Source organism: Schistocerca gregaria, chromosome 7, assembly GCF_023897955.1.
Source record: "Schistocerca gregaria isolate iqSchGreg1 chromosome 7, iqSchGreg1.2, whole genome shotgun sequence".
NCBI lineage: Eukaryota > Metazoa > Arthropoda > Insecta > Orthoptera > Acrididae > Schistocerca > Schistocerca gregaria.
This window is the reverse complement of record NC_064926.1, coordinates 38899166-38971254: the sequence shown is the minus strand read 5'-3', so window position 1 is coordinate 38971254 and position 72089 is coordinate 38899166.

Below are 72089 nucleotides of genomic sequence, written 5' to 3'. Positions count from 1 at the left end.
CTGGATACCATGAGGAACTGTACTATATTTGCTATTTTTTGTAATCTTGTATCATCTGCAAACGAAAGAAGTGTGATATAAAATCGGACCACTATGTATACATCACAGTAAGTCGACAACAGTGAGACATCTACGATATTGTAGTGCCTATGTTATTCTGATTACGATGCAAAGTTCCTTTGGACATGCATAGTCGTTACGAAAGATGTCAAATGAATTCGCAATTGTGAATCCGGATTTTGCGCTTATCGTGAGCGGTCGCCTTACCATTGGGCTACCCGTGCACAACTCACGGTCAGACTCAAACCTCCGTATAACGTCGTAGACGTGTGGTTGACGAGATATGGAAGTTTGGATGGGGCTGTGAGTCATGCACGGGTAGCCAAATGGTAAGGCGACGGCTCGCGACAAGCCGGAAGTCCGGGTTCGAGTCTCGGTCCGGTACAAATTTTCACTGTCGTCATTCCATTCTTCAGCTGATCGCAGTCCTTATTCGCAATTGCAAACTCATTTGATGTGGCAGTGATGCATGGTGTATTAATAACACAGTTACAAGGTCTAGTACACCTGACAATTTTCATATTTGTGCAACAAATGAAATTGTTATCAACATCAGGCTTTTTGGAAACAGAGGAGAACTGTCAAGGGTGAATATCATTCGAACAGCAAGCTTTCGTATCCTGGTAATCGTATCTCCTTTCGTTTCTTTTTCAAAATATAATTCTGTAACTCTTAAACGAGTATAACTATTCAGAAAAATCTAATTTCTTCATTCTATGACCTACCGACACAGCAGCCAGAATGAACAGGGCGCTTCAGTGGTTCAGTCCACCACCGTGTAGCAGCAGCCGGAACTGAATCACTGGCTCCGGTCGAGATGCTTTCGTATGCCACAGAAATGTGGGTTCTCGAATATGGTCGTTCCTGGACAGCAGCTTTTAAACCTTCTGCACCCAACCTCTGGACGTCAAAGAGCTGCGATCTACTATGACATCCAGTATAGTATGTTCCAGATGTGGCCGCCGCCACAGTGGCCAGGTGTCGTAACTTTGACTGCCACGTGACTACCCAGACTCTACAGCAGCTTGGCACTGGGTTGCCTTTGAGACTTCTTCGCTCAGTTTCCTGGTTCCTGGTTCCTGGTTCACGCCAGATGAAACCCTGGCGATATTCCAACCGAGAAGCCGTCCAATTTGTACCGCTGGGGCACCTAACAGAGTAATATACATTTATACGCTCATGCTCATAAATTAATGATAATTCCAGAATGTGGTAACACAACGTGGCACTACACAGAACTGGAGCTAACAGCATAGGCACATCGGGAACACACACGACACAGATCTGCAAGACCACGGTGTTGGTGATAAGTTATTAAACCGTCCCGAAACAATTGTGCTACAAAACGCCGCTGTTTCCTGCGCATCTATCCCGGCATCAATGTGATATAAGATCACCATGTACACGTACACAGGCCGCACAACGGGTTGGCATACTCTGCATCAGGTGGTCGAGCAGTTGCTGGGGTATAGCCTCCCATTCTTGCACCAGTGCCTGTCGGAGCCCTTGAAGTGTCGTAGGCGTTTGAAGACGTGGAGCGATACGTCGACCGAGAGCATCTCAGACGTGCTCGATGAGGTTTAGGGCTGGAGAACAGGAAGGCCACTCCACTTGCCTGTTATCTTCTGTTTTATGGTACTCCTCTACGATGGCAGCTCGGTGGGACTGTGCGTTATCATCCATCAGGAGGAAGGTGGGACCAACTGCACCCCCGGAGTACATACTGGTGAAAAATGACGTCGCGATACACCTGACCTGTTACATTTCCTCTGTCAAAGACATGCAGGGGTGTACGTGCATCAATCATAATCCCACCCCACACCATCAAAGCACGACCTCCAGACAGGTACCTTTCAAGGACATTAAGGGTTGGTATCTGGTTCCTGGCTCACGCCAGATGAAAACCCTTCAAGAATCACTGTTCAAACTATACCTGTACTCGTCCGTGAACATAGCCTGGCACCACTGTTCCAGTGACCATGTACTGTGTTCCTGACACCAGGCTTTACGGGCTCTCCTGTGAGAGTGGTCAGTGCAATCCACTTTCAGGTCTCCGGGAGAATAAACCAAGTCTGTTCAGTCGTCTGTAGACTGTGTCTCTGGAGACAACTGTTCCAGTGGCTGCGGTAAGGTCCCGAGCAAGGCTACCTGCAGTACTCCGTGGCCGTCTGCGGTCACTGATGGTGAGATATCGGTCTTCTTGTGGTGTTGCACTCTGTGGAAGTCCCGTACTGTAGCGCCTGGACACGTTTCGTGCCTACTGGAATCGTTGCCATAATCTTGAGATCACATTTTGTGGCACACGGAGGGCCCGTGCTACGACCTGCTGTGTTTGACCAGCTGCCAGTTGCCCTAGTATTCTACCCTTCATAACGTCATCAATATGTGTTCTTTGAGCCATTTTCAACACACAGTCACCATTAGCACGTATGAAAACGTCTGCTTACTTACTCGCTGCACCGTATTCTGACGTGCACCAATACTGCGTATGTGAACTGCTGCCAGCGCCACAGTGCGACGACCGCAGATCAGATGCACCGCATGGTCATACCCCGAGGTGATTTAAACTCGCAAACCGCCCACCAGAGCATTGTTTGACCATTTATCAGCATTATCCTTAATTTATGAGCATGAGTGTATAGAAACCTTCAGAGTCGAAAACAAGAAAAGGAAACAGTAAAAACTAGTACGGAAAGTTGACGCTCTGAACACAGATTTTTTTACATTATTCAGTCTTTAATAAAGTTATTCTCAAATTACAAATAGATGAACACAGCTACTCTGAAATTTGTCACTACATTGTCTTGAAGATATATGTATATGTCAATGCAAAAATAGTTTTCACAGATGTGAGTGTGTCCAAAATGTTTGTAATGTTTCTTATATAATCATTGCTGCCCTATGTGTTGCTACTGATACGTGTAAAGTGTATTTTAAAAAATTCTAAGGTTATACTGATGATAGTCGGAGTGTTGGTTCGTATTATTTGTGCATTACAAGATGAGAAACCCGTATTCTAGCTCCTGATCCACGCCGCCTATCTCTTTCAGTTTATGCGGCCTAGTCATCTTCTACGAAGCATTAGAGGAGGAGGAGGAAGAATTTAGTGTTTAACGTCCCGTCGACAACGAGGTCATTAGAGACGGAGCGCAAGCTCAGGTGAGGGATGGATGGGGAAGGAAATCGGCCGTGCCCTTTGAAAGGAACCATCCCGGCATTTGCCTGAAGCGATTTAGGGAAATCACGGAAAATCTATATCAGGATGGCCGGAGACGGGATTGAACCGTCGTCCTCCCGAATGCGAGTCCAGTGTGCTAACCACTGCGCCACCTTGCTCGGTAAGCATTAGATAAATGAAATTATGTTGGTTGTGCGAAACACTGTAATTATGACGTTAAGTATTGTATTGCCACATGCCGCCATCAGAGACACATTGTAGTCAAACCGTGTCCTCTCGCATGCAGCCGAGGCGCACCTTACTACAGTTAATGGGCAATCTTAAGCACTCCCCTATCTTGGCGCCCAGGTTCCTGTTATCCTGACCCCACGCAACGTCTCCTCACCACAAAGGGGATCAACCGCCTTTGTTCCACGCCGAATTACGGCTCATTGTTTCTCAGAACAATAAGGACTGAACAAAAGCAAAGGAAAGAGTGGGCGTCTTCATTTCGTCAGAGCAATTCGGCTTCCGAAGTTACCATTTAATCTGTCTTTCCTGATTTTCTTCGTGGTAATTAGAGAACTACACAGAACCGATTTTCACGAAACGTTTCTTCTGCGTGTAGTGCAACACCTCACGCATTTTCCGGACGTATCTTATCTTTTAAAAATTATACTGCAAATTCGAAGCCTGCCGCTGGTGGCAGAGCGGTTCTAGGCACTTCAGTCTAGAATCCTGGCTCGGGCATGGATGTGTGTGATGTCCTTAGGTTAGTTAGGTTTAAGTCCCGGAGTGCTCAGAGCCATTTGAACCATTTTTGCAAATTCGAAAATTTTTGTCTGTGTCAGTGCTTCACGCTCAAAGAGCTGAGTGATATCCGGAAAGGAGATACATTATCCAGTACTAACACGTAAGCTATCTTATACGTACCTACATACAGAAGATGTGGAGTAAGGGTGAAAACACTGTATGGATGACTAAGCGCAAACACTCGTAGTTTATTCATCCAGTATTTGAGAATGAAAGCACTTAGCGACTTGCAAGTAACTGTACACGTAATTTCAAACCGTAACGAAACTTTTTCTCGCTGACAGCTCCACAAAATGATGAAAGCAAAAAACACGTTACCAGTTACTACATTTTAGTTATTCATTTTTCTGCTGAATGTACCAGATGTGTTATACCATTGTACAACACATAATTCAGGATATATCATGTCATAAACACTGAAACGCATGAGAAACTCCTTCATCGTGTACGACGTTTTAATTTATTTCTTCTTTACTGCTAACTCTATTCACAACACGTTTCGCACACGATGTCCGCATACATTTCCGATTTTACGTATAAACATGCAACTTCAGGAGATATGATGTCTCAAAGCCAGGGATATGCAAAAAGCTGCCGCGTCATGCATGTCTCTTTTATTTTATTGCTTTTTTATTACTAACAACATATATCTCAGATAGGAATCACATATAATACTGGATGCATCTAAAAACAACGATATTGTTGTACGACACATAATTCAAGAGATACGACGTCGGGAACACTGAGCTGCGCGAAACTGAAGCTGCAAGGTGTATGTGTGAATTCCTAAGGGACCAGACGAACGAGCAGCTCCAGCCACAGCACCACAGACTGAATGTTTGTTGCAGCTGTTGCCATTTCGGTCGCATCATGACTGGTGTCACACCTCGTGTCAGTGTCACCTGCCTACGAACTACACCTGGGCAGACTGTCAGGACACGCACGCGCTCTCCAACGTACTGGCCGAAGCTACACTGTGAGCCACAACAAGGGGGAACTGCGCCAAACTGAAATGCGTGTTCTCCCACAGTACATTGTGTGTGAAATGAACTTCCAACACATTCATGTAACAAAGTGAACCCCCAGTGAGTATGATGATCCAAAATGACACCAAAAGAAGATCAAGTTCATCGCTACGTAAATACCATGTTTGAAGTCAATGGCACTGAGCACTATGGGACTCAACTGCTGAGGTCATAAGTCCCCTAGAACTTAGAACTACTTAAACCTAACTAACCTAAGGACATCACACACATCCATGCGCGAGGCAAGATTCGAACCTGCGACCGTAGCGGTCGCGCTGTTCCAGACTGTAGCGCCTAGAACCGCTCGGCCACGTTTGAAGTCAATGTTTCGTGTGTTCATTATAGCGTATTTTTTATTGTGTATTTTTTTGCTGTCCCATGTATTACCAATTAATTAAAAATTATGTGTTCAAAGATAAAAATTTGTTTTAATTGTGGTTGGTATTGTGACATTATCTATAGTGCTTACACCACGTAACTTGAAATATTTTATCATAGCATGTGTATAACTTCATTTAGGGTAAAATCAACTACACAAGTATTTTCAAAATGGTTACATTTAGAAACAGAGCTGGAACGATAATATTTTATATTTTTTCAATATTACTCAACTTCTCCTATCTTCATTGTGTAAAAACGTACCATACTTTTAGAAATAGCTCTTATCGATCTGTGTAATGATCACAACTTTGAGATGTTTCCATATTTCCAAAACATAATTAATGTCCTTATATTTTGTAGATGATACGTAGTTTCCACATGATTCGAATTACTACGAGATATCCTGTATTGAAATGAATGAGCAAGCACACATACTTGATCAAAGGCAGAATAACAGATTTAATTTTGTAAAATGTTCTTAATTTTGTAACGTTAGTATATTCTTATGTTTAAGCAGGTGCCACACAAGTTCTTCTTTGCTTTGGTGTCTGCATTCAGTAATTACCAAAGACATAATCTTAGTACTCAGTCCAGCATTGAGTAAAGATTAGGGTGGTTTCCCTGAGGGTGTATGCACTTGTCTCTGTTTGTCATTTGATTATTATTTACATGTTGAGATTGTCAAGGTTACTTCTTCTACGCTAGTAATGGTCGTGAAAACTTGTGACTGGTAAAAAAAAAAAAAAAAAAAAAAAAAAATTAGCCATCACAGAGATGGAGCAGAAGCCCCAGAAGAACGAATCCAAAATTCATTGGCATTTTATCATGGTGTATTTTTCTTGATGGAATTTTGTGCATGATGGAGTACGCCATTGGCAGGTTGAGTGTTAATATTCTGCGATTGGAGAGCATTTTCTCTTTTGTGGGGACTAACAGACTGTGCGGTTTAGTTAAAAGTATTAGCGTTCGCTAGGAGATGGGGAATTGTGTGTAGCTTCTGTAGATCTGTAACGTTCATTTGGAGAGAGAGAGAGAGAGAGAGAGAGAGAGAGAGAGAGAGAGAGAGAGCATACACATTAACATGTGAGTAGGATTCAGTGCCCGTGTTGACGGAAGCTTTAGCCTAGTCCTGTATCACAGAGCCACAAGGAAGATGATGGTGTTCGGCACGTCTCACAATGACTAATTCTGGTGAGCATAATTAGCAGCACTGGCCTTGTAGGACCACTTTTGTTCTGCATTTGCTCACGTCACTGCAACCATATTCATTGCTTTACCGCATGCATGAATTTCTCAATATAACTTTTAGTCTAACAGTTTCGATAACGGTTCATGACTGATTTTCAGGACATTTTTCTTGTTTATTCAATTAACACTAAAAACCAATAAGTGGACTTAAAAGAATTTTCATGACGGAATTTCGTAAAATCAAGCGATTTTCTTTCGTAGTCACGTGAGTTAAATGTGGGTTTTGATTGAATAAATTAATACGTAAAGCAAAGCTTGTTTCTGTTAATACCTTCAATGCATATAAAATTTATTTATTTGTTCGCTTCAGGATCCACAGCTAGGGTCGTAGACACTTCATATTATACATTCAGCTGTGCACGATTATCGTATCTGACTACTTAAAGGAGTGTGCGGATCTTAATCAATGTCTGCGTCATGGTAAAAATTTTGACATGCAAGGAATTTTGTAATCTATACTCGAAAGTGTGAAAAAGTTCCAACAATTTCTTTGGATAAAAAATGTTGCAATAGAGAATCGTTGCTCATTTGCTGTACGCAACTTCGAGCGCCATTCAAAGGTACTAAATATGTTCCTCTATCCTAATTAATCTCTTACTTATAGACAAATCATTTCACTAAACATTTGACCATCTTTCTCTCAATATTTTTTTTCTTATTTTCCTTCCTATGAATTAATCTTAACTGAAATTCGTAAAATTTCTGAATTTAATATTGTTTTATAATTTTTTTCGTATTTGGTAAGTTCATATGAATACCCAAGGTGTTTTAGGAAATAACAACAGAAATTTGTCTTTTTGTATAATTTGCAGCAAAAATGTAACGCAAAAAATGGACCATTTAAATAGCGTTGTGAATGTAAATATGAATGAAAATATCCTCTCTCACAGAGCAGCCGTATATAGAAGCCCAGTGTCCTTCCACTCGCTGCTTCTCTGGAATATTAAGTTGAAATTTCCTCGTGATTCGATGGTCTCTCCGCCACTGCTGAAATTTTGTTTATTATTTTCTCTTCTCCCTCGCTCTACGCGACCCCCTTCCACCTTCTCTGCTGACAACATACCAAGGAACGTCTGCAAAGTCCTCAGATGCTTTTAACTTTGCTCTTGGCAATGGCTGTGAGGCCACAAGTGTGTCCCGGTAATCCACAACATTCATCAGCAAAGTCCTGGCACTCGCACCAGCCCTCGGTAACTCCTCCTCTTGCCAGTTGTCTTCCCCTCGAAATTTTTATTATGCGAAAACGCAGTAAGAACTATAGCTCTGTAAATGTTAGTGTGTGGGAGAAGAGTGAAGGGAAGGCGAAGATACAAGATGGTGCAAGGTTGCTGTGAATGTAGTAACTGAATGCTACTACCCATTCAGCCCATACATCCAAGGAAGCGGAAAACTGTTCTCTGCTATGGTTCCTTAACGGACTCTGGTTTGCATGCTTCTGAACCAACACTTGTTTGATAGGGTGGCATTAGAAGAGTACGGTACAAAACGACACTCAACTTTGGTACAGTTTGATGTGAGGCACTTGATGTCCTAAAACTAACACAGTGACATCTAAGGAACTTTGCTGTGTCTTTGAAATCTATGGTCTTGTTGGTATCGCTAATAGTAACGTTTGCAGACACTCTGTTATTCGTCATACTTCTCTGTAAATACCGACTGCTAAATCAGAAGGCAGTCTTCACAGCACTACACTCAGCTGGCGGAGGTGCTGATGCTGCTGTGTAATAGCTGGTGTGGAACTGTGTGTATCTCCACGGTGTGTTGTGTTTGGTCCCCCGTTGGTGGAAGGATTTCTCTTTTCACCGGTATATGACAGTAGCGAAGTAGTATTCAGTTGAGAGCGTCCCCTCCTGGCTGTCTACTCTATCAGCCGTCGTACATCTACATCTACATGACTACTCTGCAATTCACATTTAAGTGCTTGGCAGAGGGTTCATCGAACCACAATCATACTATCTCTCTACTATTCCACTCCAGAACAACGAGCGGGAAAAACGAACACCTAAACCTTTCTGTTCGAGCTCTGATTTCTCTTATTTTATGTTGATGATCATTCCTACCTATGTAGGTTGGACTCAACAAAATATTTTCGCATTCGGAAGAGAAAGTTAGTGACTGAAATTTCGTAAAAAGGTCTCGCCGCGACGAAAAACGTCTTTGCTGTAATGACTTCCATCCCAAGTCGTGTATCATATCTGCCACACTCTCTCGCCTATAACGTGATAATACAAAACGAGCTGCCCTTTTTTGCACCCTTTCGATGTCCTCCTTCTACATCTACATCTACATCCATACTCCGCAAGCCACCTGACGGTGTGTGGCGGAGGGTACCCTGAGTACCTCTATCGGTTCTCCCTTCTATTCCAGTCTCGTTTTGTACATGGAAAGAAGGATTGTCGGTATGCTTCTGTGTGGGCTCTAATCTCTCTGATTTTATCCTCATGGTCTCTTCGCGAGATATACGTAGGAGGGAGCAATATACTGCTTGACTCTTCGGTGAAGGTATGTTCTCGAAACTTTAACAAAAGCCCGTACCGAGCTACTGAGCCTCTCTCCTGCAGAGTCTTCCACTGGAGTTTATCTATCATCTCCGTAACGCTTTCGCAATTACTAAATGATCCTGTAACGAAGCGCGCTGCTCTCCGTTGGATCCTCTCTATCTCTTCTATCAACCCTACCTGGTGCGGATCCCACACTGCTGAGCAGTATTGAAGCATTGGGCGAACAAGCGTACTGTAACCTACTTCCTTTGTTGTCGTATTGCGTTTCCTTAGGATTCTTCCAATGAATCTCAGTCTGGCATCTGCTTTACCGACGATCAACTTTATATGATCATTCCATTTTAAATCACTCCTAATGAGTGCTCCCAGATAATTTATGGAATTAACTGCTTCCTGTTGCTGACCTGCTATTTTGTAGCTAAATGATAAGGGACCTATCTTTCTATGTATTCGCATCACATTACACTTGTCTATATTGAGATTCAATTGCCATTCCGTGTACCATGCGTGAATTCGCTGCAGATCCTCCTGCATTTCAGTACAATTTTCCATTGTTGCAACCTCTCGATACACCACAGCATCATCTACAAAAAGCCTCAGTGAACTTCCGATGTCATCCACCAGGTCATTTATGTATATTGTGAATAGCAACGGTCCTATGACACTCCCCTGCGGCACACCTGAAATCACTCTTACTTCGGAAGACTTCTCTCCATTGAGAATGACATGCTGCGTTCTGTTATCTAGGAACTCCTCAATCCAATCACACAATTGATCTGACAGTCCGTATGCTCTTACTTTGTTCATTAAACGACTGTGGGGAACTGTGTCAAACGCCTTGCGGAAGTCAAGAAACACGGCATCTACCTGTGAACCCGTGTCTAAGGCCCTCTGAGTCTCGTGGACGAATAGCGCGAGTTGGGTTTCACACGACCGTCTTTTTCGAAACCCATGCTGATTCCTACAGAGTAGATTTCTAGTCTCCAGAAAAGACATTATACTCGAACATAATACGTGTTCCAAAATTCTACAACTGATCGACGTCAGAGATATAGGTCTATAGTTCTGCACATCTGTTCGACGTCCCTTCTTGAAAACGGGGATGACCTGTGCCCTTTTCCAATCCTTTGGAACGCTTCGCTCTTCTAGAGACCTACGGTACACCGCTGCAAGAAGGGGGGCAAGTTCCTTCGCGTACTCTGTGTAAAATCGAACTGGTATTCCATCAGGACCAGCGGCCTTTCCTCTTTTGAGCGATTTTAATTGTTTCTCTATCCCTCTGTCGTCTATTTCGATATCTACCATTTTGTCAACTGTGCGACAATCTAAAGAAGGAAGCACAGTGCAGTCTTCCTCTGTGAAACAGCTTTGGAAGAAGACATTTAGTAATTCGGCCTTTAGTCTGTCATCCTCTGTTTCAGTACCATTTTGGTCACAGAGTGTCTGGACATTTTGTTTTGATCCCCCTACCGCTTTGACATAGGACCAAAATTTCTTAGGATCTTCTGACAAGTCAGTACATAGTACTTCACTTTCGAATTCATTGAAAGCCTCTCGCATAGCCCTCCTCACACTGCATTTCGCTTCGCGTAATTTTTGTTTGTCTGCAAGGCTTTGGCTATGTTTATGTTTGCTGTGAAGTTCCCTTTGCTTCCGCAGCAGTTTTCTAACTCGGTTGTTGTACCACGGTGGCTCTTTCCAATCTCTTACGATCTTGCTTGGCACATACTCATCTAACGCATACTGTACCATGGTTTTGAACTTTGTCCACTGATCCTCAACACTATCTGCATTTGAGACAAAACTTTTGTGTTGAGCCGTCAGGTACTCTGTAATCTGCTTTTTGTCACTTTTGCTAAACAGAAAAATCTTCCTACCTTTTTTAATATTTCTATTTACGGCTGAAATCATCGATGCAGTAACCGCTTTATGATCGCTGATTCCCTGTTCTGCATTAACTGATTCAAATAGTTCGGGTCTGTTTGTCACCAGAAGGTCTAATATGTTATCGCCACGAGTCGGTTTTCTGTTTAACTGCTCAAGGTAGTTTTCAGATAAAGCACTTAAAAATATTTCACTGGATTCTTTGTCCCTGCCACCCGTTATGAACGTTTGAGTCTCCCAGTCTATATCCGGCAAATTAAAATCTCCACACAGAACTATAACATGGTGGGGAAATCTACTCGAAATATTTTCCAAATTATTCTTCAGGTGCTGAGCCACAACAGCTGCTGAGCCCGGGGGCCTATAGAGACATCCAATTACCTTGTCTGAGCCTGCTTTAACCGTGACCTTCACCCAAATCATTTCACAATTCGAATCTCCGTCAATTTCCTTCGATACTATTGCACTTTTTATCGCTATAAACACGCCTCCCCCTTCACTGTCCAGCCTATCTCTGCGGTATACATTCCAATCCGAGTTTAGGATTTCATTACTGTTTACGTCTGGTTTCAGCCAACTTTCTGTTCCTAGTACTATATGGGCGTTGTGACCGTTTATTAATCAGAGCAGTTCTGGGACCTTTCTTTAGACTCTCCTGTAGTTTACTATTAGCACATTAATATTGTTATTCCTTGTTGCATTTTGCCTACTCCTGCTTTGCCGCGTCTCAGGAGGCGTCTTGTCGGGCCTAGGGAGGGAATTCTCTAACCTAAAAGAACCCCATGTGCACTCCACACGTACTCCGCTACCCTCGTAGCCGCTTCCGGCGTGTAGTGCACGCCTGACCTATTCAGGGGGACCCTACATTTCTCCACCCGATAGCGGAGGTCGAGAAATTTGCACCCCAGCTCTCCGCAGAATCGTCTGAGCCTCTGGTTTAAACCTTCCACTCGGCTCCAAACCAGAGGACCACGATCAGTTCTGGGAACGATACTACAAATAGTTAGCTCTGATTCCACCCCGCGAGCGAGGCTTTCCGCCTTCACCAACTCCGCCAACCGCCTGTACGAACTGAGGATGACCTCTGAACCCAGACGGCAGGAGTCATTGGTGCCGACATGAGCAACAATTTGCAGTCGGGTGCACCCAGTGCTCTCTATCGCCGCCGGTAGGGCCTCCTACACATCTCGGATAAGACCCCCCGGCAAGCAGACAGAGTGAACACTGGCCTTCTTCCCCGACCTTTCCGCTATTTCTCTAAGGGGCTCCATCACCCGCCTAACGTTGGAGCTCCCAATAACTAATAAACCCCTCCCCCCGTGTGCCTGCTCGGACCTTGCTGAAGGAGCAGCCACATGTCCACTCACAGGCAGAGCGGGCGATGCCACACGGCCAGCCTCCACATTGACCCTCCGCCTCGTGCGCCACGAACGCCGCTGAACCCGCCACTCCCCTTGGGGAGAGGATGGCCCAAGCGCGCTGGTAGCCGCGAAGATGTCTCGACAGCAGGGACAGTGGGTGAAGCATGTAACACCTGGGGTGTACCTTGCGACGCACCAGACTCCCCACTGCCGCTACACTCCGAGGCAGCAGCCTGAAGACGGCTGACCGCGGCCATCAACACGCTCAGCTGTTCGCGAAGAGTGGCCAGCTCCTCCTGCGTCCGTACACAGCAGCCACACATCCTATCCATCCTAAGAAATCAATTTACTATAGAGTGTTAATCAACTTTTAACTAGACTGCTAATTCACTAAAGGCGGTTGATTATTGACAAAACTGTGATTGCTAACCACTTCTTGTAGAAAACAAGGAAAATAGCACTACCTGTCTCTGGAATGTATTCAAAACAAACACTAGCACTACTAGCACTATGGCTGACTAAAGGGACTCTCTGACTGTATTCAAAACAAACACGAGATCTATGGAACACTTAATAGCACTCGACTATTAAAGCTTCCTAAAAGCAAAAACACGCAGAAGAAGAAGTGACAAGTAAGAAAAATACAGTTAATACTTAAATTAAGGTAGCTCGCTGCACAGCAGACGTGAAGCAGACGGCGGTTAGGGCGACACTGACACTGACTTCAATCCCACCTGGTAAGGATCCCACACCGCGCAGCAATATTCTAACAGAGGACGAACGAGTGTAGTGTAAACTGTCTCTTTAGTGGACTTGTTGCATCTTCTAAGTGTCCTGCCAATGAAACGCAACCTTTGGCTCGCCTTCCCGACAGTATTATCTATGTGGTCCTTCCAACTGAAGTTGTTCGTAATTGTAACACCCAGGTACTTAGTTGAATTGACAGCCTTGAGAATTGTACTATTTATCGAGTAATCGAATTCCAAAGGATTTCTTTTGGAACTCATGTGGATCATCTCACACTTTTCGTTATTTAGCGTCAACTGCCACCTGACACACCATACAGCAATCTTTTTTAAATCGCTTTGCAACTGATACTGGTCTTCGGATGACCTTACTAGACGGTAAATTACAGCATCATCTGCGAACAATCCAAGAGAACTGCTCAGATTGTCACCCACACGACAAGCTGGAGGAAGTAGTGCAGGAGCAGCAAGGGATCCAAGTTTGTGAGCACCATCTGGAGGCTGCTACGCACAGCTGAGAGATGCCAGGCGAGTAATTGTGCCTGTGTGCTGACGGCCCCTCATAGGATCTGTTTGTACCTCTTGCTTGTTACACGACAATGACGTTAAAGAAAGTGAGAGACATGTGGAAATAAAGAGAGCAGCAGAAGGCGAAAGCATTTGGAGAGAAATTCTGTAAGACCTGCCTTCTAGCAGAACATATAATAATAATAATAATAATAATAATAATTGCTAATAATAGTCATTATAGTAATAATAGTCAATGTTCACATTGAAACCATGGTATTGTCCAGAGATTTTGGTGTAATGCCAAAATCGGCGAAGTGGATCGATACCACAGATATTAGCGAGCGGTTGATGCAATCCGCAAAAACCAATGGAAGACCCTGCCGAAGACCATAGCTCCCTCTCAGCATAACAGCGCCCTCACGCTGAGGTCAATATAGTGACGAGCAGGCAAGAACTCATACCAGTCTGTGCGTGGCCTCTGCTACAGGAGTCAACACCACTGCATAGAACAGTGACAGTTCAAAACAATGGTTCAAATGGTCCTGAGCACTATGCGACTTAACTTCTGAGGTCATCAGTCGCCTAGAACTTAGAACTAATTAAACCTAACTAACCTAAGGACATCACACCCATCCATGCCCGAGGCAGAATTCGAACCTGCGACCGTAGCGGTCGCTCCGTTCCAGACTGTAGCGCCTAAAACCGCTTGGCCACTCCGGCCGGCCAGTGACAGTTGTTAGTTTCTGATGAAATGTACTTTTAAAAACGTTGCATTTTGTACTGTAAGAAAATACACTCCTGGAAATTGAATTCATTGTCCCAGGAAGGTGAAACTTTATTGACACATTCCTGGGGTCAGATACATCACATGATCACACTGGCAGAACCACAGGCACATAGACACAGGCAACAGAGCATGCACAATGTCGGCACTAGTTCAGTGTATATCCACCTTTCGCAGGAATGCAGGCTGCTATTCTCCTATGGAGACGATCGTAGAGATGCTGGATGTAGAACTGTGGAACGGCTTGCCATGCCATTTCCACCTGGCGCCTCAGTTGGACCAGCGTTCGTGCTGGACGTGCAGACCGCGTGAGACGACGCTTCATCCAGTCCCAAACTTGCTCAACGGGGGACAGATCCGGAGATGTTGCTGGCCAGGGTAGTTGACTCACACCTTCTAGAGCACGTTGGGTGGCACGGGATACATGCGGACGTGCATTGTCCTGTTGGAACAGCAAGTTCCCTTGCCGGTCTAGGAATGGTAGAACGATAGGTTCGATGACAGTTTGGATGTACCGTGCACTATTCAGTGTCCCCTCGACGATCACCAGAGGTGTACGGCCAGTGTAGGAGATCGCTCCCCACACCATGATGCCGGGTGTTCGCCCTGTGTGCCTCGGTCGTATGCAGTCCTGATTGTGGCGCTCACCTGCACGGCGCCAAACACGCATACGACCATCATTGGCACCAAGGCAGAAGTGACTCTCATCGCTGAAGACGACACGTCTCCATTCGTCCCTCCATTCACGCCTGTCGCGACACCACTGGAGGCGGGCTGTACGATGTTGGGCGGAAGACGGCCTAACGGTGTGCGGGACCGTAGCCCAGCTTCATGGAGACGGTTGCGAATGGTCTTCGCCGATACCCCAGGAGCAAGTGTCCCTAATTTGCTGGGAAGTGGCACTGCGTAGGATCCTACGGTCTTGGCGTGCATCCGTGCGTCGCTGCGGTCCGGTCCCAGGTCGACGGGCACGTGCACCTTCCGCCGACCACTGGCGACAACATCGATCTACTGTGGAGACCTCACGCCCCACGAGTTGAGCAATTCGGCGGTACGTCCACCCGGCCTCCCGCATGCCCACTATACGCCCTCGCTCAAAGTCCGTCAACTGCACATACGGTTCACGTCCACGCTGTCGAGGCATGCTACCAGTGTTAAAGACTGCGATGGAGCTCCGTATGCCAAGGCAAACTGGCTGACACTGACGGCGGCGGTGCACAAATGCTGCGCAGCTAGCGCCATTCGACGGCCAACACCGCGGTTCCTGGAGTGTCCGCTGTGCCGTGCGTGTGATCTTTGCTTGTACAGCACTCTCGCAGTGTCCGGAGCAAGTATGGTGGGTCTGACACACCGGTGTCAATATGTTCTTTTTTTCCATTTCCAGGAGTGTAGTTTGTTAATAACTGCATAATGTGCGCCTTTGCTAGTCACTGATAGTTGTAAACTATACAACAATCCTTTGCAAAAAAGTGTGTCAAAGTTAAGTAAATCTTATATTCATTATTGTAATAAAGTTAAGTAATATTTCATGTGTTCTAGTTTGACATGCCTTCTCCCTAAGGAATCAAAGAATCCGCTGTTACTGCTGGATTAAAGTAATTTCATTTGGTCAGAACAGAAACATCTCATTTCAACAAATAAATAAACCTGCATTTATAGGAATACAAAAAAGTTTAATGGAAGAGCTCAACTGAGGTTAGGTTATCAGGTCCGAAAGTGTCACCAAACAGCGCAACAACGTGTCGGTTGCAGAGGACACTGCCTGTCGCTTCGGTAGAAATCGTGACATGAAATGTTGATGGTGTTGCTGTTAACAGGCAACGTCGTCGATGCCGTGTAAAGCCCACTACACGACGTCCTACTTGCGTTCCTATAACGTGCCGCCAGTGTCGCTTCGATGCTCTGTTTTCCTGCTCTCTGACTACTGCTGCAAACAGTGTGGTGCATACACAACTGTTCCTCAACATTTTGATCCTCAGCGTAACTACGCTGCACAATAGAATTAAAGGATCACTTTTTCTAAACCCCCTCCCACTGCGACGGTGCCGACATCCTTCCTCCGTAATGGTACTTCTCTGGGCGGTATCACTAACCTGGTGTCTTGCTGCTTCGGTAAGTCCCTCGTAACACAGTAGTAGCGCTCAGTCGCCAGGTTCCGTGTAGGTGGTGATCCTGCTGAAGTGGAGTGTTCAGGGCTCTGAGCACTATGGGACTCAACTACTGTGGTCATTAGTCCCCTAGAACTTAGAACTACTTAAACCTAACTAACCTAAGGACACCACACACATCCATGCCCGAGGCAGGATTCGAACCTGCGACCGTAGCAGTCGCACGGTTCCGGACTGCGCGCCTAGAACCGCGAGATCACCGCGGCCGGCAGTGTTCAGGGATGCCAGTTGTTAATTGTAAATAACGTTTAATGTATACTTTTTTAATATAGAAATTGCTTTGTCACACACGTCACAGAATCAGCATTTGCAATATGGCGGCTCTGGACTACGCCGTTGTATTCGACCCTTTACACACATTAACACAGTTTTCTGACTTTACATCATTATGGACACTGCACACTACACGCGGCGTTCTGATAACTAATAACTTCACTTTATATCTTGTTTAACATTAGAGATATGCACTCGCGACCGTTTTTTTTTTCAGAGCCGCTCCGTTTATTATACTCGACCGTGCGTTTTGAGTGCCTCCTTGCGACTAACTCGCCCTGTCTTCCCGAAGGACAAGAGAGATCCCACCCCTTTCTCCCTCAGCCAATCAGGACGCTTCTCTTATATATATGCCAATGGACGGTCTGATCGCTGTTGCTAGGCGGTTCTGACGTCACGTTTTCGGACATTGTGACGGAAGTTTGTCTCGGAACACTGTCTGAGATTGTAAGATCCTACTCCCGAATAGTAGGATCATGTTCCTAGTACGTTTGCACAACATTTTCTCCTATAATTTCATGACTAATATCCCTTGCTGACGCTTAATTGTTAAATGTACATGTAGCCTGGCTGCTGCTGAGCATTCCCGATCGCATAAATAGGCCTAATATTTGGCTTAAACACGTGAAGGGAAGGCGCATATGCATTACGTGCGATTCAAGAACAGCAAGGTGTTTTCACGTAAGGAAAAAGGTCAGAACTCAGAAGTTTATGTGAGGTGTAAGGTGCGTCACATTGGCACCAAATTTCACATCAATTCTGCCCAACGCCACCGCCGACGTGTCACACTATGGGAAAGTCATCAAAGGCTCTCTTACCCATTTTTCACTCCTTTATTTGACGCCTCTGCAGTGGAGGACAGAACCGCGACACACTCTGAAATCGAAAGTTTTTCTTATGAATGGCAGAGGAAAACATTTCAGTCAAACCTCGGCTCAGAATCGACACGAAAAGGCATCGGCGTAGCATGAAGAGACCATTTCCTGGAGCATTTATTCCCACACATTTTGAGTTCGAAAACGACACCTTTCGCGGTGAGCAACAGGAAGACATTCTTGACAGTTTTTGACGCTGCTGACGCCTCCCTGATGCTTCAACCCGTTCCGAACGACGTCGTGAGCTAACAGCCCCACTGAACGTGATCCCACTCTTTCGGAGAGCAGTGCGATCGCGATTTCCTCTGCCGTATAGCGTGGAATGTGCCTTTATAGAGAATGCCTGTGAAGTGGTCATAGGCACCTGAAAGCAGGCAACTACCAACAGAAGTGTGTTACTTGGTTGCCTGTCTGCCGGTCTCTATGACCACTTCAATGGCATTCTCTGGAAAGGTACGTTTTTAAAATTTTTGATATATGTGGGCGGATGCCGCCGAGTGTTTTGCCGAAATGTAGGTGGGAGAGGGTGGGGGTCGTAGAGGGACCCATTGCCGTTGTATTCACGCATGTGTCAATGTTGCATCTTTCCATGAAGATCCTGCAGGTGGTGGGGAGGGGAGGGGGGGGGGGGACGAAACAAAAGCACTGAAAAATTATAAGCTTCCTTTGCTACTTTAGATCAACTTCAAACTTCGTCGAATAGTTTTGAAGACTCCCTAGCGGTTCCACCCTGCACACCAGATCGGGAACACCGTTCGCACACCCTCTAAAGAGGTGATATCACATCCAGTGCAGCACTGAGCTTCAGAATGCAGCAGCATGTACAGCGGTGACACAGGCTAAAATAAGATAACAAGCTTGTAGTTAAGGAGAGTATATACCTGACTTATTTGTAACAAATTTACATTTCTTTTGTTCCGTTATTAAGTCACTAATCTCAATCATCCACTGTTGTGTGGAGGAATACTCTTTAATAGTCCACAAATATAGAATTGCATTATGCCTTAGTTAAAAAGTTCATTAAACTGCTGTTAATTCCTAAGTACAAACTAAACATGCACCTACACTACAAGAGGAAGACAAACAGCTATTGCCTATTACCTTATTGGCAGGAATTCCTTGCTACAGGAATTTTCAGCCTCTAAATGATGATTCCTCCACGAGTTATTTTCACGTACTGATTTAAAGAACCTGTAACAGCTGTATCATCAAACTTCCTAACGGCTTGAATTATGGACTACCTTTTCACTACTCTTTTTCCCCATGAGTATGCACGTTTCCTTCCTGTGGCCTTTACTGTTATGTACAGAACTTTGTATATTTTCCGTTCTTCGTCACTAGGTTTATGAGATTAAGAGTTGGATTGTACTCTGTAATGTAACAGATGACGACTAACAGAGATTCAATACCAAATGAAGTATATCTCACGAGCCATGCTTTTGTTACCTTTGTAAATATTCTGACTAATGACTTCCTTCATTTATTTATTAATGCTAGTTGCTGATCAGTATGCGTGAATGAAGATAACATTATTACTAATCAATTACATAATAGCTATATCTATTTGGTATGTAAACATCGTTGTAATAGCAAAACTAATTTCGTACAAAAACACACTCTTTGCGTGAAATTATCCAATCTTGTATTACGCCGAAACATTTGCAAAGATGTGAAGGAACTAATTACATTTTAAATTGACTTTCATTCACTTCGGATTTTGAAAAATTTTCATATTGCAACCTTAAAATTTAAATGTTAGACCTTTAATCTACTGTAGCCATTGTGTTTTTGCACTTTATTACGTGTCCCACGGCGTGACTTCAACCTGTGTCCGTGGTGCGGTGCGCGTTTCGAGCCGTAGTTCACCTGGATGACGGCCTTTATGAAGACGACCAGCGACTTAGTGTAGCAGAGATGTTATTCACTCGAAGAGGCGGCACGTTGTCATTGATCGACAGTCGAATCCCAATTGTCCCGTGCCCACTGCAGCCGTAACTGACGATGTCGTTGGGTCAACATGTGAACACGTAGGGGTGGTTTGCTCCTGAGCTCCATGTTCAAAAATGTACGATGAACGGTGTGCTCCGAAACACAGATCTCCATACATACTGCTTTACAGACGAGACAAGCCTCCAAACGCCACGTTCTGCGAAGAGTCGTGGATCTCCAATCATTTAGCGTCTAGTGGTAGTTTCACTGTCCACTCAATCTCTTTCCGTAGATGTTCACGACAGTAGCGCATAAACATTCCACCAACCTCTCCGTTTTCAAGATACTCGTTCACAGGTTCTGAATAATAGTAACCTGCCCTTTGCCAAGTTGGCTTATCTCAATGGATTTCTCCATTTGCAGCCCGTATATCCTCTAGGGTGGTCGTGTCTGCTCCGCTTACATACTTTTCTTACCGCGCCACGTGCTCGCAATGCAACAGGCGGCACCAACGACACCGTCGGTATTGGTCATAGTGTTTTGGATTAACAATGTATATTTATTTATCTGCTTTTTACTTAATTTAAAGCTCCAATAGTTTGGTTCAAATGGCTCTGAGCAATATGGGAATTAACATCTGAGCTCATCAGTCCCCTATAACGTAGAACTACTTAAACTTTACTAACCTAAGGACATCACACACAACCATTCCCGAAGCACGATTCTAACCTGCGACCATAGCGGTCGCACAGTTCCAGACTGAAGCGCCTAGAACCGCTCGGCCACACTCAATATTTTTACTATGGTTTTCTTACGCTGAACTACATTAATTGTACTTTCAGCTTGTCATCCCTTTTGGTTCACTTTTATGAGCCTATATCAAATTCTTCACTTCGTCCTGTCCTAACAAGGGTAGAGGGAAGCCAGGTGGTTTAAGGTCAGTCTGGAATTTCCCAGTGGTGAGGAGCAAATGCAGAAAGACAATTTCCCGTAAATGCAGGTTGATGACGTAGATCAGCGCCAGACACTGTCACAGGGCATCTACGAAAGATGTGGATTTTGGGGCTCAACAATATGCTTGCAACAGGAGACTCATGCAAATCAGGGATCTGATTATCACTATGTATTTGCGATCAGAGTAAGTACTACTCTGAAGACTAATTCTAAACATTAGAGCAAAGGCAGTTGGTTGCACAACAGAATTCAGTGTCTGAACGTACCGGGTGTAGGTGCCAACACTAGCAGAAACTTCAGAGCAGCAATCATAGTGAGAAAAACAGATATGTCGGAGCTTAGCGAGGCAGGCCACAAGCATAACAGAGTCGACGCCCCACCATTCTGACTGAGACCTGCCCATGACTACAATAACATGGGTTTTTAAAGAATCGTGGTGGCGCTCCATTTCTCCCCACTAATCCAACGGCACTTAATCTTCGGCGAATCTGGCAAGTCGTTCTGCACCTCCAGGGCGTCTCTGAACAACCACATTTAGATTTCTCTCCTACTCCCACCCGGTAGGTTGGCTTGCTTATGGATTTTACATTAACAAACTACAAATCTGGTATCAACAGGTTCAGCTGAAAGCTAAACGTCCGTGCCACTCCAATTATGCTAGCAACAACAGTGTTTTAGGTCACTTGTCCCAGCCCTCCGTCCTTCTGTTGATGAGAACTGCTGTAGTAGCACTCTAACCTGTGTAAACCCACCGACATTGCACTTGTCAGGAGCAAGTATCGAGCCATCTTCTGCAGTGACGCCGTACGGCAGTGCCTAGACGGTAGATGGAGTTACCAGTGGAACTTCCCCCCTGGGACAGCTGCCCAGAGCGTAACCTAAACGCTATAACTTTTGCCTCGTCTGTGCATTGTGTATCTTACTTTCGACCTTGGAGTGCCCTTGATGGCTCCAAATAGCCTTCAGCGTAACAACATTGAACTCATTATGTCAAAATACGTGACAACTGCATTCTGCTTCCAGACGATGACTATAGCTTTTTCAACTAATATTGGCTTGCGATTATGAAACTAAGTCACAGCTCACACATTCGAAGCTACATACTTCATCGCTGACTCTTAGCAGTACATGCTTCTCCTCTCTTTCGCTCTGAGTGATGGAACTACCATGTCCAGTATTCTACCTCCTTTAGTCAGTTTGAAACAGAAAGTGGTGGACGTAACTCCAATCCCGTGTCTGGAGATGCTGTATTTTCGTGGCATTCACTTTAGTACGTATACCTCAGATTTGCCAGGTGCAGTTGCTGTTGATACTCCACATTTAAGGTAGCGAATTTTACTGTGTCTGTATTCATTTCATGGAAAATATCATGGGCCACGAAATTCCCATATATTCTATTAGGATTGAAGTTACTCAGGACATGGCAGCGAGGGGGCTGCACGGCCGCCGCCTGGTAAACTCAGGTGGCAGCTGTGTTGACATTGTTGGCTCACAGTGAGTACACTGAGTTGCTACTTATATCGCAGTCAACGAAGGCCTAAAAATGCCGAATAGGGGAAATAATTCTTGGATGTGTTACCGTCCAGGTGTGCCGTGTGCTGTTGGCGAAGGGGTGCATTCCGTCCTTGTGGGGCCAACCGAGGAGCTACTTATTAAGGAGGCTCCGGAAACGAAAACGGGTGAGGTGATTACTTGCCCCTCCGTACACGCATCCAGTGGTGCCTGTCGATGACGATAGCACGGCGGTCGGTCGGTACCGTTGGGCTTTCCGAGACCTGTTCACGCACAATTCAGTTTATTAGTTTTTTTACCGGGAATTAATCGTAGAGTCGCAAATTTTCGTATAGTGGTATGAGTGATTGCGGTGAACTACCTATTAAAACTCCTGACAGGTAGGGAGTGAGTGTGTTGGACACATGAACTTTAAGTCACTTGTTTCACATTTTTCTTGAATAACTCTACAGTTGCGCTCTCTGGTGAAAACGTTTCCCAATATCAAAGTAGACTACATCAAATTTCCTACAAGAAAGATCCGATTCGATTCATCGAGTGGACGATCAAGAACGAAGTGTTCGTATTAAGAAGGGTGTAAGACAAGGCTGTAGCCTTTCGCCCCTACTCTTCAATCTGTACATCGAGGAAGCAATTATGGAAATAAAAGAAAGGTTCAGGAGTGGAATTAAAATACAAGGTGAAAGAATATCAATGATACGTTTTGCTGATGACATTTCTATCCTGAGTGAAAGTGAAGAAGAATTAAATGATCTGCTGAACGGAATGAACAGTCTAATGAGTACACAGTATGGTTTGAGAGTAAATCGGAGAAAGACGAAGGTAATGAGAAATAGTAGAAATGAGAACAGCAAGAAACTTAACATCAGGATTGATGGTCACGAAGTCAATGAAGTTAAGGAATTCTGCTACCTAGGCAGTAAAATAACAAATGACGGACGGAGCAAGGAAGACATCAAAAGCAGACTCGCTATGGCAAAAAAGCCATTTCTGGCCAAGAGAACTCTACTAATATCAAATACAGGGCCTTAATTTGAGGAAGAAATTTCTGAGGATGTACGTCTGGAGTACAGCACTGTATGGTAGTGAAACATGGACTGATGGAAAACCGGAACAGAAGAGAATCGAAGCAGTTGAGATGTGGTGCTATAGACGAATGTTGGAACTTAGGTGGACTGATAAGGTAAGGAATGAGGAGGTTCTACGCAAAATCGGAGAGGAAAGGAATATGTGGAAAACACTGATAAGGAGAAGGGACAGGATAATAGGACATCTACTAAGACATGAGGGAATGACTTCCATGGTACTGGAGGAGCTGTAGAGGGCAAAAACTGTAGAGGAAGACAGAGATTGGAATACGTCAAGCAGATAACTGAGGACGTAGGTTGCAAGTGCTACTCCGAGATGAAGAGGTTAGCACAGGAAAGGAATTCGTGGCGGGCCGCATCAAACCAGTCAGTAGACTGACGACAAAAAAAAAAAAGAAAAGTTCTAGGGGACTGATGACCTCAGATGTTAAGTCTCACAGTGCTCAGTGCCATTTGAACCATTTTGTCCGCCAAATCAAAATCGAACTCTCCAAACATGTACCGTCCTATCTGCTGATAGGTGGCGTACGAGCCACCGTTGTGTATGATGCCAGCCGTGAGCGTATCTTGGTTGCGTACAAAAGGGCCATGACTGTCGCCGCCGTCTTGTGCTCCAGATCCCGGCCAGTGACTCAGAAAGCGACGGTCACTTCTTTACCAGACAGCTACGCAACAGCTGTACTCAGTACTCAGCACCCGATGTGTCACTTCAGGAAGCGCTTGTTCCCCCACCCCTCCTCCAACACCGACATTGCCACCTCAGCCGTGTTCTAAGGAGAGAACTGTGCATTGGTTTGAGGAATAAAGTTGTGTGTGTTCTTGTATAACTAACAGTAATTGACCTTGGCCCCTTTCCACAACCTGATCCGCTCTGTCCTGCGAAACCAGATTTCAATAGACAAATGAATCTTTTAGAAAATGTGCTATGAAATGCTCCTAATTTATGTTGTTTGTCAAATAAGTTAAAACAATTAGTGGCTTTTCGTTTCTACAGCGTCGTGCAACTACATAGGAAATAAGAATATATTGGAAGAACTCATTTCGGAACACGAATCACCTGACCTCTTGCAGGAAGAGTCAACACTCCTGCTCTGAGCATTGTTGTGAGATCGCTCATCATAAACTTCACGAGAGAATCGGAAAAACTGACTTGCACAGACGATTGTAAGTATTAAACCGTTCCTTTCTATAAATATATATTAATATTAAAACTTCCTGGCAGATTAAAACTGTGTGCCGGTCGGAGAATCAAACTCGGGACCTTTGCCTTTCGCGGGCAAGTCTTCTACCAACTGAGCTACCCAAGCACGACTCACGACTCCTCCTCACAGCTTCAATTTTGCCAGTACCTCATCTCCTACCTTCCAGACTTCACAGAAGCTCTTCTGCGAACCAGTTGGTAGAGCACATATCAGCGCACACTCCGCTGCAGAGTGAAAATGTCTTTCTGCTACATTAGTATTCATTGTGTGAATATGTATGTATATGTTTTACGGTCTTCATTTAGCTCTTCCTCAGCATAACAGTTCCCAGACACAGAGAGTGCAATTAACTGAGACACCTAAGCAACAGCATACAGACACGCTCCGTGATGCAGCTACCAGCAGGTTAGAGTGGAAATCAAGTCAGCATGCAGAATTTCTGCAGACTTTGCGTTTCCAATACATACAACACATTCACCGATCATCGAGGCACCAGCATTGGATATTGCACCTCATACATTGGAGCAGGAATCTAGTCAGTATGCAGAATTGCTCCCCTGCTTTGAGATTACTCTATCATCAACATCTGCACCACTCATTGAAATGCCAGTACTGCGTAGTGCACCTGTGAATGTTGTGTTATTCTCTGCAGTGAACATGCTGAATATAAGTGACAGCATACGAATTGTTGTAGGCTTGTTCTCAGCTAATGCGTTCGATGTAGTGGTAATTTTTGAGAATCCACGACTTAGTGATATGGACGTAGTGCTATTAGACTATGATTTGTAAAAGATTTGCCAGAATTCAACACAAATAAGTGCTAAGATCAGCTCTCAAATGCCCGTAGTGTTACTGGATTACTATACTATATGTGTGGGGGACTACTCAAGAATTATGAAAGTGCATGAAATTAATTAAAATCCCAAATTTACTGCCTTCCAGGAAAGTTCTCAACCTCAAATTATTATTGGAACTGAGAGTTGGCTAAAACCGGAAGAAAAAGCTCTGATATATTTAGAGAGCCTAGAAATGTTTATTGGAAAGACAGATTAGACGCCGTAGGAGGCGAAGTTTTCATTACAGTCGATAAAAATGTTGTCTCTATTGAGGTTGAAACTGAGTTTGATAGTGAAGTTATCTGGTCGCGCATAGCAGGTTCAGGTGAAACCAAGCTAATTGTTGGATGTTTTTAGCGACCACTCGATTCCGATGCGACAGTTCCAGAATTATTTAAAAAATTCTATGGTCAGTTGTGCATATATACGCAGTTGGTGGTGACTTTAACCTACCGAGTATAGAGTGGGGCGTGTATGGATTCTTACTGGAGATACAGAAAGACAGCCTTGTTAATTACTTTTGAACACATCTTCTGAAAACTGTCTTGAGCAGCTAGTTCGGCAACACACGCGCAGTGGAGGTATCTTGTACCTTGTAGCTACAAACTGGCCAGACCTTATCGATGGCGTCAGTATAGAGGGCTAGGAGAGTGTTTCTGCTGGAAAGAGCAGGTAAGCCGTTGTTTTCATCTGACTTAGACAACAAACTGAAATTATTTCATCCATTCACTCGTTGACCAGTCTGGTTTGGCAGTAGAAGATAGCGGAAGGGAGGCCGAAGTTTTAAATTCCACGTTTAAGATATCGCTGACGCAGGAGTATCTTACAAACGCACCTTCGTTTTACCATCGCACAGAGTCCCTTATGGAAGGCGTAGTAATATGCATCCTTGGATTAGAGGCACAACTGAAAGAGTTGAAAACAAATAAGTCTCCAGGTCCAGATGGAATCCCAGTTCTCATTTACAAACAGTACTCTACGTCATTGGCCCCTTACGTTATTTGCATTTGTCGTGAACCTCTCGACCAGTGCAGAATGCCAAGCGACTGGAAGAAAGGGCACTTGAATACTGTATATAAGAAGAGTAAAAGAACTGACCCGATAAATAATATGTCAATATCCTTAACACCGTTTTGTTGCAGAATTCTAGAACATATTCAGAGTTCGAGTATAATAAATTACCTAGCTCATGTCCACGAATCAGCACGGTTTTAGAAAGCATTGCTTGTGCGAAACCCAGCTTCATCTTTTGTCACATGATATACTGCGAACTATAGATGAAGGGCAACAGGCGAATTCCGTATGTCCAGATCTCCGTAAAGCATTCGACACAGTACCACAGTACCGACTTTTAATGAAGGTTCGTACAGTTGTGGACAAAACGAGCGAGACCCCTCGCCTTTTCGTTATGCTGATCCGCACAGCTTTAAAGTCTGCTACACTGCATAACAGGCAAGGCGACGAAGTGCTACCAACATACTATGCACAGGCGTGAAATTGAAGAACTATCGGAATTTTGTTAGAATATTTTCAATCATGTGTAATATTATATTAATGCTGATTAGTGTGAAAAACACAACACGTAAATATAAGATGTAAATGAAAGAAGAAATGCTAATTACTATGATCTGTACTAATAAAAATGAATTTCAGCTTATCGAGATAACATAACTGTTTTAGTGCGTCAAAGTACCCCAGATCGTTATGCATTAGGAAAATATTGCGCGCCTTCGGCCGCGAAACGGTCTGTGTCAACGTTCAGACCACTCATATTGGATTACCGTTGCTGACCTGACCTTGAGTAAGCCGGCAATTTCGCAATGAGAATGGCAAAACGATCTGCAGTTTCTGTTGCATAGAGCTTTCTGGATTCAAAAACGTGAATTTTCTACCTTTATGTCACCGCTTATGTGACAATATTTCGAGACGTTTATCGAAATAACAAAATACTGTTATTAGCGAGTAAATTTAGTAGGATAATTCTGCACCACCCCAGGAAATAAACTGCTACATAGCTGCCAAATGTATTCCACAGTGTTTCCAATTTTTCATAGACTCGCCACAGCCAGAAAAAGTTCATTTGCCGAAGTGTTTCTTAAGCTATCTAGCAATGGGAATGCTCGCACTTCTAAAACACGGTGGCAATAATACTGGGATCTGAATTACCACGTGTATAGGCAAATGGATTTTATTTGCATTCCTGTAAACGTGATTTGGGTCGAAAGCGTAGTTACGATTAATATGCTGATGTATCGACTGCAACTAGAACATTTCGAATAAGGATTAGGGGGATTTATTTATGCAGCCCTCATCTTCAGTAACTGTCATAGCTGTTTTGCTTGTTAGGATTTCGTCACCTATATCGGTAAAAATGGAGCCCTACTAGCCTCACTTTCTTGACCGTCTCTGTCTACCCAACACTTAAAACCCGTCTACCTCGAGTACGGATAGACATAATAAGCGGACATGTATCGCGCTTCCTGCGGTATACTGTCCCTTGGTGATGTAAAGAAGTGAGCTTCTATGTTAACGCAATGTAAAGGTACGGCCGTTTATGTAAAGAAAATTTACGCGAAAGGTTAACAAATGTCTCTGAGAACTATGCGACCAAACTGCTTAGGTCATCAGTCCCCTAGACATTGAACTACTTAAACCTACCTAACCTAAGGACATCAGACACATCCGTGCCCGAGGTAGGATTCTAACGTGCGGCTGAAGCAACCTCGCGGTTCATGACTGAAGCGCCTAGAACCGCTCGGCTACCGCACCCGGCGAAAACCTTTTCACCTAACGTGTAATAATATATACTGTATTCGCCAGCAACACAGATCTTTTGTTCACGGAACTTTTCGAAGCTACATTCAAATTTTGTTCGAAGTCGTCTGTAATATCCACTTACAAACACCCTAGGAAAGTCGTATGCCTTATCCACTTCTGAAGACGCTGTCCGACCAAGCAGTACCATAACAAGTAGTTAAGAATTTGTTGTTATTGGTCCATCCTTGACACTTAATTTCAGTATCAATTTCACGCACCTAGGTGTTTGTCTATGGCTGAAAATAATGAACAAAAAATAAATAAACTGCAAATAACTTCGATTTTCAAATCAAATGTAACTCACATGTCGCAATTACAACATAATTTCGTTGTTGCGTCTATATGACTACATCTACACGATTTATTTGCAATCCAGACTTATGTGCCTGGCAGAGAGTTCACCGAACTACCTACGAACTATTTTTCTGGCGTCCCAGTCTTTAACAGCGTGCGGGAAAAAGGACCACTTAATTCTATTCTTACGACCCCTGAACTACATTATTACTATGGTCATTTATTCCTGTGTAAGTTCTCGAGGAAATAATGTTTTGGCATTCCGAACAGATGTTGGTGATTCAAATTTCGTGAAAAGATCTCTCTGCAACGAAAAACGCTTTTGTTTTCATGAATGTCACCCCATCTCGCTTAACAAATCTTGGACTCTCTCTCTCTCTCCCCTATTTCGTGACATTACAAATCGTGCTACCGTTCCCTGGAGGTTTCTGGCATGCACCGTCAATCACGTCTGTCAAGGATCCCATACAGTGCAGGAATACTATAGCAGTGGACGGACAGACGTAGGGTAGGCAGTGTTTTCTGCAGACCTGTTGCGTATTCTTAGTGTCCGGCCAATAAAACGCAGTCTTTCGTTTGCCTTCCCCGAAAAAGTATGTTTCCGATCGTTCCAGTTTAAGTTTCACTGGGTACTGAGATGAACTGACAGTATTTCGACTTGTGTTTTGGCATGTAACCGAAAGTTAGTTATTGTTACTAGACGCAGCATTCGTGTTTAATGTATTCCTCAGTACACTCCTCGTACACCACACGTAACTGTGTTACTGATGTTACCGAGTTGCAGTTGTCATCTAAAATTTCCGTTTTGAAACAAAGGAAAATATTATAGTAAAATATGGTGACTAAGAAGTGGACTAACCAAATAAACAAACATTTCCGGTTCAAGTGATTGCAGTAGGTCTACTAAACAGTAACGTAAATTATGAGCAAAGTCCATTAGTAGATCGTTATCAGGAAGACCATCCCTCATAATGCAAACTGCCACTACAAGATCGAAAGTTTTCAGACATGTCAATGAGTAGTCGAGAAAAGTGGACGCATTCTGTCTACTGAATCGCAACGCACGCCACTTACGAGGGGACCCGCCAAGTGTCATACCGCGATCTTGCTGAAACTTCGCTCCGTAAAGAAGGGGACAAAATAAGTGAACACGTGTCTCGGCTTTTCTGCATTCACTCTACCACTTCTGAGAAAACGCTGGTCAAAGTTTTCAATGCGCTGTTGCTATAATATAGATACCTTTTAGCGTGTAAGGATTCAATTGAAGCGGTGGCTCAGCGGCTACCGTCGCGACTTCAGAACTTTGCACTGCGATTTCGAAACCCAGTAGTCCCTTTTTTCTCCCCCTCGCTCTCTGGATTATGTACGAAAGTTCATTCCAATTTATGGTGAAACAATGTTGACGTTATTCGTCAATTAATGCACTGTGTAATGAAAGAAGTTAAAAAAATAAAGGAATAAGAAAATGATGTGAAATATTTCTGAATGCCCTTGAAACTTTACAGGTTGTAAGGATGCTCAAAAATATTTCATATTATTTTCTCATTCGTTTATTTTTTTTATTCGTTAATTACACAGAAAGTTAAGCTCTCGGGCGCAAAAGGTATCTACACTACAGCAGCAGCGCGTTGATAACTTTGACCATCGCTTTCTCGGAAACGGTCGAGTGTCTGCAGATAAGCCGAAACACATGTTCGCTTATTATGTCCTCTCCTCCACAGAGCAAAGTTACCGGACAATCAGCGTATGGCACCTAGCGAGTTCCCCTCGTTAGTCGAGTCGCTTCTTACGCACGGCGAGTACTATGTATGCCTCATAGTAAACTGTGCCACTTGGAAACACGAATCGTTCAAAAGGCTCTAAGCACTATGGGACTTAACATCGGAGGTCACCCGTCCCCTAGACCTGGAACTACTTAAAACTAACTAACCTAAGGACATCACACACATTCATGCCCGAGGCAGGATTCGAACCTCGACCGTAGCAGCAGCGCGGTTCCGGACTGAAGCCACTAGAACCGCTCGGCCACAGCAGTCGGCTTGGAAACAAAGTGAGGATAAACAAGTTTTCCTTCTTATAAGACAACCTTCTACCGCTAAAATTCAGGCGTATTCTTCAGGTTGCCTCAGATATTTCAGATATGTTTCTTGCGTTAGGCCTGGCGTATGTGCAAAACATAAACATTTCATATCATGTAATATTTATCAGGATAGGACATGGCAAGAGCGGACCACCCCCTTCTGAGAAAATTTACAGATTCTAAGTTGCTCTCCAATGTAATGACACAGGTACGGGCTTGCGATCTCTCGTTTATGCCATCGATTTCCGTGTTACACCTACTTGGCCATTGCGTTGTGGCTGTAGTCGTGGAGGATACAGTCTGTTTTCTACTAGTGCTGTTTTCGCAGCAGATATTAACCGCGACGAATCATTCAGTCAACGCTAAATGGCCCATCGGGCTGAGGTAGACAAGGGCGCTATAATAGCACTCCCTGCAGAGGAATTTTCAAATGGCTAAATGACAAGAACTACGGGTCTTCACAAGTTGACGGTAGTCAGGTGGATTAGACGAAAGGAAAAGGGTAGTAACCTGAGTGCCTGAATTGAAGGCCTTATGGCCGTCGCCGCAAAACAACAACAGCAGCTCAGGATCGGCAGATATGCCGTTTTAGTGAGAATCACCCATTTCTAAACGCACGACAAATTCAGCAGTCTTTGGGTCTGAGTGTTAGCAGTAAGACCGTCACTCGTCGTCTTAGGGAAGGTGGGCTGAGAGGAAGAAGCACTGCCGTGAAAGAGACATTGACAGTTTCACACAGAGAAGCCCGCCTTGCTTTTGCTGTTGAAAATGTCTACAAACCTCTCCAATTTTGGAGGCGAGTGATTTTCACGGACGAAAAAGTTTTCTGTACGGCATCAACCGGAAAAGTACTTGTTTATGGCCAAAAGGTGCTAGGTATAATCCAAAATATATTTACAGTTGCCGAAGGAGTGATAGGGAGTCGTCTGCCACCACTTCGAGGAAACGAAGTACCTCACGCATAAGCCAATGTGTTGTATTCGCATATCTGTGACTATGACGTGGCGCTAAAGTGTCGTTATGGATAGTACGTATGCTCAGATTGCAAATTCAACACTAAAAATAAGGACAAGGGGAAATGAATTAAGCGTCCTTCCTCATCCCTAACAACAAATATATTTTAGTTATTCAATCTTAAATTAACTGCGCAGAAAATCATTCACCAGAAGTGAATAACTTTTTAGCGACACCAGATGATATTTACAGCTTGCCGGCGCGGGTTAGACGTGCGTTCAACGGCGTCATATCGCGAACCGCGCGGCTGCATGCGCCCTCAGTTCGACTCCTTGCCCGGGCATGGATGTGTGTTAAGTTAGGCAGGTTTAAGTAGGTCTAGGGGACTGATGATCTAAGCAGTTTGGTCGCATAGTTCTCAGAGACATTTTTTATCCTTTCGCGTAAATTTTCTTTACATAAACGGCCGCACCTTTACATTGCGTTGACATAGAAGCTCACTTCTTTACATCACCAAGGGACCGTATACCGCAGGAAGCGCGATACATGTCCGCTTATTATGTCTACCCGTACTCGAGGTAGACGGGTTTTAAGGGTTGGGTAGGCAGACAGACGGTCAAGAAAGTGACACTAGTAGGGCTCCATTTTTACCGATTTAGGTGACGGAATGCTAACAACGAAAATAGCTACGACAGTTACTGAAGATGAGGGCCGCATAAATAAATCCCCCTAATCCTTACTCGAAATGTTCTAGTTGCAGTCGATACATCAGCATATTAATCGTAACTACGCTTTCGACCCAAATCACGTTTACAGGAATGCAAATAAAATCCATTTGCCTATACACGTGGTAATTCAGATCCCAGTATTATTGCCACCGTGTTTTAGAAGTGCTAGCATTCCCATTGCTAGATAGCTTAAGAAAAACTTCGGCTAATGAACGTTTTCTGGCTGTAGCGAGTCTAATGGAGAATTCGAAACATTGTAGAGTATGTTTGGCAGCCAATTGTTCTACTAAATTTAGTCGCTAATAACAGTATTTTGTTATATCGATAAACGTCCCGAATGATTGTCACATAAGTGGTGACATAAAGACATAAAATTCATGTTTATGATTCCAGATAGCTCTATGCAACAGAAACTGCAGATCGTTTTGCCATTTTCATCGTGAAATTGCCGTCTAATTCACGTCTGGGTTAATAATAGAGGTCTGTTTGCCTGGGTTGTCTACTACCGTAGTGGAAGTTGTTTGCTACTGCAAGGTAGGTCTGGTTTGTTTTCGGTTCTAATCTCGATGGAGGCAGATAGACTATCAGTACAGCAATTTTAAGAAATTCTTGCGCCTCCAATACGTTTTATTGTTACCTTTTTTCTGTCCCTGCACCCTGTGGATGTCAGTATGAAACTCTTATAGAATTTCATACTTGTTACTGCCTACTTTTCCGCTTCTGTCAATAACTGAATTGACTTAAGTGTGGCACTGAATGATTTTTAATTTCGTTATGAATCTTCACGCATTGCTAAATTTTGGACACTTTCATGGTAGGTCAGCAACGTTGTAAGAGGTCCATGATTAAGGAATTTGTTGCTAGCGCACTCGAGCATACGTAATTTCGATGGATTGCTCACGCGCTGCTGCGATTTGTAAGCTATAAGAGAATCTGAGACAAAAGAGCAGTGTTGACTGCAGTAGGAACTGTGTGTTTGTAGGAGTAAGTAGTTGCCAGCGAGCAGTCTGGTGTATTGTGTTGGCTGGGCCGGTCGTGTGGAGCGATGGCGGAGCCTGAGCGTTGTAGTATAAGGTAAAAGCAGCCTCGCGCCTATGTAGTATTGTTATATCAAGTCCCATGTAAATGCTTTTTTAAAAATCTCTTAATAATAATCTTTTTCATAAAAATCATTCATTCCAGTTTAAAAATATTACTAATTTTTCCAATCCTTGATCATCTCGATTATTGTAAAGAAAAGTCAGTTGTTTCCTTTTATACATGACAAATCTATCAGCCAGCATTGCACTGGGATGTGCCAGAAAAAATTATTATAAGAGCAAATATGTATGCGTTATTCGGCGGCTTCATTGTGGTACGAATTTTCTCTTTTTTATTCAGAATGATCTTTTAGGGCCATGACGCAGCGCTGCTGACGTCCAAAATTTACCAGTTTAAATTCACAGTCAACTGTTGAAAGGTTATAAGTTAGCCATAATTTTATTGAGAGATTAGTCACATTTTATTACTGATAGCTTACGCAATTTATCTGTTGTGCAGTTACACTGAATGTGAATTACATAATTATATTTTTTACTGTTGGGAAGCTACGGAATTTTGGTGTTGGGAGGTTACACTAAATGTGAATATTATTTTATATTTTGTGGGGAGGTTACAACGTTAATCCAGGACGAGTGGTCTGAACGTTGACTTAGACCCAAAAGCGCATATTTTGCTAATTCGAAACGCTCTGGGGTACTTTGACGTACTAAAACAGTCATGTCATCTCGATAAGCTGAAATTCATTTTTATTAGTACAGATCATAGTAACTAGCGTTTCTTCTTTCCTTTATATCTTTTATTTAGGTGTTGTATTTAACACATTAATCAGCATTAATACAATCTTACACATGATTGAAAACAGTCTAACAAAATTCGGATAGTTGTTCAATTTCACGTCTATGCATGGTATGTTGGTAGCACTTGGTCGCCTTGCCTGCTATGCTGTGTAGCAGACTCTAAAGCCGTGCGGATCAGCATAAAGAAAAGACGAGGGGTCTCGCTCGTTTTGTCCACGGCTGTACATACGGAAGAGGCTCCCAATATGTGACTGGTTCCAAGATTTCCTGTGAAATAGAACCCAGTATGTTGTCCTCGACGACGAGTGTTCATCTGAGACAGGGCTAATATCATGAGTGCCGCAGGGAAATGTGACAGGTGTATACATGGCGACTATTATTGAAGTATATGAAACATACCGTAAATTAGTTACAAACTACGTCGTGCACACACTTTATTCAGCATGTAAGCGTCACTACAGATATTCAGATTTAGGTTATGACATGTTCGATATGGCTGACGTCACTGGAAGACGAATAACGAAATTCTCTATGATCCGCTGGAATGTCGGACCATCGATGCCGTCGATGGCCTCCTGAACGGCTCTTTTTAGGGTCACTTTGGATAATGGGGACGAAACCATCTTCCAAACCCTTCACATGCCGTTAGGCAGTCACCGTGCCATCAAAGAATATCGCACCGATCATTCCGTGACTGGACAGCGCACACCACACATTCACCATAGAGGGTGAAGAGACTTCTCGATCATGAAATGCGGATTCTTATTTCCCTAAATGCGCCAATTCCAAATGAAAGTTGGCTTCGTCGCTAAACCAAACCATAGTCCTGTTCCTCAATTCTGTGTCATCCGTGCCGGCGAAACTCAACCGCAGTTCCATGGGTCTGTGGCATAATGGATGTTGGATTTCAGTTTTGTATGGGAACAACAATTCGTCGCAATGTCTCCAGGTTGACTCCCACCTGTTGTGTTCCTTGTCTGATTGATTTCCTGGGGCTCGTTTGAAACACAGCGCGTGCCTTTAAATTTTTCCAGGTGTTTTCAACCTTTTTGGAAGACCGACAGGGACAACACTGTCATCACGATAACTACCCATTCTCTCAAACTTAAACACAAATACTTGATTGTTAGCACACTTTTCACGGTTGTCTTCAACCTGAACTTTGTCGCAAAACTTTGAGCCGCAGTTGGGCTGTTAATTGCTCGCATAGTAGGCGTTCACAAGCGCTATACGCTCAGGCAAGCTGAACCGTAACATTTTCACGTGAAAATGACCGACACATACAAGGCGCATGCACATACTAATTCCCGTTATGCCCAGCGACCAATGGTGCAGTTTGAACCTCCGAACGCAAGCCGTTCAGAAGTTACGACTATTTTATTTCATGCACTTCAATAATTGTCACCCTGTACGTAAATGATCTGGCAGACAGTATGGGTAACAATCTGCGGTTGTTGGCTGATGATGTTATGGTGTACAAGAAGGTGTCGAGGATAAGTCTGTAGGCTGATATAAGATGACATAGGTCAGGTTTCTAGATGGTGTAATGGCCCCTAATGTAAAATAGTGTAAGTTATTGAGAATGAATACCAAAAACAAAACCCGTAATGTTTGGATACAGCATTAGTAGTGTCCGTCTTGACACAGTCACGTCGTTTAAATGTCTGGGCGTAGCGTTACGAAGCGATGTGAAATGAAACGAGCGTGGGAGGATTGTGGTAGGGAAGGCTAATGGCCAACTTCTGTTTATTTCGAGAATTTTAGGAAAGTATAGTTCATCTGCAAAGAAGACCGCATATAGAACGTTAGTGCGCCCTACCTTGAGTACTGCTCGAATGGTTGGGGTCTGCATCAGATAGGACTGAAAGACGACATCTAAAAAAAATCAGAGGCGAGCTGCTAGATTTATCACCGACAGGTTCGATCAGCATGCAAGTGTTACGTATATCCTTCAGAAGTTCAAGTGAGAATCCCTGGAGGGAAGAAGCTATTCATTTCGATTTCGAAGAACACTGCTGAGAAAGTTTAGACAACCGGCATTTAAACCTGCTGCAAAACTATCCTACTGCCAGCAACATACATTTCGCGTAGGAACCACGAAGATACGAGAAATTAGGACTTATACAGAGATGTATAGGTAGTCGTTTTCCCCCGCTCTATCTATGAGTAGAACAGGAAAGGAAACCATTAGTTGCGGTGCAGGGTAATCTCCGCCTCGCACCGTGCTGTGGCTTGCAGAGTATGTTTGTAGATGTATATGTATTCATCCTTGCTTTCTGGCAGAGCTACTATTTGAGTCATTTTGACGACGAGTCTACTGACGCCCGCGTTGTCCAAGGAATGTTCTCATGCGAAGCACCGCCAGCTACCACTCGTGACTGTGGAAAACTGTTGGCGAGGAGCGGACAAGCGTGTCATACCTTCCAATATCCAGCTCGTCAATTATTGAACTATATTTATAAGAAAACCTAAAATAGTTACAAACTACGGCGTGCGCACATTTTATTCAACATGCAAACGTCACTACAAATTTTCGGATTTAGGTTATGACATGTTAGATCGGCTGTCATCATTGGCGAGGATGTGGCGCGGGCGAATAGTGAAATTCTGCGTGATCCGTTGAAGTGTCGGAATATCGATGCTGTTGATGACCTCCTGAATGGCTGTTTTCAGCTCAGCAATGGTTTTGGTATTACTGCTGTACACCTCGTCTTTAATACAGCCCCACGAAAAGGAGTCGCATGTGTTCAGATCCGAAGAATATGGCGGCCAATTGAGGCCCATGCCAGTGGCCTCTGGGTACCCCGGAGCCAAAATACGGTTCCCAAAGTGATCCTCCCGTACATGAAATGCTCTGCTGCTTCGATGGGGTCGAGCTCTTTCTTGCATGAAGCAGATCTTGTCCAAATCAGGATCACTTTGGTGATGGGAGGGAATTGTCTTCCAAAACCTTCATGGACAGTTCGGTAGTCATCTTGCAACCAAGCAATAGAGCACTGATTGTTCCGTGACTGTACACTGCGCACCACACAAACAACAGTGGCGCGAAATGCGGATTTTCAGTCCCCCAAATGCCCCAGTTTTGCTTATTGACGAAACCATCCAAATGAAAGTGGGCTGAACGAAACCATGCATGCACATACTAATTCCCATCATGCACCGCGGCCAATCATGCAGTTTGATCGTCCTAACTCAAACAGTTCAGACGTTATGACGATCTTATTTCATATAGTTCAATAAGATATAATAATTCATGATAGATTTTAAGTGAGTGACTGTGTTTCACTCTGCTTCATTCTAAACGGTTTTCACGACGACTAAGCGTAAATCGTACCCTCATGTTCCAAGCTTTGTTTTAATGTCAAGAGTTCTACTTTCCTCAGTGACGTTTTACGTGACTAAACACACGTAAATTTTCTCACGTACGTCTTCTGAACGATATTTGAAGAAACCAATCCGATACCTTCTACATTCAACTTGAAATTTGAGGTATTGCTGAGGTGTTCATTTCTTGATCGTGAATACAATGTCAGCTTTTCAGCTTTCAATTTAGGAAACCGCAATGAATTACACTGCATAGTTGTGGGTTGCAAAAACCGTGTTGTTCTTCAAACCATAATTTCTATACAGACGACGCTATGCATATGACAACTACAAATGGCGTACCGACTATAAAATATTTTAGTTCCAATGTACGGTATCTTATACACAGTTGGAGCAATATAACCACAACAAAGCTTCTTAATGAAAGAGGAAAGCAGGTAAGTGCGTAATATTGGCACCGAATTCCTTTTAAAATCGGTTTCCGAGCAGAAGTCTAATATTGCTGGTTGCCATAAAGGAAAGAGCTGATTTCACACCTCGTTGGTCATTAAGAGGTTCTGAATGGCTCGATGCGCATCCTTGCGTCACGAGTGCAGCGCCGCCGGATTTGACAGGTCATAAAACCTTTTTAGGCGCCCTATTTCACGCCAGTCGAGCCCTACGAATGGAATCACTTCCGCAGTTCATTTTTGCAAGCAATCTCGTTGAATTATTTTGTTATCGAATTTTGAACGATAGTAAGAGATTCGATGGTTCGAAAATATGCAGTTGTAGAGAATATTTAGTGGTATAGTACTGAAATCCTAATATTACGCCAAATGAATGAAAATCAATAATAAGGGAATTTCATGGAAGGAACGTAGTGAAGACACTAGTCATTACAAGTGTACAGAGCATTATTTAAAGATTCTCTAGCGTACTAAGTATCACTGAAAATTTTGGCCACAAAAAAATGCTTTTGAATGCATAATTCGAATACTTAATTGATTTATTTCAGTTATACTCGTATATCGCATCATTAATAAGTAATTTTTAGATTTTGTGTCATTGTTGGTTAATTGAAGAAACGTAGTTACTTAACATTTATCTTTTCGTCTCAACTCAAATTACTCTTAATAGCGGAACCAGTGAAGCGACAGGGAATAAGCGGCGTGTTCGATAACATTCTCGTAAGAATTGTATTCTCCGTTCTAAAAGGTTTTCGTAAATGAATTTTGGCAACATTGTGACTGTGAATAACTTGAAGTGGCCTCAATGACGCAAACCTATTAATTCCTCTCACTTCCTCAGCGTGAGGACAATTCAGAATTAATATCGATGAAATTTAGCTGCTGCAACAATTAATCGTTTAACACTGTGTATACAAGTACTCATCCTGTTTTTTGTCAAGGCAGACTTTTTAATTTATTCAGTTAAAATGTCATCATTATTTCCAACATTTTTGCTTCCAATGTGGTTGTGATGTCCTAATGTACAGGGTGACCCAAAAGTTCGCTAATATTTTATTTAAAATTTAATACTTCTCTGAATACTGAAGGTGGAGAGGTAAAAATTGACACATGCGTTTGAAATGAATGGGGTTTTATTGAAACAAAACTGGGCACATAGTGATCAACAGATGGCGTTTCATATTACACAAAAGGAATAATTGTCATAACAAGTGAAGCGCCTAAAACGGCTCGGCCACCGAGCCGGCATGTAGCCAGCATATGGGCACATTGTCATGCCTTTGTCACGAACAAAACACAAAAAACTGTCAGATGTGGGCAAGGAAGTGTTCTAGGTAGGTCGTCCAGACTATTTAACACCACATTAGTGGATGCACTATGTGTGATGCTAGCTTATCAGCCCATAGGCGTCACAATTAACTTCCGTGCTGTAATGTACTGGCTCAAGTTAGGAAGACAGTACAAGATCACTGCAATAACAGGTGTACCAACAGAACACAAGCACCAACTAAAAGAGTGATAGATTGATTCCTTGCAACAGAATCAGGTGATTAGGGCCGACGAGTATATGAAGTAGTCCGTATCACCAGGGAGTGGCTGAGGATGAACCACGTTGACCCAAGTCGTGGAATGGTTCATTTCTAGATTAAGCATGGTGGGTAACCAACCCACCTACATCGTGTGAACCAAAGATAGACAACAACATGCATGTCTTGGGAGGAAAAGGAAACTCTCAGCATATGCTTCTACAATGTAGAACTTTCAGGGACATAAAACGAGCGAATGACATCAATTTACCTGGAGATGAATTATTATACAATAGACTCAGAAACAATGAACACACGGAAGCATTAAACGCACTAACTGTCATTACCTCAAAGTTTACACTTGATTATTTTCGACAACGTAGACCAATAAGGAACGGCTAGAATAGATACCACAAATGAGAATAATATAAAATGATGGTTGTGTTATAAAACATTGGAACTCGGTCCTGTACATCTATTATTGGAGATAGTATTACTGTAAATGTTCAGCAAGTGCAGAATGCTTTGTAATATAAAATAAAAGTTTATGCTATGATGCACTGTAATTCAGTACTGCACACATAAGAACATAAAGTAAGAAAGAAACACTGTAATTTGCCACTGTACATCTAGAGAATATAATATACGCATCTGCCGCATATGTCGCTAAGAAATGTACATTTTTAGATTCAAATTAGGGAAACTATTGCAGACCTGTTGGCAGGAAAGATATCGCTAACAATATTTGTAATTCTTAAATAATATTAAGAAACCATCTCTATAAGGACAAAGTATCTTCTGCAGCACATTAAACAAAATTATAATGGTATTCAAAGAATGTAATATTATTAAGATCGTGGATCTAACAGTTGTCGCTGTTTCCTGCCATCTATTCTTTTATTTATGTTATAACATTTATTTTATATTTTCCTATTTACTCATTCTTACATAGTTTACAAGGTAAATAAAGTTGCAGACAATAAAACAAAGATATGAAAAATAGGCAAAAACGAGGGCTACTGCTATGGCCCGCCTCCACGTGGCTGGACGCGGCGAAGTTGTGGGTGGCTGTGGGGGCTGCTACATACTAATGTACCAGCTACTGGTTCCTTCAAAATTTTCACCCAGACAGGGAACTATGAGGCCATACGACCCATCGTAAGAAAAAAAAAATTGTGAGTGGAACACACACCAGTTGCAAGAAGTGGAAAAAAATGTCCAGTGCCATATATCGGACGGTTTTTGCACTCGTTTTTGGTTTCAATAAACCCCATGTCATTTCAGGCGTGTGTGTCAAATGCTACGCACTTTATTTCGTGAATTTTCAAATGTTAATGGACATTTGGCTCACCCTGCACATTTCACATCGAGTTACCTCTACATCATGGGTGGAGTGAATACAAAATATGTGACCGTGAACAACAAACAACGAAAGATAACATGGTTAACAACGTAGCCTACTACTAAGACCAACAACACACTTGCTGGGTAACAGCCCTGGGCGGAAGGAAGAGAGAGGAAGAAGAATTTCACCGCTGCCTGCTTCGACTCCTGCAGACGTTCTTCCGCGCTGTGTAACGTATGCACCACTCGATTTTATGGAATAAGTACCGAAAGATGGGTCGATATGAAGACATGGTAGTAAGGAAGAGAGGACGTACTGCGACTGCACGTGCGCGCGACCACTCTGCGAGTCAAGCTGCCCGGCTTGTTGGGAACTGCCCAACGTGCCTACAAGGGACGGTGTAGCGTTCGCATGCTACACCACCTAAAAGCGGTGCTCCTGAAAATGTCATAAACTACAGCAGATAAGCACGAGTGTCGCGCCTAGTCGGGGGCAGTCGGTTTCAAACCAGACTAATGTTACTGCTGTCATTGAATATACGTCCATCTGCGCACATCACCCACTTTCAGAGAGAACATATCTGAGAGAATTGCGGGTAACGAACATTTGGTATCCGGCTGCAACGCTACCTCCGCCCTCCCTTCAGCTGTGTCCTAAACGCTGGGCAACCGGTCTCAGGAATGAAGCCCTACTTACAGGCGATTTTAGATCAACGGGGGACTGAGGAGCGAGAGTAGGCGATTTTGTCAAATCCTGCCTAGTTGTCAATATGAGGTGTCTAGGAAACCTGCTTACTTGGATCGCTAGACAATATTCAAACAAATCATATTAATGAGTTTTATTACACAAAGAAAAGATTACAATACTTTGTCAACTACACAGATGTGTCCCAATGAAACGATGGCATGCAAAATTAGCAATGTTCTTCAGTATAAACAATCCTAAGTCGCTGCTACACTAGTCTTGAAGCTATCATTCGGTTGGACTGCGACAAGTCGGGCGTAGTGCTTGTGTCCTCTTCGCATAGGAACCGCTGCTGTCGCGTTGTCGTCCTGGAGAGGAGTCGGTCAGCTTGCGCTTGGCTGACGTCTTCTCACAGCCACCTCTTCTCTATCGTTCCCGACTGGCATGCTGGCTCTTGCCTTTATCCCGTAAAGTTCCCCCCCCCCCCCCCCCCCAAAGCGACGGACCGTCGTAGTTTAGGGAGAACGATAACGGAAGGGGAGGCAGGAGCTTGGAAGCTGCGATGGACCGGAAGCCGTGGCTGCAGGGGATGTCGTACCTCGCCACCCGGTCTGCGCTCTGCTGGAAACGTCCCCCGGAAAACGCCCAGAAGCGTACGCACCAACCTCTTGGGGCCCGTAACCAGATGTACGAGGTATCGGATCATGCGTAGTATGCGGGTCCCGTTCCATCGGTAGGACGAGAGCAGATGGTGGAGGTGAGGCATCTGTCTACGTAGGGTCGTCCCGCGGTGTCGTGATGACACCCTCTGGCAGTGCAGGATCACTGCGCACATGTAATCGTGATGTCGACACTGCAATCCGTCTCGGCCTTAAATGACATACATGCATGCGCCAAGTCGACGAAGGATCTATGTGACAGCAAGATGCAGCACAAACGTGAAAGTCTGTATCACGGCCTAGCGGAAGACGTGAAAGTGAGTCTGCATTACCGTGTTGAGCTGCCGGACGATACACAATCTCGTACTGGCGTTGAACAACAACAAAGCCGATCTTTACAATTTTTGGGCAATTCGTACTGCATCGGAAGAAACAAGGACTGGACTGGCTTGTGATCCGTTACTAACTAGAATTTTTTGCCAAACAAATAATGGTGGGATTTGGTGACACCATGCACAATAGTCAGTGCCTCTTTCTCCATTTGTCAATAGTTAGACTGAGCTTTTTACAACACTTTTTGATGCGGAAGCAACAGGCCTGTCTTGCAACACAACTGGTTTGTCAGGATCAAGCATCGATCACTGAGCAATGCATCTTTAAGTTTTTGAAAAGCTTCTTGGCACTCATCTGACCAAACAAAGGGGACATTCTTGCGACTCAAGTGATGCATGCAGCTGCGATTTGTGCAGCATTCGATATGAACCGAAGATAATAGTTCATTTTCCCCAAGACTGCCTGCAATTCTGTGAAACTGCAATGAACTTGCAGGTTTCGTATAGCTAACAAATGTGACTGAAGAGGATGGGCACCTTGACTGTTTATGACATGACCAAGAAACTACAACTCAGGTATAAAAAAATCACACTTGTCCAGGGGATGCTTTAGTCCCACATCGAAACAAAGCACGCAAATTTGTTCATTATACACCAGTTATGATCTTCGTGGTTGCCCTTAAATTCTTCATTATCGAGACGTACACCATGTAAGGCATAGAGCACGAATTGCCCAGCCAGCCATAGTTGACTATAACGCCTGGTAAGCGGTAACATTTTGCGGTTCACTTGTAACAAATGTAATGTCACGTTAGTACGCGGTTTGGTCCAGGTGATGAGAGTCACTTTCCTTCACGTCCAATTCCAAACAACGTTCTGGCATGACACAAGAATCGACGCTCGATGCTACCGAGTATCTGATTATGATTACAAAGTGGATTCCCTGCAAGACTGACTCGGTGCAGTATCTCACACGTAGTGTAATGAGACCGTTTTTGGAAAAAGTGTCACGTATCCTAATTAAATTTCAAAAAATCAACAAACCTAGTCAACCTAAATTAACCCCAAGCTATAAATGAGTACAGAAGTTACATTTAAGTTAATTTCTGAGATGGCCACATCCAGTTACTAGATTTCCATACTAAATTCTTGTTCTAGAGGTCAGTTTGCATGTAGCTGAGAGCCTTGTTGAGCATAGATTGAGCAGAACCGCACAGAGCAAGATACCTGTCCAGCGTCCAGCCGTTATGTGAGTCAAAGGCCTGGTCAAAGGACAAGAGCTACCAAGGTGATGAGTAGCAGGTAGCAAGCCGTAACAGTATTCTGCGTGTAGGCTAAACTCCGCCAAAGAGACGCCGTCTTTGTTGTGTCCTAAACAACGGGTAACTACTTTATTGTGTTTCTAATGTAAACGGCCAGCCGGAGCCGTACGGACACTGAGCATGCAGTGAAAGAATGCAGTTTTGTATCACCCTGGCTTCAGCAGGAAATCAACACTCTAGGAGACGTTCGATCCTGAATGACACGAGCAGAAATATCTGAAGCGGAATGAGACAGGAGGCCACCCGGTACTTTTGGGTTCCAGAAAGTGGACCTGCAGCTGTTAGGCTGGTGACAAGTTGAGTGCTTTGTTGTTCATCCTGTTGAAAAATAGTAAGAGCTGCTGCCGTTGGATAATACGGATAAAGTCTATAGTGGAAGAAGAGTAGCTGCTACATGTACGTGCGTGACTGGATAAAATGGAAGAAAGGACTGGTGGTGGGAGTCAAAAGCTGCTTCTCGTAAACTCCAACACTAAAATCTCATTCACCTGGTAATTTATTTGTAGACTAAGTATCGAACGCAAGGTTGTTGCAACATCAGAACGGACAGGTGGCTCAGCTCCCAGAAGAATTCCTGCCTTCAGTACTCAAAATCAGGCAAAAGTAAAAATACTGCATCTTGCTGGGAGCGCTCCGAGCAAAACACTTCGATCCAAGGGTTACCAGAGGATGCTTTAGCCGAGAGAGGCACTTCTATTGCAGGTTCTGAGGAGACATCATGAGTGCGAATTTACAACGACTGCAGCCACCACTCCCAGGCACCAGTAAACCTAAGAATTATGAGCCACCGTACCGTTCGCAAAACGAATAAAATGATTTTGGGTCTCAGGCGACGTCATTTCAAAACACTAAAGCAACTAAACTGTGGACTTTCCGACTTGCTGCGGTTCTCCTGGGGCGATTAACTGCAGCTATTAGGTTTTCCGCCCTGGGAACCGTAGCAAATCGGTCGAAACGTCGGCAATATAATTCCTTTGTTTTTGTTTTTGTTTTTTTGTTTGTTTTTGAATGACGTGGCCTAACACTCAAAATTCTATTATTGAAAATAACACTGGCCGTGGAAGCTTACGAACTTACGCAAACGATTGGATGTAAACAGAGTTTTCACATTGACGTTAGGGCTTTTACATTCCCAATAGAAGTACAAGATAGTGGATGATTGCATCATTCTTTCAGGAGATTTTTCTTTCCGATCTGATTAACATTCAGAACTAACTGCATAATCTACCCGAACGTAATTCTTGTCCCGTTGTTGGACTGACTAACAGTTTCACGCCGGCCGCAGTGGCCGAGCGGTTCTAGGCGCTTCAGTCTGGAACCGCTCGACCGCTACGGTCACGGGTTCGAATCTTGCCTCGGGCATGGATGTGTTTGATGTCTTTAGGTTAGTTATGTTTAAGTAGAGCCATTTCAACCATTTTTTGAACAGTTTCGCCTCCACCTCATTACACTACCTTTATCAAGGTGCTGTTACTTTAAATCCGTTGTTAACTCGTGCTAATACTCAGTGAACATAATGTGCTTGTGTACTTCTGCTGAACTCGAAGACCACTGCCAACTGTATTGAATACGGGTTCATAGAGCCCCTGTTTTATTTAGTAGTTCAATGAAACTCCCTGTTTTATTGTGTTGTGAGTTACTGCACCCAAGTTTGAAGTATGCTAGAGTCACCCCTTTTTAAAAACCCAAATTCCTTACTTTATCCATTGGGCGAAATGTTTAATTAAATTCATGTGAGTCTATGGAGACTCAGCTGATTATTGGTAAGGTCACTTGGTACCGCCCTTTTTGACATGCACAGGGTATTTCGAAGAATCACCAATAACCTCACAGTAAGAGCAGTGTTGGTGATACTTTACACTACTTGCCTTTACTTTATTTATTTATTTATTTATTTATGCATTTATTTTACCTGGCAAGATTAGGGCCTTCAGGCCCTCTCTTACACCTAACCAGGTATACTCAGATTGAACGAGTTACAGTTTCTACTTAACATTAAGGACATATAGCCTATTATGCAGTATTGATGTTAAAGAAAAAAATAGATATTATAACAGTAGTACAATGATAATTATAACAATAAAAAATAATTATAACAATCAATAATAATAATAATAATAGTAATAATAATAATAATGATAATAATAATAATAATAACAATAATAATAATAATAATAGTAATAATAATAATAATAATGACTATGTATATGAAAGTAAACATACTTTTCTTTTCTGAATGTCAGTCCCATTGTTAGTTGGGAATTTTCTCGTTATGTTCTTGCAGCTTGTGAGTTATTCTCATCGAGCAGAGGCATAAGGCGATAGAATGGGGTGAAAGAGATATATAAGAGGTAGATAGGTTAAAGGAAGAGAAATAGAACGGTAAAATTCGAAGCTGTGATGGAGAGGAGAAAGAAAGAGATGGGAGGGGCACAAGAATGGTGGCTATACCGCCCCTAATATGTAAGTTTTGAGTTCCCTCTTGAATGTTGAGTAGTTCTGGATAAGACGCAGATCACAGGGGAGCGCGTTCCATAGTCGTATGGCTGAGATGGAGAATGACACGGACAAAGATTTTGTGTTATGTAAAGGTACAGCCAAGATGATAGACGTATCCGATCTGGTGTTGCGATTGTGGAATGATGATAGGTGTTTAATGTGAGAAGATAAGTATTGGGGGCACCAGTGGCTAAGAAATCGATGAAGTAAGCACATCGTGTGGAGATCGCGTGCCGTATGTGGGCGTATCCAACCTAGCTGGGAGTATGAAGGACTGATATGATCATACAACCGAATATTGCACACGTATCTAACGCAAGCATTCATCACTAGCTCGAGGCATCTAGAATTTTCACTATTTGTGCCGTGTTGAACTTCATCGCAGTAGTAAAGATTTGGCAAGACTAGTGTTTTGACTAATTTTTGTTTAACATTGGTTGGAAATATTTTTCTAAATTTTTGAATTGCATGTAGGGAGGAGAGCGATTTCCGGCAAGCTGTGACTGTTTGTTCTTCCCAGTTTAGGTGTTCATCCAAGATTATTCCAAGGTCTTTTACTGTTTTTTTTGGTATGGTAGTTGGGTACCATTGAGGAGTATTTTAGGGACCGTTTCGCGAAAGTACCGGCTGATTAACTTTGGATGAGATATAAGTATGACCTGGGATTTCTTGGGGTTTAGTTTCAGACCTAGGTTCTGTGCCCATCGAGAAACAGAGCAAAGATCTGCGTTCATACTCGCTACTGCGCCAGCAATGTTTTTGGAGGTTGCACTTATGTACAGTTGGATGTCGTCGGCATAAAGATGGTAGTTGCAGGAGTGAATCGCTGAAGAAATATCATTAATGTACAGTGAGAAGAGTAGTGGACCAAGGACGGAGCCTTGGGGAACTCCAGAGCACACGCTTTTCCATGATGACTTTTCCGACCCATAAATGACTTGTTGACTTCTGTTTTTGAGGTAGCTGTCGAACCAGTGTATTGCGCTGTTTGAGAAATTCAGCTGTTTCATTTTAATTAGTAATATATCGAAGTCAACTGTGTCAAAAGCCTTGCTAAAGTCAAGCAGTGTTAGGATAGTAGCTTCACGTCTGTCCATAGCATGTTTAATGTCATCAGTTACTTTGATTAATGCGGTTGCTGTACTATGGTGCTTTCGAAAGCCTGACTGATATTCGTCATGGATGTTATGAGTTTTGAGGTAATCCGTCAGTTGTTCATGGACGATGTCTTTATACTACTTGCCTGTAGCTATCATTCGACTCAAGACTTTGCTCCATACCCTGCGCAAATTGAGATGTGGGAACTCAATCAATAGAGCGTGTGTCGGAAGACACTTAAGCCATGTATGATACATGAATGCCAACGAGCCACGAAGCACTCCTTCGCTAATTTGGTGCAGAGATTGGTCATAGATGGCAACGTATACTGGTGTAACATGAGAAGCGACGTCTGGAGGCGCTATGGGTCGATTTCCTGATCGAAGAATCCATAGAGGTATTTAGTTATACTGTCGTTACTGTTACTGGTTTTTGTGGCCCTTTTGAGAAACATCCCGTTGCTGTGGACTCCTTGATTTCTGAGTCGAATTCCCCCTTTATTGCTGAGGTGCGCCGGTGATTTTGAAAGGTACATACAACGCATTGTACTGCCTGACGTACCATGGTGTTGAGGCCAGGACTCGCTGTGCGATCGCGTTTGTCAAGGACAGCAGAGTTGCTATATGCGTCACAATATATTGGTTGACGAAGAAAATTTTTCGAGGCCATCGGAGGTACTTAATGTTTTGCCTAAGTAATATGTCTCTTATAATTGCTGGAGCTGATTCTCATCATACCGTTTGGCCGCGCAGAGTGACCGCGTGGTTTGAGGCGACATATCAGGGACTGTGCGGCCCCTCCCGCCAGAAGTTCGGGTCCTCCTCGGGCATGGGTCTGTGTGTTGCCCTTAGCGTGAGTTAAAGTTACTTTAAGTAGTGTGTAAGACTAGGGACCGATGACCTTAGCAGTTTGCTCGCGCATTCCAGTCTCTCTCTTATTCTTTACTTTTTTCCCTCTACAGCTCCCTCTGCTACCATGGAAGTTATTCCCTGATGTCATTGTTTTCCACATATCGCCTTCCTCTCCGATTCTGCCCAGAACCTCCTCATTTTTTACCTTATCAGTCCACCTAATTCTGGACATTCGTCTGTAGCACCACATCCCAAATGCGTCGATTCTCTTCTGTTCCAGTTTCCTTAAAGTCCATATTTCACTGCCACACAGACATTCTCAGAAATTTCTTCCTCAGAGTAAGGCCTTTGTTTGATACTGATAGATTTCTCTTGGCTAGGAATTCCCTTTCTTCCAGTGCTAGTCTGCTTTTGATGCCCTCCTTCCTTCGTCCCTCATTGGTTATTTGCTACTTCAGTGACCATCAATCCTGATGTTAAGTTTCTCGCTGTTCTCATTTCTGCTGCTCCTCATTACTTTGGACTTTCTACGATTTACTCTCAGTCCATATACTGTACTCATTAGACTGTGCATTCCATTCAGCAGATCATGTAGTTCTTCTTCACTTTCACTCAGGATAGCAATGTCATCAACGAATCGTATCACTGATATCCTTTTACATTGAATTTTAATTCCACTCCTGAACATTTCTTTTATTTCCATCATTGCTTCTTCGATGTATAGATTGAACAGTAAGGGGAAAGACTACATCCCTGACTTACATCACTTTTAATCCGAGCACTTCCTTCTAGGTCGTCCACTCTTGTTATTCGCTCTTGGCTTTTATACATATACCCGTGGTCTAGGGGTAGCTGGCACGGTAGCTCAGCGTGTTCAGTGAGAGGGTTTAGCTACCCTCTGTAATAAAAAACTGAGCCAGTGGATCAACGAACAACCTGAACGAGTGTCATCGGACGTCCGCCACGAACAAAGTCAACGAACAATATAGAACAAAAAAGCCGGCACGGTAGCTCAGCGTGTTCGGTCAGAGGGTTAGCTGCCCTCTGTAATAAAAAACTGAGTGAATGGATCAGTAACGAACTTCAATGGGCGTCAGGTGACGTCCGCCACGAACAATTGAAACGAACGATAACGAACAAAATGAGATTACAAAAAAAAGGCGTAGCGTCTTTGATTCATAATCAAAACGTCTTCGGTCCCGGGTTCGATCCCCGCCACTGCCTAAATTTTGATAAATAATCAGCATTGGCGGCCGAAGACTTCCGGCATAAGAAGTCAGCATCATTCTGCCAACGGCCTTGTCAAAGAGAGCGGAGGAGTGGATAGAGGTTCAGGGCACTCTCTTGTCCTAGGGGTGGGAAATTGCCCCTAAAGGCGGAAGAATCAGCAATGATCAACGACATGAGGATGCAGAAGGCAATGGAAACCACTGCATCAAAGACACGTAACGTGTATCCACAGGACATGTGACCTGTAGTTGAAGAAGTGTCATAATGATCTCTCCATTGGCAAAGGATTCCGGAATAGTCCCCCATTCGGATCTCCGGGAGGGGACTGCCAAGGGGGAGGTTACCATGAGAAAAAGATTGAATAATCAACGAAAGGATAATATTCTTCGAGTCAGGGCGTGGAATGTCAGATGCTTGAACGTGGTAGGGAAACTAGAAAATCTGAAAAGGGAAATGCAAAGGCTCAATCTAGATATAGTAGGTGTCAGTGTTAGTGAAGTGGAAAGAAGACAAGGATTTTTGGTCAGATGAGTACCAGGTAATATCAACAGCAGCAGAAAATGGTATAACAGGTGCAGGATTCGTTATGAATAGGAAGGTAGGGCAGAGAGTGTGTTACTGTGAACAGTTCAGTGACAGGGTTGTTCTAATCAGAATCGAAACCAGACCAACACCGACAACGATAGTTCAGGTATACATGCCGACGTCGCAAGCTGAAGATGAACAGATAGAGAAAGTGTAAGAGGATATCGAAAGGGTAATGCAGTATGTAAAGGGGGACGAAAATCTAATAGTCACGGGCGACTGGAATGCAGTTGTAGGGGAAGGAGTAGAAGAAAAGGTTACAGGAGAATATGGGCTTGGGGCAAGGAATGAAAGAGGAGAAATAATTGAGTTCTGTAACAAGCTTCAGCTAGTAATAGCGAATACCCTGTTCAAGAATCACAAGAGGAGGAGGTATATTTGGAAAAGGTCTGGAGATACGGGAAGATTTCAATTAGATTACATCATGGTCAGACAGAGATTCCGATATCAGATACTGGATTGTAAGGCGTACCCAGGAGCAGATATAGTCTCAGATCACACTATACTAGTGATGAAGAGTAGGCTGAAGTTCAAGACATTAATCAGGAAGAATCAATACGCAAAGAAGTGGGATACGGAAGTACTAAGGAATGACGAGAAATGTTTGAAGTTATATAACGCTATAGATACAGCAATAAGGAATAGCGCAGTAGGCAGTACAGTTGAAGAGGAATGGACATCTCTAAAAAGGTCCATCACAGAAGTTGGGAAAGAAAACATAGGTACAAAGAAGGTAGCTGCGCAGAAACCATGGGTAACAGAAGAAATACTACAGTTGATTGATGCAAGGAGGAAGTACAAACATGTTCCGGGAAAATCAGGAATACAGAAATACAAGTCGCTGAGGAATAAAATAAATAGGAAGTGCAGGGAAGCCAAGACGAAATGGCTGCAGGAAAAATGTGAAGACATCGAAAAAGGTATAATTGTCGGAAGGACAGACTTAGCATACAGGAAAGTCAAAACAACCTTTGGTGACGTTAAAAGCAATGGTGGTAACATTAAGATTGCAACGGGGATTCCACTGTTAAATGCAGAGGAGAGAGCAGATAGGTAGAAATAATACATTGAAAGCCTCTATGAGGGTGAAGATTTGTCTGATGTGATAGAAGAAGAAACAGGAGTCGATTTAGAAGAGATAGGGGATCCAGTAATAGAATCGGAATTTAAAAGAGCTTTGGAGGACTTAAGGTCAAATAAGACAGAAGGGATACATAAAATTCCATCAGAATTTCTAAAATCATTCTGGGAAGTGGCAACAAAACGACTATTCATGTTGGTGTGTAGAATGTATGAGTCTGGCGACATACCATCTGACTTTCGGAAAAGCATCATCCACACATTTCCGAAGACGGCAAGAGCTGACAAGTGCGAGAATTATCGCACAATCAGCTTAACAGCTTATGCATCGAAGCTGCTTACAAGAATAATATACAGAAGAATGGAAAAGAAAATTGAGAATGCGCTAGGTGACGATCAGTTTGGCTTTAGGAAAAGTAAAGGGACGAGAGAGGCAATTCTGACGTTACGGCTAATAATGGAAGCAAGGCTAAAGAAAAATAAAGACACTTTCATAGGATTTGTCGACTTGGAAAAAGCGTTCGACAATATAAAATGTTGCAAGCTGTTCAAGATTCTGAAAAAAAGTTGGGGTAAGCTATAGGCAGAGATGGGTCATATACAATATGTACAACAACCAAGAGGGAATAATAAGAGTGGACGATCAAGAACGAAGTGCTCGTATAAAGAAGGGTGTAAGACAAGGCTGTAGGCTTTCGCCCCTACTCTTCAATCTGTACATCGAGGAATGACGGAAAAAAAAGAAAGGTTCAGGAGTGGAATTAAAATACAAGGTGAAAGGATATCATTGATACGATTCGCTGATGACATTGCTATCCTGAGTGAAAGTGAAGAAGAATTAAATGATCTGCTGAACGGAATGAACAGTCAAATGAGTACACAGAATGGTTTGAGAGTAAATCGGAGAAAGACGAAGGTAATGAGTAGTAGTAGAAATGAGAACAGCGAGAAACTTAACAACAGGATTGATGGTCACGAAGTCAATGAAGTTAAGGAATTCTGCTGCCTAGGCAGTAAAATAACTAATGACGGACGGAGCAAGGAGGACATCAAAAGCAGACTCGCTATGGCAAAAAAGGCTTTTCTGGCCAAGAGAAGTCTACTAATATCAAATACAGGGCCTTAATTTGCGGAAGAAATTTCTGAGGATGTACGTCTGGAGTACAGCATTGTATGGTAGTGAAACATGGACTGTGGGAAAACCGGAACAGAAGAGAATCGAAGCAGTTGAGATGTGGTGCTATAGACGAATGTTGGAAATTAGGTGGGCTGATAAGATAAGGAATGAGGAGGTTCTACGCAGAATCGGAGAGGAAAGGTGTATGTGGAAAACACTGATAAGGAGAAGGGACAGGATGATAGGACATCTGGTAAGACATGAGGGAATGACTTCCATGGTACTAGAGGGAGCTGTAGAGGGCAAAAAACTGTAGAGGAAGACAGAGATTGGAATATGTCTAGCAGATAACTGAGGACGTAGGTTGCAAGTGCCACTCTGAGATGAAGAGGTTAGCACAGGAAAGGAATTCGTGGCGGGCCGCATCAAACCAGTCAGTAGACTGATGACCAAAAATAAAAAAAATTAAAAAGAATAAAAATATTATTCGTCTTTCCCCAAGCATACCCCAGTTTTTCTGAGTATTCGAAAATCTTGCACCATTTTAGCTTGTCGAAGTCTTTTGCCAGGTCGACAAGTCGTATGATTGCGTCTTTTCTTTAGTCTTGGTTCCATTATCAACCGCAAAATCAGGATTGCCTCTCCGGTGCCTTTATCTTTCTTAAAGCCAAACTAATCGTCACCTAACACACTCCCATTTTTCTTTTCAATTCTTCTGTATATTATTCTTTTCACCACCTTGGATGCATGAGTTGTTAAGCGGATAGTGCGATAATTCTCGCACTTGTCTGCTCTTCCCGTCTTCGGAATAGCGTGGATGATATCTTTCCGAAAATCAGATGGTACGTCTCTAGACTCACACATTGTACACAGCAACGTGAATAGTTGTTTCCTTGCCACTCTCTCAATGAATTTAGAAATACTGATGGAGTGGTAGCTATCCCCTATACCTTCGTCGATCATGTATATGAATTGTTTGCATTGGGTTGGAATATTCATCATTGATCGTCTCGTCAATGGCGCTGTGTTGGCACGTTCACAGAACACAGAATAAAAAAGTTTTCAGAGGTTTGGTAAGAGCGTGCATCAGCACTTTGAGGTCTCAGTTTAACAACGCAGGCGACACCGAAGCTTTGATGCTCACGGCTTTCGTCGTTTTCCGTGTGAGTGATGTGATGTGATTCCCTGAGAGAAATCCGCCGGTATGGTCGCGTCCGGAAGCAGTTCGTTCCTCTGTTGTAAATTTTGCGGTTAGGGTTCTATTTTGTGGCTGTTGCGAATAGATGTGGTGCTCCTACCCAGGGGTAGGAGGTCCGTGATTCCATTGGAATAAAAGCCAGTGTATTGTTCTCTTACGAAAGCTTTGTTATGAGCTTTCCCTTTCTGTTGGGTACCCAAGTCGCCGCATACAACGCTGATGAAGTCAGACCGGACCCGCCACCACCCGAGAATTATGTGGTGCATGATGACGGGATGTGAATTTCGTTAGCGTAGTCCCGGACACGACTTCTCAAACCGGCAGAAGTTTGACGTACAATAATCGTTAACTTTGCTTTACTCCGTTTGATTGCGGCTACATTTTGGCCAAGTTCTCAATATTCCTGCGCAGCGCCAGAAAATAATCTTCTTTCATCTTGCTCATTGACTATGTAGGTTTATAAGCAGTATCACAATTTTACCTGCCCATGTCTGAAAGTGTGCCTAACTGTACTTTTCATCGCGCAGTCACCGCCGTATAGCAGGTGAAGGAGAGACAGATATAGATAGCGAGAGGGATATACGTGTTGTACTATTGTGCCCTGCTCGCGACGTAATAACATATTTTTCCTTTCCTATCGAAATGCCAAAAGTTAAAGACATAATTTAATCTTTGAGCCAATTAATTGCGCTGCAAGTCAGCGAATGTGTGCTCCCCGGATAATGAGAGCGCCGTAGCATTATCATCTATATTTTGTCCTATACAAGAATGCGCGCTCGTCTTCTCTTTCTCTCTCTTTAGTTGCGCGTCTTTCCAACAGCATCTTACGCTATCAGACTCCTATTTTCTTCAATTTTTGTTCGAATGAACTGAAGTTGTATTCCTGTTAGGAATTTGTTTAATTGTGCCTTCACTATCGCCAGTTACAATTACCGTTATGACGTGACTATGAAGAGTTTTCTCTTTCGCTCCATAGCCGAGCTAAGATTATTATAGTTTCTGCGTGTTTCGCCGAAATACTGCACAATTCCTTATTATGTCCAAATCTGTGAGACTACAGCTCGAGATGCCAGATGTATGTATAAAAAAACTTACTTTGTGAAATAGTAATTGTTCAATTTGGTATTTCATCTTTCATTTCATAGTAACGATCATCAATCCCCAATTTATAAAATGTTACAGATTTTGCCTTTCTACATTTTTTTCCTGTGTTGCCAACGCGATACCCACTAAATTAAATTAAAACTGTTCTGAATTTTCTCGCGAGGCGAGGACATAGTTAATCATACCCCTGAGATCATAGGAAAGAAAATTAAACGTTTTTCCTCACACCAAGAGTCTACCGACCCTCACTTCAAACAGCAAAACAAGGTAAAAAAGATTAAGAAAGTGATTTGTGTGTGCGAGTGAAATATTTAAATTCATTTTTTTTCATTTACTACATTTCCACTTGATTAATTAATCATTTATTTGATTATAATTAATTTAGTTAATTATTATTATAGTGTGTATGACAGATCCCTTCCCTTAGAACTTTGCATACCTCCTCTGTGTCACCACAGGCGTCGTGTCACTGATCTCGTTTGTACCAAGATTGCAGTACACGTGAGGTCCCAGTTGCTTCGACTGCCCTAAGTTCAACAACTTACGGTCTTCTTTAGCTGTCGTCACGTGCGCAGAAAACAGCACGCAGGTCGTGACTCCGTCATCTTGAGGCTGAAATAAACCGTTAGCGAGGTACTGGTATTATGAAAGCGAGGAAAATAATTAAATTTTGAATTGCTTTGTTTAAACGGGATGCCACTCGCATTTTATTAGCAGTATACGAACAACTGCACACTTATAGTGCACTTTAAGAATAGCAAATAATCTCCTTTCTTCACACTTGGCATGATCAAAATAATGATCAAAATAATGAAATGCACGTTTGCGTCATTACTATCAAACTCGTTCGTAATTATAACTCCAATAAAAACAGATTGCTAGTTAAATTCTTAAGCAATACCGAACTTGACAGACAACGTCTCTGTCCTCCAAGACCACCGATAGAGCTCTGATCTTGCAGCCGAACTACTTCTCCCGCCATCCAAGTCAGGCGCGATCCGGAGATCTCCGAAGTGCTACGTCTGCCTTTTCGTTTAGCAGTTTCTTATTATTCCCCTGGTAATTAACACCTTTGAAGTAATGTATTGATAACCTGCTATTTAGAGATCCTTTTACGTGTAATATAAGTAAATTCACTGTTTAATTTGTCTAATACTAAGAACACATGTTTATCATTTTGGCGTGCTACTTCCAAATACAACAGCCAACCGCTGAGAAAGACCTTTAGACCGCCTCTCTAACGATAAACGAACCGAATAAACCACCTGTTACCGATACCTCACACCGCATTACGTCATCTTCCCATTTGTCTTCTCAACTGTTCTCAGAAGAGCTTCTTGTAGCCAGATAATAAGTCACAAATATTATAGCCGATCGCAAAATTTTATAAATTTGGGGTTCCAAGTATGTGTGCATGATAATGCTGTAAATGAGGTGCCACAGCACTCAGCCGCTATATTCTTGCTGAGGTACGTATCATACCGATATGTGGAAAACAGCAGGATCTGAAAAACTGACATCCACATCTCACACTGTTTCACGGGAGTTGTCTTTCCCCGTAAAATGTAGAATCTGTCAAGAAGGCTGACTGAAGTCACTTTGAAAATGTGTAGACCATTTCCATTACTAACGTATTAAGTTGCTCCGAACAGTAATTGTAGTCTGCTGTTTGATCATCTTTACATTTAACACACCTGGGCCGGCCAGTGTGGCCGAGCGATTCTAGGCGCTTCAGTCTGGAACTGCGCTACCGCTACGGTCGCAGGATCGAATCCTGCCTCGGGCATGGATGTGCGTGATGTCCTTAGGTTAGTTAGGTTTAAGTAGTTCTAAGTTCTAGGGGACTGATGACCTCAGATGTTAAGTACCAGTGTGCTCAGATCCATTTGGTTTTGAATTCAGTTGAAATCTCCAGTCATAATTACCGGAACACGCAGTGATGTGAAACGCTGGTTTATATGGCCTTGTTACGACTCAAGAAATTCCGCTCTGTGATTTGTTCTCGAGGGCGCGTAAATAATGTTTATCAATTGCAGATCGTGCAACCGAGCGGCTATGCCTCTGCCACAAGGGAATGTTGTCCGTGGGATATACGGAATTCTTTGCTTGAACGTAGCCTTAGTGTCTGCTTCAGGTCCAATGTTGATAGCTGCTTCGTCGGAGTAGCGACTGCCATTGGTGTCTTCTTGAAGAAAAGTAACAGCTACGTCAGTAGCGTACAAATGTTCATGGAAACTTAACCCGTTACTATCAGACAGCATCCGGTTGAAATTTAAGGTCACAATTTTGTAAGTTGGCGTTTGAAGATTAAGTTAGTCCTCAGTATCTTGAGCCTGCGAGATGTTGTGGCCCGGTATTCGACACTCGTCGGCCTCTTCTGGTTGTGTGTTCTGATGCTGAGGCTTTGTCTTGTGCCAGTTGATTTCGATGCGCCACCGTCCATTTTGCTAGAATTTCCTTTTGTTCTGCATGTACGTCTCTTGCGTTGGTCGTCTGTGGGTTCTTCGTCTTTCTGCTCGCATTTTGGTCGATTTTGCTCGGATGCTTCGGGATCAGTTGTGTTGATGAGAGCCGCGCGGGGTAGCCACATGGTCTGGGGCGCCTTGCCACGGTTCGTCACAGCTCCCCTCGTCGGAGGTTCGAGTCCTCCCTCAGAAGAGAGTGCGTGTGTTGTCCTTAGCGTTTGTTAGTGTAAGCTAGATTAAGTAATGTGTAAGCCTAGGGGTCGATATCCTCAGCAGCTTGGTCCCATAGAAACTTACCACAAAATTCCAATTTTGCATTGATGACGGCTACTGTTTTGGACTCTCCGGTGTCGAATGTCGCGAGGTTAAGCTCCAAAGAGGTCTATGTTCCGGGTAAATATATATTTTGGCTCTCTCTCTCTCTTCTCCTGCAATGTGCACGGATCTAGAGAGGTGGCAATGGTTTCCCAGCTAGATCGCAGTGGCTGTTGTGGCAACAGGACACTGGGTAAGCACACCTATGGCCACGGTGGTCGGTTCGATTCCTGGTGTCGTGGGTGGGACCTGCTGCTGTGAGTCAACATCCACCCATGACACATCATCATCATCATGAGTGTTCTGCCAAAATGCAGGTTTTCACATGGTAGTTCTCCAGGCTGTCCGGCCTTCTGCCATCCTCTTCAGGTCTGCATGATTTCCTCTTCCATTTTTGTCGTCTATCATCTTGTATCTCCGTCTTCCTCTCAGTCTTCTCCCACAAACCAATCACTCCAAGGCATCTGCTAGCAAGCACTCTCTTCTCAATGAATGTCCTAACCAGTTCTTTTTCCTTTCTCTTACAACCTTCATGAGACATATTCTCTCACCAACCCTTTCCAGTACTCTTTCATTACTCACTCTTTCCATCCAGCTTATTCTCTCCATTCTCCCCCATATCCACATCTCAAATGCTTCTAACCTTTTTTCATTCTCTCGTCCAGCGTCCATGTTTCTGCCCCATATAGTGCCACACTCCAGACAAAACATTTGCCAAGCCTTTTCCTTAGTCCTTTATCTAATTTGCCACATAAGAGTCTCCTCTTTCTGTTGAATGCCTCCTTCGCTATGGCAATTCGAGTTTTCACCTCCTGCTGACATCTGAAGTCTCCAGTTATTGTGGTTCCAAGATATTTAAATTCACTTACTTGGCTAATGGTAGATTGTCCTATTTTAATATTGGACAGTCTGCGTCTTGTACTGATGACCATACTCTTTGTTTTTGCTGTGTTTGTTTGCATTCCAGATTCCACACAAGCTTCATTCAGATCTTTCAGCATGTTATTCACTGTCCGCTCACTTTCTTCCACTAATACCATGTCATAAGCAAATCTTATACTTTCTATTCTCTTTCCTCCAATACATATTCCTCTTTTCCCATCTAAGCTTTTCGCAATAATCTCTTGAAGGTATAAGTCAAAGAACAGCGGGGAAAGGCGACAATCTTGTCTAACACCTCGTCACATGCTGCTTCCTTCTGACGTTTCATTTCCAATCCTTATCCTTACTTTCTGGTGTAAATATAGATTCTGTGTCAGCAGTCTCTCTTTCCGCCACACATGGCGAACCGATAACACTTAATATTGGACAGTCTGCGTCTTGTACTGATGACCATACTCTTTGTTTTTGCTGTGTTTATTTGCATTCCAGATTCCACACAAGCTTCATTCAGATCTTTCAGCATGTTATTCACTGTCCGCTCACTTTCTTCCACTAATACCATGTCATAAGCAAATCTTATACTTTCTATTCTCTTTCCTCCAATACATATTCCTCTTTTCCCATCTAAGCTTTTCGCAATAATCTCTTGAAGGTATAAGTCAAAGAACAGCGGGGAAAGGCGACAATCTTGTCTAACACCTCGTCACATGCTGCTTCCTTCTGACGTTTCATTTCCAATCCTTATCCTTACTTTCTGGTGTAAATATAGATTCTGTGTCAGCAGTCTCTCTTTCCGCCACACATGGCGAACCGATAACACTTGGCGTCTGTTAAGCAAGCGGCCTGCGAAGGATGCTACGGTAGCCACACACGGAACACGTAGGTGGCGTAAAGTTCTGGGAAGACAGAATGTGGCCTGGCGGTTCGGCCTGTGGCTTTGAGTTGCCAAGGCCAGATGGCTCTGAGCACTAAGCGACTTAACTGCTGAGGTCATCAGTCGCCTAGAACTTAGAACTACTTAAACCTAACTAACCTAAGGACATCAGACACATCCGTGCCCGAGGCAGGATTCAAACCTGCGACCGTAACGGTCACGCTGTTCCAGACTGTAGCGTCGCCAAGACGAGGCCGCACTGTCGAAATGTATTGTGCAGTTACACAGTGCTTTGACGCAGCGCCAACATGCCTGCAGGGGGTTGCTGTCTCAGCGTCCGCAGCAGGCGGCAGTGGCTGAACGCACCTGCAGTGTGACAGTTGACGGAGCTACTGTAGGGGCAGCAGCTATCTCAGCTGTGTGGCTTCCCCTGCAGATGAACGCTGCAGTGTGAGCCGCACGGGTAGGCTGCGTTCTGTCTGACCAGGCTTAAAGTCAATGCACAGCACAGAGCGGTGGGCTGGCTCAGAGCATTGCAATTATTTACGATTAACCGAGAAGGTATACGCTTTTCAAATCTCTCCTCATATTTCGTACCCTTTAATATACATTGAAACTTTTATTCGTGGATCAGACCCATACTAGCGTATGTCAAAGATAGTTTATATGAAGTAGGAAAATCAACGGTGCCAACGAAGCGACCTGCTATACTGTTACAAAGGTATGACATCGTCTATTCCTCCCGCGTAAATCGCATTGGCGAGAAAGTCATAGTGGAAGCTGTACACTTAGTGTTCAGAAAAACAGATCGTCTTCACTGACCAGCTCTTATCCATATGGTAATATGAATATAAACGTAGATTTCCTGTTGTCTGTTTCCATCCTGTCGTTGTCATTACTCACAATCTGTATTATTGAAGCACAATATTATTGCACGGAGTGAGGGCACCTTGGGTGGCTTATCGTGCGTTATTATCGCGATATTTAACGAGGACATGGTGAACTACTTGATAGCACCTGCAAAACTGTCTCGAAATCATTCACAGTTCTATGCTCTTTCCTGAGTCTGGTTCACTGTAACGCCATCGCGTGTTTCCGACAACGGCGGCGGGACGCCAAGTTCAGTAATATGGTGATCGGGTAGCAGAAGGAAGGCGTTTGGTTGTGGGCTGCACTTAGGCTGACGTTGTTTACCCCGATTCCGGCGGCGGGAGCCAGGAGGCGCAACCCAAACACGCCTTCCAGTAGCCCTCACACATTTATTTACGCTAGTATCTCATCTCCCACCGTCCAGACTTTACAGACGTTCTGCTGCATTCCTTGCAGGACTACCAATCCTGGAAGAAACGATAAAGCAGAGACATGGCTCAGACACAGCCTGGGGGTCTGTGTCCAGAATACTCCACAAAACTTAAAAGTGCCAGGATTTGAGTCCCAGTGCGGAACACATTTTTTATGCCACTAAGTTCCTGTCCTTTAAGGTTTATTTATTCTCTGAATTTTTAATTAGGAGTTAATTTGCATTTAATGTTTGTGGAACCCCGATATAAAACTGATATCCCTAGAAGAGCTTCACCAGCGAGACAATCTTTAAGTAGTGCTCTGGAACCTGCAGTTATCTGATGTTTATCTCTTTGTTAGCGGCCACTCGTGAACACACGTATACGTCATGATGGGTGACCTCCTGGCTAAGTTCGCTGTGTTTCATGGTACCTCGGAAAACGTCGTTTCTCACAGCGACGCACAAAGCTGCAGATGTACAGCAGAGCCGTGTAGTGTGGTCCGACAAGTCGCGATTTTACTCTTTTCGATTCATACAACGTGTCGAGTGCGGTTCAAACCGGAGGTGGTTCTGCCATGTTTTGTAGGTGTTTTCCGTACGATCACTTGGGCACACTCATTCAGACAACACGAACCAGAATATGTCCTCACACATTCTCAGTAATGAAGAGTTGTCGTTTCTTGTTCTTGTTTCACAGTACGGAAGTACACTCGCCGGAACAACGGTACGCTTTTGTTTTTCTCCGGAAGGAGACTAAGCAGAACTATAGTATATAATATACAAGTTTACTACCATTCAGGTATGAAGATTTATGTAGTGTCGGACCTCAACTGGACCTAAGAATCTCTCAACTTCAATCAACAGAAAATGTCTGGGAATTTTTGGAAAATGAACTTATCAGTTGACGTTCCATTATTCCGTACCTTTATGGGGTCCCTTCATCAATGAGTAGGTTCTCACTGATAGTGTATACCAGAATAAACTTGGGGACTCGCCAGTCTGAAGCCATTATGAGCAGACACAATGTTACAAAAGTCCCCAGTGGATGGCTACCTAATTTTGTCCGCGTGTGCTTTTGTCACAGTAACATATTTTGATAAATTTTTCCTGAATCGTTTTATGATCCTTAATAGGAGGTAGACGAGCTTGCAGCATGTTTAAAATAGTACATAAAAATATGAAGCTGAATACGGAAGGGTAATTTGGTCTGTGCATTGAGTGATACGGGCATAGTCTTATAAATTAATGACAGACGAACAGATCGAAAGAAAACACAATTCTTTTAAAAACAATCTTAACAATGTCTGTGCCGCCATTTCCAATATGTCAGTCAACAATCATTTAATGAGATGATTTCCAGAGGGGTTGGTAAGAATAAGCATTTGAACTACCAGGAATGTTATTAAACAAAGTGTGCGTTAAGTTGCCAACCGCAGTTACATGGTTTTTAATTTCTGCCTCTCTTAAACAGTTTTGTCTTATCTCACAAATTTCTGTTACATTCTTTCTGACACTTTTCCCAGTGCATTTCTGATATTAACAAATTCTTTGCACTTCATGGCGATTAAAACCACTTACCAGACTTAAAGCGAAACTTGCCTTTCATGACCAGTACCATAAAACAAGTATGAGAACTTCTGAAATTCTGAAAAGCACTCATAGTTGTTACCAGAGGGGGTCTTCAGTCGTACCCGGATAGATCAATCTGTAGGACCACGGTCGCTAAAGTGAAAGTTCTGTGTTCGTATCCCGAATCGGCACACAATTTTAACCTCCCACGAAGTTGCACAACAGCACACACTCTGCTGCAGAGTGATTCATTCTGGAATCACAACTCATCTTAGTTTGCAAAAACTGCATTTAATCTTACAAAACACACATTTGTTCTTGATACAACCCGCTATTTCCAATATCCTAATTTTTTTCCTCTTTGCCAATCTTTTATTACTTCTTTGCATTTCCGTCACTACGTGAAATGGCCTTAACCTACTTTCATTCATTCTGCATTCCGGTAGTTCTCGTTTTCGTTCATAGACAGCGACGTTACCATATTCTCCAAATCTTATTTACTTATTTATTATTGTTATCTCATTCCACAATTCCACGATCTCCAGATTCTGCAGTCTAGTATGCCGCCCGCAAATATTTGCCTTCTTATACACTTTATAGATGAAACATTCCTAGAAATCATATTTCTCCCTTCTTTCTTACTTGTCTTGTCTGAGAACTGTGCAGCCTTGTCACCTTTCTACTAGCCCATTTCATGCCTTTCATGACTATAAGATATTCTCCCTATTAGAAATTCATTACTAATTCTTCAGTTTACTCATACAGCATATGTACTTCAATATCATTAGGTGTCCTTTGGTAGTGAAACCTGGCAGCATAGTGCTTGCTATTGGCATCGTTTCATTTTCCCGAAAATAATTCATGTAAGAACAGTGCGCATAGCGACTCATTTGGCAGCACTTTCATGTCTGTCACATCAGCTGTGTATCTCGTAACTACCATCCTATCGCGGCTTTTCCGTTTCTGCACGACTTACTAATCACTAGGATGTTTTTATACCCTGCAGGAGGCTACAGACTAATACGTAAAACATATGAATACATCTTACGGATAAATTCGTCTCACGTATCAGAAGCAGGTCATATACTCTGTACATTTCACGGTCCGTCCATGCACAATGGGCAGTTTATAAAACATACACAGGTGTATGAACACTACATATTTATGCATGGCAGGCAGAACTCAGAGCATACAGGGGGCAGTAGATGGATTCTTCAGTGTGTTCAATGAACATCCATGCAGATGTGTCACATATACCATTGTGAAATTACCATAGGCTACTATACATTATCAAAAGTAATTGGAACCTATGTTGTTTTTCCTAGTACATCTACATCTACATTCATACTCCGCAAGCCACCCAACGGTGTGAGGTGGGGGGCACTTTACGTGCCACTGTCATTTCCTCCCTTTCCTGTTCCAGTCGCGTATGATTCGCGGGAAGAACGACTTGCCGGAAAGCCTCCGTGCGCGCTCGAATCTCTCTAATTTTACTTTCGTGATCTCCTCGGGACGTATAAGTAGGGGGAAGCAATATATTCGATACCTCATCCAAAAACGCACCCTCTCGAAACCTGCCGAGCAAGCTACACCGCGATGCAGAGCGTCTCTTTTGCAGAGTCTGCCACTTGAGTTTGCTAAACATCTCCGTAACGCTATCGCGGTTACCAAATAATCCTGTGACGAAACGCGCCGCTCTTCTTTGGATCTCTCTATCTCCTCCGTCAACCCGATCTGGTACGGATCCCACACTGATGAGCAAAACTCAAGTATCGGTCGAACGAGTATTTTGTAAGCCGCCTCCTTTGTTGATGGACTACATTTTCTAAGGACTCTCCCAATGAATCTCAACCTGGTACCCGCCTAACCAACAATTAATTTTATATGATCATTCCACTTCAAATCGTTCCGCACGCATACTCCCAGATATTTTACAGATTTAGCTGCTACCAGTGTTTGTTCCGCTATCATATAAGCATACGATAAAGGATCGTTATTTCTGTGTATTCGCAATACATTACATTTGTCTATGTTAAGGGTCAGTTTCCACTCCATGCACCAAGTGTCTATCCGCTGCAGATCTTCCTGCATTTCGGTACAATTTTCTAATGCTGCAACTTCTCTGTATACTACAGCATCATCTGCGAAAAGCCGCATGGAACTTCCAACACTATCTACTAGGTCATTTATATAAATTGTGAAAAGCAATGGTCCCATAACACTCCCTTGTGTCATGCCAGAGGTTACTTTAACGTCTGTAGACGTCTCTCCATTGAGAACAACATGCTGTGTTCTGTTTGCTAAAAACTCCTCAATCCAGCCACACAGCTGGTCTGATATTCCGTAGGCTTTTACTCTGTTTATCAAGCGATAATGCGGAACTGTATCGAACGCCTTCCGGAAGTCAAGGAAAATAGCATCTACCTGGGAGTCTGTATCTAATATTCTCTGGATCTCATGAACCAATAAAGCGTGTTGGGTATCACACGATCGCTGTTTCTGGAATCCATATTGATTCCTACAGAGTAGATTCTGGATTTCCAGAAACGACGTGATACGTGAGCAAAAAACATGTTCTAAAATTCTTCAACAGATCGACGTCAGAGATATAGGTCTATAGTTTTGTGCATCTGCTCGACAACCCTTCTTGAAGACTGGGACTACCTGTGCTCTTTTCCAATCATTTGGAACCTTCCGTTCCTCTAGAGACTTGCCGTACACGGCTGCTAGAAGGGGGGCAAATTCTTTCGCTTAGTCTATGTAGAACCGAATTGGTATCCCGTCAGGTCCAGTGGACTTTTCTCTGTTGAGTGATTCCAGTTGCTTTTCTATTCCTTGGACACTTATTTCGATGTCAGCCATTCTTTCGTTTGTGCGAGGATTTAGAGAAGGAACTGCAGTGCGATCTTCCTCTGTGGAACAGCTTTGGAAAAAGGTGTTTAGTATTTCAGCTTTACGCGTGTCATCCTCTGTTTCAATGCCATCATCATCCCAGAGCGTCTGGATATTCTGTTTCGAGCCACTTACTGATTTAACGTAAGACCAGAACTTCCTCGGATTTTCTGTCAAGTCGGTACATAGAATTTTACTTTCGAATTCACTGACCGCTTCACGCATAGCACTCCTTACGCTAACTTTGACATCGTTTCACTTCTGTTTGTCAGAGTTTTGGCTGCGTTTAAACTTGCAGTGAAGCTCTCTTTGCTTTCGCAGTAGTTTCCTAACTTTGTTGTTGAACCACGGTGGGTTTTTCCCGTCCCTCACAGTTTTACTCGACACATACTTGTCTAAAGCGCATTTTACGATTTCCTTTAACTTTTTCCAGAAACACTCAACATTGTCAGTGTCGTAACAGAAATTTTCGTTTTGATCAGTTTGAAATCTACCTTCTACTATTACTCTTGCTAAACACATAAACCTTCCCCCCTTTTTTTATATTCCTATTTACTTCCATATTGAGGGATGCTGCAACGGCCTTATGATCACTGATTCCCTGTTCTGCGCTCACAGAGTCGAAAAGTTCGGGTCTGTTTGTTATCAGTGGGTCCAAGATGTTATCTCCACGAGTCCTCGGTTTAATTGCTCGAGGTTATTTCGGATAGTGCACTCAGTATAATGTCACTTGATGCTCTGTCCCTACCACCCGTCCTAAACATCTGAGTGCCCCAATCTGGTAAATTTAAATCTCCACCTAAGACTATAACATGCTGAGAAAATTTATGTGAAATGTATTCTAGATTTTCTCTCAGTTGTTCTGCCACTAATGCTGCTGAGTCAGGAAGTCGGTAAAAGGAGCCAATTATTAACCTAGCTCGGTTGTTGAGTGTAACCTCCACCCATAATAATTCACAGGAACTATCCACTTCTACTTCACTATAGGATAAACTACTGCTAACAGCAACAAACACGCCACCACCGGTTGAATGTAATCTATCCTTTCTAAACACCGCCTGTGCCTTTGTAAAAATTTCAACAGAATTTATCTCTGGCTTCAGTCAGCTTTCCGTACCCATAACGATTTCAGCTTTGGTGCTTTCTCTCAGCGCTTGAAGTTCCGGTACTTTACCAACGCAGCTTCGACAGTTTACAATTACAATACAGATTGCTACTTGGTCCCAGCATGTCCTTACTTTGCCCCGCACCCTTTGAGGCTGTCGCCCTTTCTGTACTTGTCCGAGGCCATCTAACCTAAAAAACCGCCCAGGCCACGCCACACAACCCCTGCTACCTGTGTAGCCGCCTGCTGTGTGTAGTGGACACCTGACCCATCCAGCGCAACCTGAAACCCCACCATCGTATGGCGCAATTCGAGGAATCTGCATCCCACATGGTCGCAGATCCGTCTCAGCCTCTTATTCAGACCCTCCACTCTGCTCTGTACTAAAGGTCCGCAGTCAGTCCTGTCGACGATGCTGTAGGTGGTGAGTTCTGCTTTCATCCCGCTAACGAGACTGGCAGTCTTCACCAAATCAGATAGCCGCCGAAAGCCAGAGAGGATTTCCTTCGATCTGTAGCGACGCACATCATTGGTGCCGACATGAGCGACCACTTGCAAATGGGTGCACCCTGTACCCTTCATGGCATCCGGAAGGACCCTTTCCACATCTGCAATGACCCCTGGTATGCACACGGAGTGCACATTGGTTTTCTTCCCCTCTCTTGCTGCCACATCCCTAAGGGGCCCCATTACGTGCCTGACGTTGAAGCTCCAAACTACCAGTAAGCCCACCCTCTGCGACCGCCCGGATCTTGCAGACTGAGGGGCAACCTCTGGAACAGTACAAGTTGCCATGTCCGGCCGAAGATCAGTATCAGCCGGAGACAGAGCCTGAAACCGGTTTGTCAGACAAACTGGAGAGGCCTTCCGTTCAGCCCTCCGGAATGTCTTTCGCCCCCTGCCACACCTCACGACGACCTCCCACTCTACCACGGGTGAGAGATAAGCCTCAATGTGGGCAGTATCCTGGGCAGCCACCGCTGTAGTCCGATCGGGGTATGCGTGGGACGAACTGGCCGTCCCCGACAAACCCCCATCTGGACCCCCACAGTGATACCCATTGGTAACAGCCTCAAGCTGTGTGACCCAAGCCAACACTGCCAGAAGCTGGGAGCGAAGGGACGTGAAGTCAGCCCGCATCCGAACACAGCAGTTGCAGTCCCTATCCATCCTAAAAACTAGTGCAAGGAACGTCTGAACTAATCTACAGAGAGCACAAACAATTGGACACAAATTTAAACGGTTATTAAAATACAAGATTTCCTAGTAAATGCAGTAATACTGCTACTTGCGCACTGCTGACACACTGCTCGGCGGGGAAGGAGACTAGGCGATTTTACTCTATTCAGGTACTAAAACGGGATGCTACACCTCTCAAATACTATAATACGCCCGAAATTTATGAATTGAACAATGAAAGTACCCAAAAACACCCAAAGAAATTAAGAATTAAACTATGTAACAAATAATTGAGCTAAGAGTGTACGACTTGCTGCTGGCAGCTGATTATCCAACGGCGGCAGAGAACAGTGTTGATCAGATAAGATTGCGACTTCATTACTTGTATGTTAGGTGTGTTGTATACCTATTGGGCATTACCTCATTTCGCTCGCTTCGTCTGCGTAAACATTCAGTGTTTTACTATGTATCTAGAAACTGAGTGTAGGTACGTAAAGAGCCACTTATCCTTCCAACATATTTTGTCCTGCACAGTTATCCTCCTTTCTGTTAGTCAAAGCCAAATAGAATTTATAGCAAAATTGAAATTGTCGGTATACAAGTTTTATCTGAAAATTATTTATTTGTAACATGAAACAGAGGGATGTTGTGGTATAAATAAAAAAGGAATACAGATTTGTTATGTACCACTAGAAAACTCAATTTCCTCCAAAGAAAAGTAAAATAAAAAATAAAAATATACATCAAACATCTCTTCAATGCTTCGTCGAGCTCACATAAAAGAAGTTTCCGTTATTCATGAACAACTTTTGCACTTTTCAGTAACAACAGGAAACTTTTGTCTCCAATCATGGTGAAGAACTTTCTATTGAATACAAAAATAACAATAATAATATAGATAATTTAACTTCTGTCCAATTAAATTGTATTTGCATCAAAAGTAATTGCTTTGGTTACATAAAGCGTAGAAGTTATGAGATTAACTAATTTTTATTACTTATAGAATGAAATTTATGCCTCAGAAGGATGTAGAATACATTATCGACTAACGGTGAACGATGTTCAGTTCTAAATATATGCAAAACAACGAAACAAACAAACAAAACAAAAAGAAATCGTCGATTCCTATTCTCTCTCCTACAAATTAATATTTATGTTTCTTTCCCTGTCAGTTGTACCAGTGCTACCAATAATCCCACCATTCGCTACGTCACCTGTATATTTCACCCAAACGACCCAACCGTTGTTTTAGTAAACCGCAACTGTAGTCACAATGTACACCTTGATGCAAATGACCTGGCATACATACTTGGCACAGACGTAAGAATCAACAGCATCAAATTTGCTAGCATGCGTGCCTAGGGAGCTATTAAAATTACATGAAATATTCTGCGCGTCTACGTGCACTCATGTCCTTCTCGTCAAACACTGAACTGTCTCTGCATTGTTTAACACTTTGGCGAATACTACAGAAACACTGCAGTACTGAATCTGAGTGACGCTAAAGTGGGTCACGCCAGTACCATAGATTTGAGGCAAGTACGCAAACCCCCTCCCGAGCTCGCGAGCTCCAGAACGTGCGGGCTACCCGGATACATCTTTCTGCGGTACCTTCGCGACTCTTTCCGTTGCTGCAATGATCACTAAGAACTAAGCCACCGCGATTCGCCTGAAGCGCGAGACCCGCGCAGCACCCTGGGAAATGTAATTACCGGTGGCAACACGCGATGCTGGCCACCCCTCGGGACGATGCCGCGTTCCTCACAGCTCGCGGAGACGGTCGATAGCTGCGTGCCTGAGGCCGGCGCATCCCGATACCCGGCGCGCCTACACCATTTCTATTCGCTCCTGCACGTCGTTAATCTCTGGGGAGAATTTCCAGCGCATATACTATGTGCGGAATCTTCCTCATGATCGCGAACCTACGCACTACGAAAGTTGATCGGCCTGGTTAGTTCAAATGGCTCTGAGCACTGTGCGACTTAATGCTGGGGTCATCAGTCGCCTAGAACTTAGAACTATTTAAACATAACTAACCTAAGGACATCACACACATCCATGCCCAAGGCAGGATTCGAACCTGCGACCGTAGCGCTCGCTCGGCTCCAGACTGTAGCGCTAGAACCGGGCGGCCACTCCGGCCGGCGTCCTGGTTAGTAAAACGACTTATTGTTAGGAATTAAGATTAGTTTCTTATGTGAAGCTACTTCTGCGTAAGCAAGACGGTCTGCTCGTGACAAAATGTCAGTAAGTTGTGCGACTGTGAGACACACAATCTACGAATGTAGACTGTAGCCTGCAGCTCCACCATACCTCCATGTGGTAATTAGGCGTACACCACCTCTTTGAATATCTTTTTTTTTTTTTTTTTGTAAGTTTAATATTCCAGAGGGGGCCACACTTACACATCGTTTTAGCACCAATGACCTCATTCTCGACGGGACGTTAAACTCTAATCTTCTCCTCCAGTTTTGGCATCTGAGAGGAACAGCCATTCATGATGATATTGCTGGAATCATTCTCGTATTTGTATTTTATCACTAGACTAAATCAGTTTATTCCGCCGTGTAGTGATCCTCTGAACCTGAGCAGACAATCACTTATTATTGTATATCCGTTTCCCTTCCAGAAAAGTGCCGCACGTAATCATATTTTTTATTAGACTTACAGGAAAGCATTGTGTACTGTCTCTGAGACCACTGGACTATTTGCGACGAGTACAGCATGTTTCAAAAATTCTATTAAAACCTTGTAGGAGCTGCAGAGGGCACTTAAATAAGGTTTAGATAAGGATCGCTTGTCGAGAAATCTAACTTTTCAATGTAAACTAAGTTTTTTTTTTCTTTTTGGTATGGCTGCACGTTCAGGGGCCGTCAATAGTTACAATTAAAAGGAAAAGAATGGTCTATATTCAATAACATCGTCACAGTTTTTAGTCATAATTCTGTGACCATGTTATAGAATATGGACAATTCTTTGATTTAAATTGTGAGGAAAACACTCCTAGCATTGATGAAACCAGGTTAATTTGTTAAAAATAGTAAACGAGAGAGCTGTTTTCCTTTTAATTGTAAACTAAGTTTGCAGATCGGATTTCTTTCAAATTCCGGCTTCACGGTAAGCACATAAACTCAAAAGAGGACACTCGTCAGACCCTTTCGTAATTGTGACATCATACATCATTTTCATCAGACTGCAACAACGTCTGTGAGAGATTGGTGCGTTTGTAATTAGGAGGGTTGGCTGTGGTGATGCGCAGATGTGCATATTCTACACTTTTGTGAGGACGTCTTTCGTCACGTAGGAGAGAACCTGACGACAAGTACTCTGAACTTTTTACATAATGTGGGCTGCTTGCCTCCTCTACGTGCGTACCCTAAGCATGATATCGGGAAGTCGTACGATCTCTAAACTTGCATTCTAAGAGAAAATAAGACGCAATACGGAGAAATTAGCCGAATGGGACGGAAATACGTAGTGTAATGTATGTGTGCAGACAAACAAATGATTACAATTTCAGGAAAACTGGATTATTGATTCTCGAGAAACAGCTTCACAGATTGAGCAAGTCAGTAACGCGTTGGTCCACCTCTGGCCCTCATGCAAGCAATTACTCGGTTTGTCTTTTATTGACAGAGTTGTTGGACGTCCTCCTGAGAGATATCCTGGCAACTTTAGTGCAATTGGCCCTTCAGATCGTCAAAGGCCCGACCTAATTGGAGGGCCCAGCCCATTATGGCCCGAACGTTCTCAGTTGTGGAGAAATCGTGCACCCTTACAGTCCAAGGTAAGGTGTGGCAAGCAGAAAGAAAAGCATTAGAAATCTCTCCATGTGTTGCTGAGAGTTATCTTGCTGAAATGTGCGCTCAGGATGGCTTGCCATGAAAGGCGTCAAAACGGGGTATAGAAAATACATTTCCTATAACATTATTTTATTTTCCACTCTCACATACAATCATTTTTTTTATTTCTAAAATGATTGAAAATTTTATGAAGTTGTGAAGTAATTCTAGATCGGTCAGCGATCATACCCACAACTGGCTAAGCTACAATGACTGCACATGTTTGTAACGGTTTTAAGAAAGAAAAACACACTAGCAAATTTGGAAAAGTTATTTGTTCCATTTCACAACCTTCAATGCGGAATGTGATAGGAAAACGTCCACGAGTTTCACAATTTCCATCCAAATCATAATGCTTATCTCAGTAATGGTGAACAGAAGAAAGCACATCACTCAAACACTTGAAGTTACTTGTTAGATATGTCATTAAAAGAGCAACAATTGATTAGGAAACAAATAATATTCAACTAGGTTGAGGTTATTACATTTTTCTGCTAGTTCTTAGTCAATTTCAAGAACCAGCTTGCCCAGATTTTTAGATTTTAGCCAGCCAAGCAAGTAACAAGCTAAACTCTCCCTCGGTCTCTGTCTCCCTCGGTCCCTGTCTCCCTCGATCTCTGTCTCCCTCGGTCCCTGTCTCCCTCGGTCCCTGTCTCCCTCGGTCCCTGTCTCCCTCGGTCCCTGTCTCCCTCGGTCTCTGTCTCTCTCGGTCTCTGTATCCCTCGGTCTCTGTCTCCCTCGGTCTCTGTCTCCCTCGGTCTCTGTCTCCCTCGGTCTCTGTCTCCCTCGGTCTCTGTCTCCCTCGGTCTCTGTCTCCCTCGGTCTCTGTCTCCCTCGGTCTCTGTCTCCCTCGGTCTCTGTCTCCCTCGGTCTCTGTCTCCCTCGGTCTCTGTCTCCCTCGGTCTCTGTCTCCCTCGGTCTCTGTCTCCCTCGGTCTCTGTCTCCCTCGGTCTCTGTCTCCCTCGGTCTCTGTCTCCCTCGGTCTCTGTCTCCCTCGGTCTCTGTCTCCCTCGGTCTCTGTCTCCCTCGGTCTCTGTCTCCCTCGGTCTCTGTCTCCCTAGGTCTCTGTCTCTGTCTCCCTCGGTCTCTGTCTCTGTCTCCCTCGGTCTCTGTCTCCCTCGGTCTCTGTCTCTGTCTCCCTCGGTCTCTGTCTCCCTCAGTCTCTGTCTCCATCGGTCTCTGTCTCCCTCAGTCTCTGTCTCCCTCGGTCTCTGTCTCCCTCGGTCTCTGTCTCCCTCGGTCTCTGTCTCCCTCGGTCTCTGT